The sequence below is a fragment of the Tachypleus tridentatus genome, chromosome 1 (assembly GCF_004210375.1).
Source record: "Tachypleus tridentatus isolate NWPU-2018 chromosome 1, ASM421037v1, whole genome shotgun sequence".
Taxonomy (NCBI): domain Eukaryota; kingdom Metazoa; phylum Arthropoda; class Merostomata; order Xiphosura; family Limulidae; genus Tachypleus; species Tachypleus tridentatus.
Genome location: NC_134825.1, coordinates 24,809,081 through 24,881,169, shown reverse-complemented (window position 1 = coordinate 24,881,169; position 72,089 = coordinate 24,809,081). Strand labels below are relative to the sequence as shown.

General features: G+C 31.7%; 1 protein-coding gene, 1 long non-coding RNA gene and 1 pseudogene across 3 annotated transcripts; all 3 read right to left on the bottom strand.

Moving 5' to 3' along the window:
* LOC143232250 (uncharacterized) overlaps positions 1-22,151 on the bottom strand; it is a 69,276-nt pseudogene extending 47,125 nt beyond the window's left edge.
* An 8,951-nt stretch (positions 22,152-31,102) lies between these two features.
* LOC143244606 (uncharacterized) lies at positions 31,103-67,048 on the bottom strand. Of its 2 annotated transcripts, XR_013025233.1 has the most exons (4): positions 66,937-67,048; positions 65,063-65,159; positions 64,687-64,739; positions 62,910-63,337 (listed from the first exon to the last, which is right to left on the bottom strand). It is a non-coding gene; the product is annotated as an uncharacterized LOC143244606 (long non-coding RNA). The 2 variants fall into 2 exon arrangements; XR_013025234.1 differs by lacking the exons at positions 62,910-63,337; positions 64,687-64,739; positions 65,063-65,159 and adding exons at positions 31,103-31,145; positions 31,469-31,565 and having other exon boundaries at positions 66,937-67,036.
* Positions 57,279-63,186, bottom strand: LOC143258538 (uncharacterized). The gene is made up of 6 exons (XM_076517699.1): positions 63,124-63,186; positions 62,524-62,658; positions 61,350-61,473; positions 60,923-60,986; positions 58,869-59,009; positions 57,279-57,439 (listed from the first exon to the last, which is right to left on the bottom strand). The coding sequence occupies exons 1-6, from the start codon at positions 63,184-63,186 to the stop codon at positions 57,301-57,303; spliced, it is 666 nt and encodes a 221-aa protein (XP_076373814.1). The 3' UTR covers positions 57,279-57,300.
* Positions 67,049-72,089: the final 5,041 nt, after the last annotated feature.

Sequence of the window (72,089 nt, the reverse complement as noted above, 5' to 3'; positions counted from 1 at the left end):
TTTGATTTAGGCTTATTCTTCTACTTTCTTACAAATTACATTATGATCACCCCTGCGAATGGATTTACAACGCTAAAATCAGGTGTTCGATTCCCCTCAGCAGATAACCCGATGTGGCTTTGCAATAAGAAAACACACAAACATCACTACATCAGTATTGAAAGGGTTTATTTCCTTCCTTAAATACTGTACGTTCTGTAAACGATACTGTCTAGTTTATGTTTAGGATTATTCCAGATATATGTTAACAAAACACCAAATACACTGACCTTTTATTTAGGTATATATTTTTAACGTATCGATTTATTCGTACGCAATTTCGAGTTATCGGTTTTTAATAATCATAAAGCCGTTGGTAACCACAAACTATCATCATGTCTGATAAGGTTTAACTATTTATGATAATATAAGAACACGCGTCTTCAAGAAATCAGTTTTAATACTTCCCCTTGGTGGACTGAGCAGATTGCCTGATGTGGCTTTGTTATAAGAAAACACATCTAAACAATTTTACCACAAATACAAGATACCCTGTAACTCCCAGAGTTTTCAAAAGATGAATGATATTTTTTTTTCTTACCCAACTATTGTTTCATGTGTGAAGACTCGACGTTCTGTTGCTCCATAACGGTAATAAGTATCCGTCTCTTCAATGGCACATTCGATGCACCTCAAAGAGGAATACAACAGCGTCAAGACCTTGCTAGAAGCCTTGAAGTGTGATGTGTATGGCTGGGAGGTTATCGGATACTTCAAAATGGGGGCATTCCTGATGGGTCTTCAAGGAGGCTTTACCAAGTATCTCTGTTATCTTTACCTTTAGGACAGCATAGAAACCGCCGCGCACTACAACAGGAGGCATAATGTGAAGTTTGAGCCACTAGTGGACCTCCGGAAGGTGTTGTTCCCACCATTGTATATAAAACTGGGTTTTATTAAACAATTTTTCATAGCTCTTGATAAGAAGTCTGCAGCCTTCAAGTGCCTTCAAGACTTCTTCTCTAAACTGTCTGAGGCAAAGGTCAAAACTGGTGTTTTCGTTGGACCACAGATAAAGAAGACACTAGAGTGTATTCCTCAAGAAGCTCAGTAGCAAGGGAAAAATGTTTGGGGTAGCTTTGTCGCTGTAATATGGGGTTTCTTGGATAACCACAAGGCCGAAAATTACATGGAACTGTTTGAGGCTCTGGTGAAGAACTTCTGCAAAATGGATAGAAGGATGTCCTCTGAATGTTCATATCCTTGACGCTCATCTTGATAAATTCAAGGAGAACATGGGAGCATACTCCAAGGAGCAAGGCGAGCGTTTTCAACAAGATTACTGGACTACCACTTGAACGCCACTACCAAGGAGCGTATAACGAAATCATAAAAGTCACAAATCTCGTAAAACTACTAACTTCTAAACTTTTTGTATAACTTCAGTACAATTACATGGAAATCTTGATTCATCTGTTGTTTTGTTTACACACTGTGTAAATGAAAATGTGGAAATTTGTCCGTTTTTACATAGAAAATAAGTTAATTTCAAAATTTCATTATCCAAGCCACAAAAGCAACGTTTGAAGGAAATAATGGCCCGTTACTGTACTTTTACAACATAAGCAATTAAAAAACAGCACATACTATCCAGGAACAAAGTTTATGTTACATAGTGTAATCAGAGAACAATTAATTTTGGGTCAGGTCTTAAACATTATGACCTTGTGAGGCCTGCGTGTACTTCTTGTTGCTATCTTTTCTAAAATGAATTTCATTGGCGACTTTAAAACTTGATTCTGATTGGTTCTAATTACTGGACGGCTGGTCTCATAATCCTTACTTAATGGTATAAATAGACCCAATTATCGCCGTATCAAATAGTGACGAATTGTACAGAATAGTTGTGCTGAAAGTCATATAGAGAAGTCAGACTTCCCTGTATAAAGTTTAAAGTGTTAAATTTGTCTTATTGCAGACGTGATTGTTTTGTTTCGTTTTTCAGTGACCATAATTATTTTGTTAGTTTATTCAGTTGTTTATTGTTAGGTTCTGAGCACAATGTTCGGGCCAGTAACGATCGTCCTTTTCATAATACTGTTCACAATATGGATACTGTAAGTAGATTTTTCTGTATTTTAAAGACATTAGATACATTATTTCAACATGAAACATCTTTTCTGTGTAAGCTACTACTGGTAGCACTTGTTGTGAACATTTTCCTTTTTAATAAAATACGTAAAAGTAGGTTTGTTTTCAGTTTTGCCCAAATCTACACAAGGGATATCTGCGCTAGCCGTTTTTAATTTAGCAGTGTAAGACTAGAAGGAAGGCAGGTAGATATCACTACCAACCGATAATTCTTGGGCTACTCTTTTACCAACAAATAGTGGGATTGACCGTAACATTATAACGCCCACACGGCTGACAGGGCAAGCATGTTTGATGTGACGGGGATTCAAACGCGTGACCCTCCTATTACGAGTCGAACGTCTTAACCCACCTGGCCATGCCGGCATTAAAGTAGGTACACTTCATACACAGCTAGCTCTAGAACTCTATTGCCAGACAGTACTGATTTGTGTGTGGAATCTTTCTAAAGGTACAGCCATATCAACAGGTTGCTGTTGTTAATGAGATATTTGTGTGTGTTTTTTTTTGCGTGTGTTTTCTTACAGCAAAGCCAATTCGTGAAATTTGATGAGCTCACCGAGGGGAATCGAACCCCTGATTTTAGCGTTGTAAAGCCGAAGACATCCCGCTGTACTAGTGGGGGGTAATAAGATATTTCTAAAAACAAATTCCACCATTAATATTTTATTTAGCAGCTTATAATATATTATAAAATAAAGGGAAATTTAGCTTTCTCATGTTGTTTTATGTTAATTTCCACATCTATTACAAAATAGTAAATGTTTCTGATGGTTACATAAAATTACTTTTAATATGTATTACAGAAAGTCAAAATATCCTCTCGTGGATCGTCTGAAATTTCTTTCAATGTGTGATATAAAGAAGCAAACTAACGTGTAATACTCATATAAAACATATAATAATATTTGTGTCTGAGTTGCTACACAGAAAACAGGAGAAAAGTAAGTGTTATGCTGACCTACATATCCGTGTACAGCTACGACATTATTTTCGATACTAAAGCAAAACGACAAAGTTGATCATATAAAACTTAGTTTTCACTAACGACAACAGTTTTAATACATTTGGCAATTTCTCATGTTTATCTGTATTTGTCATTTCCACGTCCTTGCACGTGTACTTAGTTCAGAACTATTATACATAAATATTTGGGATTGAGGACATACTTATATTACAAAACCAATGTATTGAATTAAATTATTTTTGTAAAACAATAAGTTATATACAAACTGAACTAAAAGGAATAGGTACAGATTATAATATCAAATAAGGATGGTTTTATTTTGAAATAAACATTCAATAATATAGCGACGGTCCCTCACTACTAGACTGTTGAGGTAATAAAGGTATTCATCTCTCGAGATATTATTATAACAGACGTACATATATATTCTTCAGAAAACAAAAATGTTTAAAAGTTTTCATATCATATTCATATCATATCTTTGGTGTGAAAGTTGTTTCACCCCCTAAATTTTGAGTATTAGTTGTTAAGATAACCATCATTCTGTTTTCCTTGGTCCAGAGGGAGTTCAGAGATCGGCGTAACAAACTGTCATTATGAGGGTTCAAAGTTTGCACCCTCTTAGTAACATAAAAGTGGTTGAAGGATGTTGTTAACTTATAAATGCATACTTTGGTTGAAGGATGTTGTTAACTTATGAATGCATACTTTGGTTGAAGGATGTTGTTAACTTATGAATGTATACTTTGGTTGAAGGATGCTGTTAACTTCTAGATGTGTAATTTGGTTGAAGAAAGTTGTTAATTCTAACTTTTTTTTTCTAAAATTAGAAGAAGGAAAAAACATTTCAACAGTTTTGTAAAGCTAGGATTTCCAGGATCTAAACCTAATTTGTTGTTTGGTAACATGTGGGAAATATACTGAAGGGTATGATTTTATATTTTTTACTCAAAATATAATTCAATTGTTTAAACTGGTATTTTGATCTTTCACTTTGAAAATATTACAGTCTTGTAGTTCTCTTCGTCTCTGGACATGTGTATAATGATATTTGTTTAAATGTGTAGTGAAATAATCTATGCAAGTGGATTCTCAGCAAAAAATTCATAATTTGTTATTGTAACAACTGTAACATAAATGTTTTCTGATGTGTTTGTATAGTTTAAACGACTAAATCAAGCAAATGGACAATAAATTAACCGCAATAATAAAAGTAACCATTGATATTTTATATCTATACATGCAGGTACCCCTTTCTTCTCTTCAAAGTTGGATAGATCAAAATGGAAAGGTTTTTAAGTGAGTGATACATAATTATTATGTACTTATACGAAATAAGTTTGTATTTATATCTTATATACTTGTTTACGTCATCTAACCTCGAAGTAAAACAAAGTTTCTGAATATATACGAGATATCTTATCAATAGTTTGAAAAACTAAAATGTTGACTGAGTTTTAATAATTAGCATTAACGAAACTACCCCTAAATTGCTTAACACAGATTGTTTTCACTACCTATCTTCATAAAGTAGCAAAGTAAAAATGAGTTTCTTAACATAGAATTCAATCTCTATTCACACTTTTCAACGTTCTGTATAAAACTATTGTCAGTGAGTGTTTCATTAATTACTATTATAACTTAGAATATTTTCATTACACTATTTTCTCTGCCTTCTCAACGCTTGGTGAATTTAAAGAGGTCTTTTGAGTTTTATAAATTAATATAATTAAACTTTAGTAAGTTATGTTCAGGTCAGTATGTTATCATGTGTTTTCTTTAAGTTATCTCTGAGTTAAATTCCTTGAACAAAAATAAACCAATAAGAGTGGTGCCATTAACTAACCGTTTTATTCAAAATAATGAGTACATAAATTACTGTTAAATAAGCACCCAGCTAAACTATTCAGCTACTAATTTCGGTCATTGAAAGTTTAGGGAATCTCTGTACTAACTCTAGCCACTGTTGTGACATTTTTTATATAACACTATTTAGCCACATTAACTCAGTTTTTTGTTTTTTTTAAATAATTAGTTGTTTGACACTGATTTAAATTCCTTGTTAAACTAGTTAAGATTCTTAATAATACATAAAAGCAGCGTATTATATGCGGAACGTTTCACTTTGTTAATCTAGCATAATTAGGTATAGAAACTACAATCTGGAAATTAGCAACTTAGAAGCTAATGGGAAGTAACAGATATTTGATTGATTCGTAAAGCAACTCAAACTATGAATATAAAATTGCGACATTTAGCTGAGCTTACCCAAATATTATTGTAATAAATAGTCCCACAATATAGATAATCCAACTATACGCCATTGCTGTCAAAATATTTCAACTTGAAACAGGTTTTAATTATGTTTTGTATCAGTAATGACACTTAAAGTTTCCTTAATACTTAGCAGAAACCCGCTAAAACTGAATATTGAAATTCAAAGAGATGTCACTTATCATCTAGTTATCGGTTTTATTGTTTTCCTTTCTGATCAGTTTATTATTAAACCAAGTTACAGTTGTACATATCTGATATTAACAAATTGATACAGGACAGTTATTTGGCAAAGAAATAATGATATATTCTAATCAACTTTCGTATGTTGATTCTAACATGTATATGTGTTAATAGGATGCGGTGTAAGACAACACAGTTTCCCTAGTTTGATTTCAAGCAACTAGGCCTGAAATAAAGGTGTTATCTTATAAAAAACAAGCTATAGTTTTCATGTTGATTTCCGTATTCCAGCTACTTCTTTGGAATGAGACCAGTTTTAGTGGTGATGGATCTCGACCTGTTAAAAGAAATACAGATTAAGGATTTTATGGATTTTGCAGATCGACCAGTAAGGAATGTTTCTACCGATGTACCGAGGAAATTTATTTGAGTAACAGTTTCTATACATATTATTTCTTACAGGTCGTGTTGTTAAATATTCTACTATTTGTGATACTGACTATATGTGGTTATATGTAAAGAACCAAGAGTGTATTCAGTAGTGAAATAACTGTAAATTGTGTTTTTTTTCAAAGTGTTATTTTTGCATCGTGTTTTATCACTGTGTTTTTAGGGTCTTTTTGAGTTAGATCCACCAAAAAAACCCGGAGAACCTATAAACGACTTCCTAATTTTCCTGTGTTGAACTCGCTGGAAGAGAGTTAGAAGTGTAATAACCCCTTCCTTTATCACTATGAAACTTGAAACAGTAAGTATTAATTACTTTATTCAACTCGTGAATATTCACAGATGTCTTCTTTGGAACAACTATAAAATACAGTTCTTTTTTCAGAAGTTCGTCAGTCCTTAGTTCAAATGCATATTTACATCCAGATAAAAACTTGACAAACACCACCTGTAACAGTTTATTAAACACGTTTTAGCTATCATTCACAGTTCACAATTAAAACGTTCATTCACACAACATGCAATCGCGTTTCACCCTTTCATTAAATAAAAGGGTTGCTCAACATTATATTAACCCCATTCATGTTCCTTAAGGCTATTTATTGCTCCACAATATCTTCTCAATAGATCAATTGTAATTTTTAAGGATTATAATACTAAACTACTAGCTTTCATACCCTTGACGTATACAGTACAGATATTCCGTTGTGTGCCCTTCATATAATTAGAAGTCTACAATGGATATGGAATACGTTAATGCTGTTTCAGAGGAAGTCATATTGATCTAATTTCGTTATCCTGAGCATAATTTAAAATATATCAAGTAGTTTAACAAGCCACATAAACAACTTTGTTTATAATTCCAACAAAGAACAACTCTTTTGAGCAACAAAGGTTACAACCGTTATTCTACAAAAGAAACTTTTAATCAGTTGGTGACCTTACAATCATATGAAAAACGCGAATATTTCTATTTATTCTGTCGAAAAAACAAAGATTAGAAACAATATATTTGTGAAAAAAAGAAAGTATTAACGCAAATATAGAACGAAATATATTTTACTGAATATTTATTTGAATATTTTTGAGCGATTCATAAATCCGTCTTACAGTAAATTATATTACATATTTTAACCTTAATTTTTACTGATCTTACTAATAGAATATTCCAACACACACTTCGATATTTAACGAAAATGTATAATTTGATATGTAATGATTTGTTCTTCAACCAACAGATAAGAATAAGATGTACATTCACGTGTATTTATTTACAACATATATCCATATTGCGCAGTATTTTAAATTATTTTATTTATAAATATATCATTCTCTCTTCGTTCACCAGATGGCACAAACTATGGATGAAACTATAAATGACTTATTAAGAAATATTGAGGAATATTCTAGACAAGAAAATTATCTAGACGTATATAAGCTATTCCAGGCCATGACTATGGACGTTATGGTTAAATGTGCTTTAGGAATTGACGCACATATTCAGAAAAATCCGATGGAACACGAGTTAATCAATCATGACAAAGTAATTTTCGGTACTTTAATACAGTCGTTGCTTTTCCTCATTCACAGTAATAGTTTTGGTATTTTGGTGTGTATAATAGTTTTAATAAATTTGTAATAGTGGAGAAAGTGTGTGTATAAAATTGTTTAAATTTGTATTATTTGCTTAACAGTGTTAGGTTTGACACTTGAAACGTACTCTCTACCGAGGGAAGGAAGATGTCGTGAAAGATGACGAGTCCAAATGTTGTCATTGGAAAGAAGGATGTTTGTGACGGTCTTACAAGATACCATTACTCATACAATACATGTCTCATCATGTTGATAATTAGTTAATTAAAACACCCTGAAAGGATGCTTAATACTAATTCATTAAATGTTTAAAAATTAATTCGTCCCATACTTTCACATTTTTTTGTACGTTTGAAATTGACAAAGGGAAAGATACAGTAAGTGAATAATTTATTATTAATTATAAATAAAGAAGTTTAACACAATTAAATCTGGACGTTGATAGTTTATACAAATAATGTTGCTGTATAGTAATTAAATTCGTATAGAAATAATAGTGATTAGGGATATGTGAAAATCCGCCTTTTAAAATATGTACAAATTATTTTGGTACACATCAGTAAAACTGTTATTGTATAATAAACGTATTGTTGACAATGTAAAATATTGTATAAAGTCAAAGTATAATTTTAAGTATTGCATGATATTGCTCCTCTTTAGGGCATTTAAATTTCAGACATTTATTGCAAACGCGGAACAAAATGTTTCATATTACATTTTATTTTAATAAAGCACAAAGCTACTCGAGCATATCTGTGCTAGCCGTCTCTAATTTAGCAGTGTGAGACTAGAGGGAAAGCAGCTAGTCATCACCACTCACCGCCACCTCTTGGGCTACTCTTTCAGTAACGACTAGTGGGATTGATCGTCACATTATAACGCCCCCACGGCTGGGAAGGCAAGCATGTTTGGTGCGACGGGGATGGGAACCCGCGACACTCAGAGTACGAGTCGCACGCCTTAACACGCTTGGCCATGCCTAACCCGAACATATGACAAAATAATACTAATATATCTCTGTATTACTATACATATTACATAATAATACTGATCTGAGTGTAGTACTACATGTAAATCACACAATTATACTAATCAATGTGTATATTACGACATATATATGTCACAAAATAGTACTGATCTATCTTTGTGTCACTCCAAATATATATATATGAAAATATAATACTGATTTATCTGTTTATTACTACATATATAACATGATAATATTTATCTAACTGCGATAGGATATCATGCCTGAAAGATAAGAAGGAATTTAATAATAACAAAAGTCACAAGCTACTCTAGTTGTTCGCTATATAGATCGAACTGGAATTTGTTAAAACCTTTATTATAAATTTCGAGCAAAAATGACCTTAAAAACAGACTTCTTGAAACAGCACTCAAAACCTTCCTTTTCGATAGCTGAGACCATCCGAGCATTGACAACAAGCAAAAGAAAGAATTTCACGATTGTTAGACAAGATTAGAATTTGTCCTTTTTTGGTTTGTTTTTAATTTTGCGTAAAGCTGCACGAGGGCTATCTTCGCTAGCTGTCCATAATTTAGCACTGTAAGGCAGCTAGTCACCACCACCCACCGCCAACTCTTGGGGTACTCTTTTACGAACGAACAGTGGGATTGATTGTCACATTATAATGTCTCCACTAGTATGTTTTGTGTGACAGGGATTCGAATTCACGAACCTCATATTACGAGTAGAGTGCCTTATTCACCTGGCCATGCCGAACCATTTTCTGAAAACATCATTGTTATTGTCTTAAAAGTGAAAAGTTGAAATGAAAGCTGAGTTACACTGTTACAGATACGCAAAATGTAATATGTTGTTTTTAATGTCTGATTCTATATTTGACACTTTTTAAAACAGTCAATATAGCATAGCAAGAAGAAAATGTAGATTACCCACATAAAGTTTATATAAAATTTAAAAAGAACATACACTTTTTCAACAGTATCTTATTATATATACATGTATATACGTAGGTGTGTGTTTTGTTGGACGTGATAAATATATATTCTGTTATGGTTACCTTTTCTGTTTTCTCAAAAGGCATCAAATAGTACTTCTGAACTATTCTAGATATGGCCATCTTGGCTTCTAGCTGAGCGAATCCACCCCAATACAGTTTCTAGGTCCATGTCCAAATGGTTGCCAAGCAAGTGGATGGTGGTCATGATTATCAACAGAAAATCTGAAACATATTTATAGTTAAAATTTAAGGGTACTGTGTTGGTAAAGTTGTTAAAACAATAACACTTTTGTCGTATAAAGAATATATATATATATATATATAAAGTTACGTTCGCTCAATTTGAGAAACTATGGAATTTTTCTTCTATTTTGAGCAAAATATTCCAAAGCTTATTAAATACTGAATCGATTGTCTTACACAATTTTATAAATTATATTAAACATAACTGATATACGATGTCCCATTATAAGTTTCCTGTAATAATTGCGTAATTACTACATATTTTGATTTTTCTCTAACTTGAAATAATAAATAACATAACCTAACATATTAATAAGCAGGAATTTTGAATAAAATATTTTTACTTACTAGAAAACCATTAGAACTAGTAACGAGCATTTCGCAACTGTTTAAGTAGAGTTAGTTAACCATTTTTTAAAATGCTTTCAATACTTTAATTTTCCTTCGTATCGCTATAGATACAAGTTATGAAAGAATGAACGAAGTGTTTGTCAGCTGTTCAAACTAGTTTATGGCAGTGTCTCGACCTTTCGCCAGTTTACTGTTGTCATGGTTATATTTTTGGTTGAAAGACATATTTTAACCCTTTCGAACAAATGCTACTTAGAGAACAAAAACAGACAACATATAAAAATAAAAATATTGAATACTGAAGTGAAGAAAACTGGTATAATGGAATGTTTAGAACAGCAAATGGCTCCTAAGACAAAAACAACCTCATCCGTAAAATGGTCACGAAAGAGGACCTTCCAACCCAAATACTTTTTCTATAAACATAAGCATATATTTTGCTATTTTAATAAAGTAATAGATAGAAACAAAGAAAAGAAGTCGATCGAAGATCGCAAGCTTTATATAAAACTAAAATATTGTTCATCAGGCGAAATATCGAAGAAACAAGAACAGTGGTAATTATCTCCGGTAATAAACTTGTCAAGTGTCCTCATGTAAATGATGAGGTTGAATAATTAGCACTTACTATTCAAGTAATTTTACCCTATTAACGAGTGTGTGCGTGTGTGTTTTTTCTTAAAGCAAACCCACATTGGGCTATTTGCTGAGTCAATCGAAACCCTGATTTTAGCGTCGTAAATCCGTAGACTTACTGCTGTATCAGTGGTGGACTCCTATTAACGAGATTGTCATAGTTATAATCTTATACACCTAAAAGTGTGATTGCATACAACGCCATTTCTACACTCGAATCTTGGACCTTTCAATAAAAACGCCATTAGGCTGGCAATTAGATATCTCGCATTATTGGAAAGTCATTTTGTCTTTATTTTGCACTATTATACTGCGTTACCTATAACTTCAAGAAAAGAATATAGTGCGTTAATAGCTGCAAGGTCAGGCAAGGTGAAAAGAAACAAAGCAAACTCATATATATATATATATGTTGTAATTACCTTTCTGGATCAAACGTTTCATGGTCTGGCCATAGAGCTGGGTCGTGATGAAGGTGGTAAACAGGAACCTGTACAGCCGTTCGTTTCGTAATTCGAATGGATCCATATGTTATGTCTCTATTTGCCTCACGATTAACAAACCTATTATATAAAATAACGAATTATCATAGCACAACAGTAATTCCCAGACAAAAACCGAAATTCCAATGAGATTCTAACATGGTAACCGATACATTATTCGTTCTTTTATGTTATTATTTGCCGTATAATTCAGTCAAATTGACCACATTTTGATAAAACATGTTTAGAATATTATTCCTTATTCTCCTGCCAAGAATGATCCAAGTCCGTTGATAACAAACGACGTACGGACACATTTTCGTATTTTTTTGAGAGCTGAATATGATCAAAGCAGAATAACGTATATGAACTCTACTGAGTGACCTTCTAGTTCATTCTGTATTTGTATAAACCCTACATTTGACAACCTGTTACTTATAGTCGCATTGTCTACAACTACTTAGTCAAACTAACGAAGTTTATGACCCTCAGGAACCTCTCGTTGTTTACAGTTTCAATTAACCCAATAAAGGAAAATGAAAGCAGAAAACACCATGTTCTACATATTTTAATGTGTTCTGTATAATATAATGTAATAAATCGCTTAGAAATACCTACTATTTTTCTTTTGTTTTCCATATCGTTGGTATAAGACATTTTTGATTTTATAGTATTTCCCTCTTATTTGATGGCTACCAAAAATAATTTGATTCTTATGTTTACGTAAAAATATTCAAAACTTACAGGAAAACAGGTGGATAAACACGGAGACATTAGCTGAAAACCTGATCCAGATAACGGAGTTTATGGACAGACAAGTAGTCCAAGTTTCCTCCCTAATATATTATATTTCTGTGAACGTTATTTTATTAAACAAAATACACATCAATTTGATCATATCGTACGAAATGAATAATCTAAGTTTAATGTACCCTTCATAGAAAAATTATTAGATTTTCTAATAATAAAGATTATTAGATTTTTAAAGTTAATACTTTACTAGAGATTTCTAGATTATGTGAGTAAATTCATAAGTTTTGTGAAAGTATTTTCTGAACTCTGTTTGAGGTAAGCTCTGTTTACAACAGCTGAAACATTCGAAATGATATATTACTAACAAGCCAAAGTGGTGAACAATATTGTAATTTACGTAGTTTTCCAACGAACTCGTCTACCTCTTGTCTTAATTTTTCTTGGACTTTAGGGTGCTGCACCAGTAGATGTATGGTGTAACCAAGAGCAGAACTAGTTGTTTCATAGCTGAAAGAAAAATATATGTTTCTTGTCCTTAAGCACAATGGATAACCTGTGCTCGGCCCAGCATCAGTATCGAAACTCGATTGATTAAACTTACTGCAGAAACACATGGGGATGACTTTAATATGAAATGAGTTATACGTAAAAAAGAAACAGAAAAAAAATTGAAGTGTAAAGGAATATGAACTGCGTTATGCCCTAAAGTTAGAATTATAATAGTAATATATTAAGGATAATATTATTACTTCTAAGTGTTTGTAACACTGGAAGTAATTTTAAAATAATAGTAATGTATTAAGGGAAATATTATTACTTAAGTATTTCTAATAGTTGAAGTGATTTTAAAATAATAGTAATGTATTAAGGGTAGTATTATTACCTAAGTATTTGTAATAGATGAAGTGATTTTAAAATAATAGTAATGTATTAAGGGTAATATTATTACATCTAAGTATTTCTAACTGTTGAAGTAACTTAGTTAATGATAATATACATATTACAAGTTAATACAGTAGATTATTAGTAATGACGGAACTGTTAAACTAATCGCAATTAATATGCCATTACAACCAGCAATATATTGTAATTAATGATAAAATGACCATTAAAAGAACAACAGTTACCCTGCTACTAAAGCCAGCATAGCGTTGTACAACACTTCATTCTCAGATAGTCCACTCTTGGAAACTATAATGATACAAGAAATGTATAATAAGTATTCAAATGAATATAAGACTTTTATGAAATTATGTTATTAATAAATATTATTTTACTTATACCTGCAAATCAAAGTACATACAAAACGTAGGGGAGTTTGCTCTTGTCTTAACTTCAGTAATCATTAATTTTACTGGTCACAACATTACACGAAGAATTACGGTTAGAAGTTTTTAGGGTTTAATGGACATATTTGTTGTCTGTGATAATGTTTCAAGTTCCTCTTTATTAGTTGCTAAAACCTGGATCACAGCTACATGAAGAGGAAGATGATCGTGGTGCTATAACGGGTGATAAAAAACACCATTAAACTGGTCGATAACATGTGTACTTTCTTCAGGGTTTGATTTGCGTAATTTTTCTCCAACGGTTAGTTGACTCTCTGTAACCTTTGTAACGTTGACACTGATGTTCTGAGAGTCCATCATTAACTGGAGAAGATCATTCCGTCGTTTCTATATAAGAAGAATAAAAAACAATCCATTGTTACCGTTAGCAACACTCTAGTAGTTTATGTATTACATATATGAGAAACTATAGTATTTTCTTTTTATATCATAATCTATTTTCATAGCCTAAAGTTTTCCTTTGCCATCAACTTATGATTCGCCGATACTTAAAAAGTTTGTGGACAAAATGAAGTATTCTGAGGTTTGAGTTATTTATATTGAAATAAGTTTAAATAAGCATATCAGAAAATCTCATGAAAACAACAGTCGATATAAAGATATGGTGGAACGGGATGTATCAGAACCATGTGTGAAACTGAAGTGTTTTCATATTATGTTTTAATTCTTTGTTTACGTGTAAGGTATATTTATTCAAGCTAAGAACGATATATAAATGGTATTCCATATATATAAAACAATATCCTTGTTTCATTCAAAAAATAATTAGTACTGATTTAAATTAATTTCTCCAATACAAAAATCAATCCCATTTGAAGTAGTTAACGTAGTATATTCGTTTGTATGATTGTTAATAAAGTATACGGAAAACTACTCGAGTGATTCGCTGTAATGATATTTTACAAGAAAGGCAACAAGAAAACAAAGTTCACTGCCAATCAAAACACAGATTCGCTGACTGTTTCATTTGTTTTTGAATTTCGCGAAAAGCTACTCGAGATCTATTTGCTCTATCCGTCCCTAATTTAGCAGTGTAAGACTAGAGGGAAGGCAGCTAGTCATCACCACCCGCCGCCAACTCCTGGGCTACTCTTTTACCAACGAATAGTGGGATTAACCCTCACATAATAACTCCCCCACGGCTAAAAGGGCCTCAGATTACGAGTCGCAAGCCCTAATCCACCTGTCCATGTCGGGCCGATTGGCTCACGAATTATCACTTCTCCATTGTTCAGACGTGTATAATCGGTGAGAAGATTCGAACTAGAGATTACGAGTCAAATGTTTTAATCATTATGTCTTAGCAGAACAATAAATTCGTAAAAGGCTATATTAAACCTAGTTCTAAAGTTTTGTTAATATAAGCTTTAATATAAGGGTGGGCTAGTTGATGTTAAGGTATATTTTTACACATACCTCTGGATCAGCTGCTCGTGATTTCATAACTTGACGACAAACCTCCACAAGATTCAGAAATGGATTGGAACCTTTGTTCCAAAATTTATACTGAAGATATCTGATATTTCTCGTGAACCAACCAAAAGCTGGAAACGACACTAAAACACAACCATAAAATTGTATTAAAGATATACGACAAAACACATGTTGTTTGTGGTAAACTATGTAAAATAACATTTTATCTAATCAGTTTTATTTTTCAATTGCGTTTATAAAAATTAGATATAATTAGGACGTAAAATTATATAAAAATCATTAATGAACATTTGGAACGATAAATAGGTGGCACCTTTTTCGCTCATTTTGATGCTGTAAGGGCACATTATCTGCCTTTTTTCATGCATAATACTTTTTCTTATGAATCAAATGGCAACAATAGTAAAGCCAGCAATTCAGACTGAATAAAAGAGGGCGCTAGATGGGTGTAAAGGGAAGATATCAATTTAGATAACAGGATCATATTTCCAAACGTTGTCATCAGTCTGTAAGTGAATGGGAACTTGTGACTAGGTCGCCATTACAAGTGGTCATGCCGTCATAAGTTTTAATTAGAAGGCGTATTGTTAGGGGCACGGTGATAGGACAACAAAACAGGCAGCTGTTACTCTTATAATATATGTCTTATCATGCCGATAATTAATTAATTAAATCGTCTTAAAAAGAATGCTTTACAGTAATTCATTAAATCAATTATATTTACTTCGTCCTAAAAAGGTCACTTAACTCTCATTCGTTTATAATTAATTCAGGAAGTCAATTTTAATTAATTTGTCGTAAAAATTATCTTACCTTTAATTCATCAGGTAATTAAATTACGCGTCCTATAAGAACAGTAACTTACTCAAGTGCTTAATGATTTTCAATGATATTATAATATGTCAATAGCAATGTTTAATGTAACAATATCACAATTATATGCATTTTACCACTCACCCATTACATATGTCATTAGGGTTATATCGCCCTAAAAGATGCGATATCATACAATGTTTAAAACTTTAACTTTATTGTACATATTACATCGTCAAGGAAACGTTTATTATGGAATAACAATTTTATTGATTTACACTAAAGTATTTGGTTGTCCATAAACAAATGTCGTTTTTGAACTGCAAGTTAAGAACAGTATAAATCAGTGTTATAAAACATGATTTAATCAAAGTAAGCACCATTTGCTTTAACACACTTTCGCCAACGTGTAACGATGCTGTTTATGCCCCTGCTGTATAAGTCAGAGTTTCCTAAAGTAAAAAAAAAAAAAAGACCTTTTTTTCTCTTCAAACTTAACATGGGAGCGAATAACGGAAGTATATGGGAGACTATATTTGGTAGATAATACGTGAAAGTGATTTACATCACAGTAACAAATCTGGAGAAACTGTATCTGTCCATTTCTTAAATAACCGTTTGTCAACTTCAAACATACAAAAAATATGTGAAAGTATGGAATACTTATCTAGACGGTTCATAGAGTCTTTAAGACAATGTTCTGTAAGACAACGTTTTATAAATCATACATAACTAATAACTGTCCAACAGTTAAATATAATAAATGAATGACTTACTAATAACTACACCTACACCACCAGACGTTATATCATGAAATAGACAATATACAAATTTCTAGCTGTTGTTTTTTGTTATAAGTTAAGTCTGTCATGGACAGTGGAAGGGACACTCGAATCGTAATCTAAGGGTCTCGGGTTCAAATCCCCATCAAACCAAATATGCTCGTCCTTTCAGCCGTGGGGGGCGTTTAATGTAACGGTCAATTCTACTATTCGGTGGTAAAACGAAGTAAACAAAGTTTTTGCTAACATAAATTATACAGTTCAGTGTTTATCATATGTGTATATATATATACACACAAAACATCACTTACTATAAACACTATATAATATTAATAAGAATCCCTAAATAATATTTAGTTTTACAGATCACTAAATGTATTCACTCAGTTCATTAACAATTATCAATACACGATATATTTGGCAATGAGTTCTTCATATGTATACCATATAAAAACATCACTTACTATAAACACTATATAATATTAATAAAAGTCTCTCAATAATATTTAGTTTTACAGATCACTAAATATATTTAATCAGTCCATTAACAATTATCAATACAAGATATATTTGGCAATGAGTTCTCCATATGTATACCATACTTTAATTGGTTCTATTAAAATTTAAGAGTCACCAAACATAGATTTTGCGTAACATTTACATAATTATTTTGTTATTTAGCATAGATCATGATATAATGTAGTGGAAAATTGTCAGCATGTTTCATTCAACTTAGAATAAAACTAAACTTAAACGTATGAATTTTATAATATATTTATAAAAATGTTTAATTAAATAAAAGTCAATTATAGTACACTGTCGTTATTTGTGTACTTAATATATTTAAAATATACGATGCACTTTACAAAACTATAAATATGTAGTGATACATGTCAGTTCAGAACAATTTTTGTATGTTATTAAACTGTACGTTTATCAAATTTGCTTATCAATGATGAAATATTTTCGCTATCTGCCTATAAAGTTATAAAAACGCTGTGTATTCTTAATACAGGTTAGTGTAAAATTATTGCACATTATGCGCAACATACAGCAAATTGTCAGACTGTAACAGTTGGCTTATAACAATTTTTCTAAATGAAAGGTCGATTCTATTCAAATAAGTGAGATTTTATTATTATTTTTCATTGTATAATGTTTAGAAATATTATTGCTACATATCAGATAAAAATTTATATCATTGAGAAAATCTAGTTTTGATCTACCTAACAGCAGGGATAAGTTTATTTTATGACACTTTTTAAATCAAAGACAGGACAAAGGTTTTCTTTACGTCATCACTTATTACACTGATAGACAAAGTCATAAGAATTACACACAGCGTTATTTGTTTGTTTGTTTATAGTTAAACACAAAGCAAGAGAATGGGTATCTGTGCTCTGCCCACCACGATTATTGAAAACCTGCACGCAGACTTAATGATGTGCATACAGAATATACTAATTACCTAAAATATCTCAGGGAACACCAGCCACCCTGTTAATTATACAAAAACATACTCTTTCACCTTTATGTTATTTTCCAAGTAATTCATTTTTCCTACATCTAAGCTCCCCTCTAGTACAGCGATATGTCTACGGATTTAAAACGCTAAAATCAGGGGTTCAATTGCCTCTCGGTAAGCTCAACAGATAGCCCAATGTGGCTTTGCTGTAAGAAAATACAAACATTCCTACATCTAAAAGTAATAACGGAATGACTTACTGGTAATTCATATATTTTCTATTAGAGTACCTGAAACACTAAAAAATAACTCACAATTGCGATTCGAACATGTGTTAAAGATGATCATATGGTAACTCATGTTATGAGCAAATGATAATAACATCAATCATTATCGAAATGATTAGGAAGAATATACTGTCACAATATAGGAGATTCTCGTATATTATTCTTTCAACAATTAGTTCGCTAATACTAAAAATAGGAAAACTTACAACTTTTTTATCGATTATTCATTTTAAATCATAACATATAAATAAATAACATAAAAACATTCAGCCATAATTCTATGTTATTGAAACCCATTAAATAAGAATGCTTGAAAAATAACATTTCAGTCACACTTTGACACTTCTCTGTTCATCTGGGGGTGTCACGAGATCATTGACACAACAGTTGAATGTAAGATTACCCCTTGTGTCTAATAACTGCTGTACATACTTGTTCTATCACATTATTAATCAACCAAAAAATCTCCATAATACCAAAAACGTCAGTTGTCAATTACCGTTTAAAAAAACTTTAGTTGTCCTTAACATTGTGAAAAAAACTTTAGTTGTGAATTACCATTGTAATTATTCTTCGACTATTTGAAAACAGTTTTATCTCGTAACATGGATTATCTTTCATTGACATCTTATCAAATGTATAAAAATCACCAAAGTTTTGTAATTTCCTTACATGAAACACTTTTCTCATCATGTAAAAAATATGAAAATTATTTGTGAAACGTTGGTAAAAGTGTTATTGTATAATAAACGTTTTATTGACGATTTACAATGTTGTATGAAGTCATTTTTTTAATATTCTATGTTATTTTCACCTTCTTAGATCGGTTAAATGAACAGATATGTATAGTGCGTAGGGTGAAATATATATATTAACCACAATGTTTCACTGAATATAGTTTTGACATCTTAGTATATCACTGAAAAATTTTAACCTGACTGAGAAAGATATAGTTCCTTTAGGACATGAAAATTAATTAACTCATGAATTAGCTAAGCGTTCTTTTTCTATGATGAATTAATTGCAATTATTTAATTAATGAAGAACTTATAAATGAATTAGTGTTAAGCATCCTTTTTAGGACGAATTAATATTTAACCATTTAATGAATTAGTATAAGGAATCCTTTCAGGATGCTTTAATTAACTAATTATCAACATGATGAGACATGTATTGTATGAGTAATGGTCGCTTGTAAGACTGTCACAAACATCCTTCTATCTAATGACAACATTTGGACTCACCATCTTTGACGACATCTTCCTTCCCTCGGTAGAGAGTACGTTTGAAGTGTCAGACCTAACACTGTTAAGCAAATGTTGCAAATTTAAACAATTTCATACACACTTTCTCCACTGTAACAAATTTATTAAAAGTATTGTACACACCAAAATACCAAAATTCTTAGTGTGAATGAGTAAAAGCAACGACTGCATTGAAGTATCGAAAATTACTTTGGCATGATGGATTAACTCGTGTTCCATTGGATTTTTCTGAACATGTGCATCAATTCCTAAAGCAAATTTAACCATAACGTCCATAGTCATGGCCTGGAATAGCTTATATACGTCTAGGTAATTTTCTTGTCTAGAATATTCCTCAGTATTTCTTAATAAGTCATTTATAGTTTCATCCATAGTTTGTGCCATCTAGTGAAGGAAAAGAGAAAGTTATATTTATAAATAAAATAATTAAAAATACTACGCAATATGGTTACATGTTGTTAATAAATACACGTGAATGTTCGTCTTATTCTTATCTGTGGGTTGAAGAATAAAACATTACATATCAAATTATACATTTTTGTTAAATATCAAAGTGAGTGTTGGAATATTCTATAAGCAATATCAGTAAAAATTAAGTGAAAAATGTGTAATATTATTTACTGTAAGACGGATTTGTGAATCGCTCAAAAATATTCAAATAAATATTTAGTAAAATATATTTCGTTCTACATTTGCCTGAATACTTTCTTTTTTTTACAATAATATTGTTTCTAATCTTCGTTTTGTCGACAGAATAAATAAAAACATTCGCGTTTTTCATATGATTGTCATGTCATGAACTGATTAAAAGTTTCTTTTGTAGAATAACGGTTGTAACCTTTGTTGCTCAAAAAAGTTGTTCTTTGTTGGAATTATAATGAAAGTTGTTTATGTGGCTTGTTAAACTACTTGATATATTTTAAAGTAATTAACGAAATTAGGACAATACGACTTCCTCTGAAACAGCATTAACTTATTCCAAATCCATTTATAGTTTTTAGTTATATAGAAGGGCACACAACGGAATATCTGTACTGTATACGCCAAGGGTATGAAAACTTGTAGTTTAGTATTATAATTTTTGAAACTCACAATTGAGCCAATAAGAGGATATTGTGGATTAAAGAATTGCCTTAAGGAACATGATAGGGGTTAATATTATGATATGCATCCCTTTTATAAAATAAAAGGGTGAAACACGATTGCACATTGTGTGAATGAGCTTTCTAATTGTGAACTGTGAAGGATAGTTAACACGTGTTTAATAAGCTGTTACAGGTGTTGGTTGTTAACTCATTATCTGGGTGTAAATATGCTTTTGAGCTTAGGACACACGAACTTATAAAAAAAAAAACTGCATTTTATAGTTGTTCTAAAGAAGACATCTGTGAATATTCACGAGTTGAATAAAGTAATTAATATTTACTGTTTTAAGTTTCAGGGTAGGAAAGGAAGGGGTTATTACACTTCTAAATCTCTGCCAGCGAGATCCACGCAGGAAAACTAGGAAGTCGTTAATAGGTTCTCCGGGTTTCTTTGGTGGATCTAATTCAAAAAGACCCTAAAAACACAGTGATAAAACACGATGCAAAAGTAACACCTTGAAGAAAACCACAATATTCAGTTATTTCACTACTGTATACACTGCTTGTTGTTTACATATACCACATACAACCAGTATCACTAATACTCGAATATTTAACAACACGAGCTGTAAGAAATAATATGTATACAAACTGTTACTCAAATAAATTTCCTCATCAGTTCTTAATATAATTGATCACAATTTGGTAAGAGATTTCACAGAAAAAAACGATATAAATTACATTTTGTAATAAATTTGGCGTTGTTTTAAACTTGGTTTGTCAAAACGTCTTATGTTATAGTAATATTTAATGAAACAATGTCAGATTTCGATTGAAACAGAAACTTTGTGTAAAAGTTTCCAAACATAATATAACATTAATTAGATTTACATTTTAATAAACATTTAACGAAAGGCACATCGGTAGAAACATTCCTTACTGGTCGATCTACAAAATCCATAAAATCCTTAATCTGTATTTCTTTTAACAGGTCGAGATCCATCACCACTAATACTGGTCTCATTCCAAAGAAGTAGCTGGAATACGAAAATCAACAGGAAAACTATAGCTTGTTCTTTATAAGATAACATCTTTGTTTCAGGCATAGTTGCTTCAAGTGAAACTAGGGAAACTGTGTTGTCTTATACCGTATCCTATTCACACATATATATGTTAGAATTAACATGTGAAAGCTAATGAGAATATATCAATATTTCTTTTCAAATAACTGTCCTGTATCAATTTGTTAATATCAGATATGTACAACTGTAACTTTGTTTAATAATAAGCTGATCAGAAAGGAAAACAATATAACCGATAATTAGTTTACCTTTTCTTTTACCTACAGATGGAGCTAAAATATCATCTCTTTGAATTTCAATATTCAGTGTTAGCTGGTTTGCTACTTAGTATTAAAGAATAATTTTAAGTGTCATTACTGATAAAAAACATAATTAAAACCTGTTTCAAGTTGAAATATTTTGACAGCAATGGCGTATAGTTGGATACTCTATATTGTGGGACTATTTATTACAATACTAGTTGGGTAAACTCAGCAAAGTGTCGCAATTTTATATTCATAGTTTGAGTTGCTTTACGAATCAATCAAATGTCTGTTACTTCCCATTGGCTTCTAAGTTGCTAATTTCCAGATTTTAGTTTCTATACCTAATGATGCTAGATTAACAAAATGAAACGTTCCGCATATAACACGCTGCTTTTAAGTACTATTAAGAATCTTAACTAGTTTAACAACGAATTTAATTAATTTATTCCAGTGTCAAACAACTGATTATTTAAAAAGAAACAGAGTTACTGTGGTTAAAACAGCGTAATATAAAAAAAATGTCACGTCAGTGGCTGGGGTTAGTACAGAGATTCACTAAACTTTCAATGACCGAAATTAGAAGCTGAATAGTTTAGCTGGGTGCTTATTTAACAATAATATATGTACTCATTATTTTGAATAAAACGGTTAATTAATGGCACCACTCTTACTGGTTTATTTTTGTTCAAGGAATTTAACTCAGAGAAAACTTAAAGAAAACACATGATAACCTACTGACCTGAATAGTTTAACTAAATATGTAAGTAATGAATGATTTAATTAATTATTAATTAATAAAGACTAGCGACCTGACCTGTTCAACTGAATGTTATTGAACATAACTTGCTAAAGTTTTACAAAGTATTGATAAGATGTCTCGTATATATTCAGAAACTTTGTTTTACTTCGAGGTTAGATGACGAAAACAAGTATATATGATATAAATACAAACTTATTTCGTATAAGTATGTAATAATTATGTATCACTTACATAAAAACCTTTCCATGTTGATCTATCCAACTTTGAAGACAAGAAAGGGGTCCCTGTATTTATAGAGATAAAATATCAATGGTTACTTTTCATAATATTGCGGTTAATTTATTGTTCATTTGCCTGATTTAGGCGTTTAAACAACACAAACACATGAGAAAACATTGATGTTATACTTGTTACTGCAACAAATTTTGAAATTTATGCTTAAACTCCTCTTGTATAGTTTATTTCACTAAACATTTAAACAAATATCATTATACACATGTCCAGAGACGAAGAGAACTACAAGACTGTAATATTTTCAAAGTGAAAGATAAAAATACCAGTTTAAACAATTGAATTATATTTTGAGTAAAGAATATAAAATCATACCTTCCAGTATATTTCCCACATGTTACCAAACAACAAATTAGGTTTTGGTCCTGTAATTCCTAGCTTGACAAAACTGTTGAAATGTTTTCTCCTTCTTCTAATGTTTAGAAAATAAAAAGTTATATTTAACAACATTCTTCAACCAAATTACACATCTAGAAGTAAACAACATACTTCAACCAAAGTATGCATTCACAAGTTAACAACATCCATCTACCATTTTTAATGTTGCTAAAAGAGTACAAACTTTGAACCCTCATAATGACAGTTTGTTACACCGATCTCTGAACTCCCTCTGGACCAGGGAAAACAAAATGATGGTTATCTTAACAACTAATATTCAAAATTAAGGGGTTGAAACAACTTTCACAATAAAGTTACGAAACGTTAATATGATATGAAAACTTTTAAACATTTTTGTTTTCTGAAGAATATATATGTACGTCTGTTATAATAATATCTCGAGAGATGAATACCTTTATTAACTCAACAGTCTAGTAGTGAGAGACCGTCGCTATATTAAAGAATGTTTATTTCAAAATAAAACCATCCTTATTTTATATTATACTCTGTACCTAGTCCTTTTAGTTCAGTTTGTATAGAGTGTGATAACGTATTCTTTTACAAAAATAATTTAATTCAGTACATTGGTTTAGTAATATAAGTATGTCCTCAATCCAAATATTTATGTATAATAGTTCTGCCCTCAGTATATGTGCAAGGGTGTGGAAATGACAAATACAGATAAACAGGTAAAATTGCCAAATGTATTGTAACTGTTGTCGTGAGTTTTATGTGATCAACTTTGTGGTTTTGCTTTAGTATCGAAAATAATGTTTTTGCTGTACACGGAAATGGAGGTCAGCATAACACTTAGTTTTCACCTGTTTTCTGTGTAGCAACTCGGACACAAATATTATTATATGTTTTATTTGTGTATTACACGTTAGTTTGCTTCTTTATATCACACATTGAAAATAATTTCAGACTATCCACGAGATGTTATTTTGACTTTCTGTAATACATATTAAAACTAATTTTATGTAATCCATCAGAAAGTTTTACTAATTTGTAATAGATGTTGAAATTAACATAAAACAACATGAGAAAACTAAATTTCCTTTTATTTTATAACATATTATTAGCTGCTAAATAAAATGTTAATGGTGGAGTTTGTTTTTAGAAATATCTCATTGCCCTTCACTAGTACAGCGGTATGTATTCGTATTTACAACGCTAAAATCAGGGGTTCGATTCCCTTCGGTGGGCTTAGCAGATAGCCCGATGTGGCTTTGCTGTGAGAAAACACACGCAAAAAAAACACACACACAAATATCTCATTAACAACAGCAACTTGTTGATATGGCTGTACCTTTAGAAAGATTCCACACACATATCAGTACTGTCTGGCAATAGAGTTCTAGAGCTAGCTTTGTATGAAGTGTACCTACTTTAATGCCGGCATGGCCAGGTGGGTTAAGACGTTCTACTCGTAATCTGAGTGTCTCGCGTTTGAATCCACGTCACACCAAACATGCTCGCCCTTTTAGTCGTGTGGGCGTTATAATGTGACGGTCAATCCCACTATTTGTTGGTAAAAGAGTAGCCCAAGAATTATCGGTGGGTAGTGATATCTACCTGCCTTCCCTCTAGGAAACCTTAGGGTTCAAGACTTGCACTTTCTTAGTAACATAAAAAATCTTCACAAGTATATTGGAACATGAGATACAAAACTGTCTTATTTACTAAAGATTAGAAGAAGGAGAAAGCATTTCAACAGTTTTGTCAAGCTGGGAATACCAGGAACTAAACCTAATTTGATATTTGGAAACACGTGAGAACTGAATATGTGATTTGTTGTCCATTATTTAAATAAATTCATACGTTTAAGCTTGTAATTTTAATTTCTCACTCAGAAGATATTACAATCTTGTAGTACTCTCTGTGTCTGGAAAAGTGTATAATTATTTTTGTTTAAAAGTTTTATGTTTTTATCTATTTAATGGATTTTAAACATAAAACTCACTAATTAAATTAATTAACAATATTGCTTCCATCAATTAAGAGTTTCGTAAGGCTAAGGAGTAAATAAGATATTATGAAATAAACATCTTCTCAAGGTGGCTGGTATCTAGTTTCGGTCATAGAAAGATTAGAGAAACTCTACACTTACTCTCGCCAGAACCTGACTAATATTAACGTATTTCTTCGTTAAACTCGTTTTAACTATGTGTTTAATAAACATATATCAGTTAGACGGTTATATTAACTTTGTTTTTGAACGAATCAAATTTTTTTTTTACATTGGGATCAATTAGTTAAACTAATTAAGATTCTTAACAATTCTTAAAAACTGCGTATTTTTCCTGCCATCACGAGGTACAGAAACTACAATCTGGAAATTAGAAACCTAGGAGCCAATGGGAAGTGTCAGGTATTTGATTGATTGATAAAGAACCTCAAACAATGAAGATAAAACTGCGACATTTAGATGAGTTTACCCAAATAGTATTGTAAGAAATAGTCCCACTCTACAGATAATCCGACTATACACAATTTCTATCAAAATATTTCAATGTAACGTGTTATCAGACTCTATTTATTTTTTACTGTCAGGCCGTACGACTACACTAACTTTACTTACCTTGAAGAAATATATATTAGTCAAAACTTCAGACGGCCAGCAAGGCCAAGCGTGTTAAGGCGTGCGACTCGTAATCTGAGAGTCGCGGGTTCGCATCACCATCGCACCAAACATGCTCGCCCTTTCAGGAATGGGTATGTTATTATGTGACTGTCAATCCCACTATACGCTGGTAAAAGATAGCCCCAAAGTTGGCGGAGGGTGGTGATGACTATCTGCCTTCCGTCTGGTCTTATACTGCTAATTTAGGGACGGCTAGCGCAGATAGCCCTCGAGTGGCTTTGTTCGTCATTCAAAAACAAAACTAACAATCAAAACTAACACCTAGTATTGAATTTCAAAGAGATGACACTTTAGCTCTATCTGCAGGTAAAAATAAAAAGTAAACTAATTATCGGTTATATTGTTTTCATTTCATATAGTTTTTATGTTGATTTCCGTATTCCAGCTACTTCTTTGGTTGGTTTTTATAATATCCAGCAAAGCTACTCAAAGGTTTTCTGCGCTTGTGATCTCTAATTTCGCAGTGTAAGACAAGAAGGAAGGCAACTAATTATCTACCCCACCGCCAACGCATGGGCTACTCTTTTACAAACGAACAGAGGGACTGACCGTCACATTGTAACGTCCCCACGACTGAAAGAGCGACCATGTTAGGTGTGACGGAGGTTCGAACCTACGATTCTCGGATTACAAATCGAGCGATTTAACCATCTACTTGTGCCGGGCCCTACTTTTTTGGAATTAAGCCAGGTTTGGTGGTAATGGATCTCGACCTGTTAAAACAAAAATAAGTTAAAAATTTCATGAATTTTTATGTATCGACCAGTAAGGATTGTTTTGTACTAATGTGATATTTGTTAATTTTTTTTAAATGTAAACAAAATTAATGACATATCATGTTTCAAAACTTTTACACAAAGTTTCTGTTTCAATCGAAACCTGAATTTGTTTCATTAAATATTTCTATAACAGAAGAAGTTTTGACAAATCAAGTTTAAAACAACGCCAAATTTATTACAAAATACTATTTATATCGTTTTTTTCTGTAAAATCTCTTACCGAATTGTGATCAACTACATTAAGAACTGATGAGGAAATTTATTTGAATAACAGTTTGTATGCATATTATTTCTTACAGCTCGTGTTCTTAAATATTCTAGTATTAGTGATACTGGTTGTATGTGGTACATGTAAACAACCAACAGAGTATACAGTAGTGAAATAACAGAGTATTGTGGTTTTATTCCAGGTATTTATTTTACATTGTATTTTATCATTGGATTTGTCGGGATATTTTCCAATTAGATCCATTAAGAAAACGTAGTGATCCTATTAACCCAATTCTATCTTTCCTGCGTGGAATTAGCCCCTTCGTTACCCCTCTAAATGTTTTAAATACACTGATTTCATATTTGATTATTTGAATAATTTTCAGTTTGAAGTGAACAATCGCTCTGTTACGCAATAAAATATGAAGTTTGTTTGTTTTAATTTCGCGCAAAGCTACTCGAAGGCTATCTGCGCCAGCTGTCCCTAATTTAGCATTGTAAGACTAGAGGGAAGGCAGCTAGTCATCAACACCCACCGCCAACTCTTGGCTTAATCTTTTACCTACGAATAGTGGGATTTACCGTCACATTATAACGCCCCCTCGGCTGGAAGGGCGAACATGTTTGGTACGACTGGGATCTGAAACCGCCACCATCGGATTAGGAGTAGAACGCCTGAACACTCTTGGCCATCCTTGGCCCTAAAAGCTTGGACATTCTGTGAAATGAAAAAAGGATAATTTTGACTAGTAAGTTTTGTTCAATTATTGTAAAATATCGAGCTTTACTGAAAGATAACTACACTGACTTGTAGTGTTCATGAGATGTGAGTGTTTATAGAAGTTTATTTGTAATTAATCACAAAGCTACACAATGGGCTATCTATTTGTAGAAGTAACTTAGCAGAACATTATCGTGAAGGATTGTTTAATGCTTCAGATAATAATGACCTTTGACACTATGAACCTCTTTCTTTTCGCTTATTTAGTTTCATTTAGTTTAAAATTATGTTGCAATGAGTACGTCATAAATATCAGATTTTATGTTGGAACAGAAGTTATATTTAGGAACAAAGCAAAAGAATTACAAATTAATGAAATTGAACATTTAAGTATTTTTGATAGGAACAGTAGCTGTATAGAAAGAAAAAGTAAAATACATATAAAATGTTCGTTATTTTCTGAATAATGAACCGTTAAATAACGCAGACAAAATAAGTCATAAGAAAATGAATATTTGACTTTTAATGTAAATTATTACTGTGTATATGGCAACATCTACAATCTAGGTTTTATTGTTTCCTGTCACTGAACAATAATACTATTGAAAATGCCAGTATAAAAAGAAAGTCCAATGAGTATTATATATACCACATTAGATACAGGACTCTTAAAACGATCATGGCACTCATACATCAAGTATGATTGGTAAGACAACAATGACTTTCATATTTAATTATAACTCGTGGATGGAAGGAATAACACGATGTAGGGGCCCGGCATGACCAAGCGTGCGGCTCGTAATCTGAGGATGTGAGTTCGCATCCCCGTTGCGCCAAACATACTCGCTTTTTCCGACGTAGGAGCGTTATAATGTGACGGTCAATCCCACAATTCGTTGGTAAAAGAGTAGGACAAGTGTTGACGGTGGGTGGTGATGACTGCCTGCCTTCCCTCTGGTCTTACTTACACTGCAAAATTACGGACGGCTAGCACACATAGCCCTCGAGAAGCTTTGTGCGAAATCGAAACTTGAGGGACGCATGTTCGCAACCACATTGCGTCAAATATTCTCGCCCTTTCAGCTGTGGTGGTATTATATGTTACGATCAATACCACTATTCATTGGTTAAAGAGTAGCCTAAAAGTTAGTGGTGGGTGGTGATGACTAGCTGCTTTCACTCTAGTCTAACACTGCTAAATTAGGGACGGCTAGCACAGATGCCCTCGAGTAGCTTTGTTCTTTATTAAAATAAAATATAATATGATACATTTTGTTCCGCGTTTCCAATAAATGTGTGAAAATTTAAATGCCCTTGAAAGGAGCAATATCATCCAATACTTAAAATTATACTTTGACTTTATACAATATTTTACATCGTCAACAATACGTTTATTATACAATAACAGTTTTACTGATGTGTGCCAAAATAATTTGTACATATTTTTAAAAGGCGGATTTTTACATATCCATAATCACGATTATTTCTAATATTATTATATTAAATATAATATGATACATTTTGTTCCGCGTTTCCAATAAAGGTGTGAAAATTTAAATGCCCTTGAAAGGAGCAATATTATCCAATACTTAAAATTATACTTTGACTTTATACAATATTTTACATCGTCAACAATACGTTTATTATACAATAACAGTTTTACTGATGTGTGCCAAAATAATTTGTACATATTTTTAAAAGGCGGATTTTTACATATCCATAATCACGATTATTTCTACACGAATTTAATTACAATACAGCAACATTATTTGTACAAACTATCAACGTCCAGATTTAATTATGTTAAAATTCTTTATTTATAATTAATATTAAATTATTCACTAACTGTATCTGTCCGTTTGTCAATTTCAAACGTACAAAAAAATGTGAAAGTAAGGGACGAATTAATTTTTAACCATTTAATGAATTAGTATTAAGCATCCTTTCAGGATTCTTTAAGTAACTAATTATCAACATGATGAGACATGTATTGTATGAGTAATGGCCGCTTGTAAGACCGTCACAAACATCCTTCTATCTTATGACAACATTTGGACTCGTCATCTTTCACGACATCTTCCTTCCCTCGGTAGAGAGTACGTTTGAAGTGTCAAACCTAACACTGTTAAGCAAATGATACAAATTTAAACAATTTCATACACACTTTCTCCACTATAACAAATTTATTAAAACTATTATACACACCAAAATACCAAAACTCTTACTGTGAATGAGGAAAAGCAACGACTGTATTGAAGCACCGAAAATTACTTTGGCATGATGGATTAACTCGTGTTCCATCGGATTTTTCTGAACATGTGCGTTAATTCCTAGAGCACATTTAACTATAACGTCCATAGTTATGGCCTGGAATAGCTTATATACGTCTAGATAATTTTCTTGTCTAGAATATTCCTCAATATTTTTTAATAAATCATTTATAGATTCATCCATAGTTTGTGCCATCTGGGGAACGAAAAGAGAAAGTTATATTTATAAATAAAATAATTTAAAATACTGCGCAATATGGATATATGTTGTAAATAAATATACGTGAATGTACATCTTATTCTCATCTGTGGGTTGAAGAAAAAAGCATTACATATCAAATTATATATTTTCGTTAAATATCGAAGTGTGAGATGGAATATTCTATGAGCAAGATCAGTAAAAATTAAGTGAAAAATATGTAATATTATTTACTGTAAGACGGATTTATGAATCCTTCAAAAATATTCAAATAAATATTTGGTAAAATATATTTCGTTTTACATTTGCATAGGCCCGGCATGGCCTAGTGCGTAAGGCGTGCGACTCGTAATCCGAGGGTCGCGGGTTCGCGCCCGAGTCGCGCTAAACATGCTCGCCCTCCCAGCCGTGGGGGTGTATAATGTGACGGTCAATCCCACTATTCGTTGGTAAAAGAGTAGCCCAAGAGTTGGCGGTGGGTGGTGATGACTAGCTGCCTTCCCTCTAGTCTTACACTGCTAAATTAGGGACGGCTAGCACAGATAGCCCTCGAGTAGCTTTGTGCGAAATTCCCAAACAAACAAACAAACAAATTTACATTTGCGTGAATACTTTCTTTTTTTTACAAATATATTGTTTCTAATCTTTGTTTTTTCGACAGAATAAATAGAAATATTCGCGTTTTTGATATGATTGTAATGTTAACAAGTGATTAAAAGGTTCTTTTGTAGAATAACGGTTGTAACCTTTGTTGCTCAAAAGAGTTGTTCTTTGTTCGAATTAAAAACAAAGTGGTTTATGTGGCTTGTTAAACTGCTTGATATATTTAAAAATATGCTCTGGATAACGAAATTAGGACAATATTACTCGATGTCTCGTATATATTCAGAAACTTTGATTTACTTCGAGGTTAGATGACGAAAACAAGTATATATGATATAAATACAAACTTATTTCGTATCAGTATATAATAATTATGTATCACTTACATAAAAACATTTCCATGTTGATCTATCCAATTTTAAAGACAAGAAAGGGGTCCCTGTATTTATAGATATAAGATATCAATTGTTACTTTTCATATTATTGCGGTTAATTTATTGTCCAATTGCCTGATTTAGGCGTTTAAACCACACAAACACATCAGAAAACATATATGTTACACTTGTTACTACAACAAATTATGAATTTTTTGCCCAGAATCCTCTTGCATAGATTATTTCAATAAACATTTAAACAAAATTCATTAACACACATATCCAGAGACGAAGAGAACTACAAGACTGTAATGTTTTCAAAGTGAAAGATAAAAATACCAGTTTAAACAACTGAATTATATTTTGAGTAAAGAATATAAAATCTTACCTTCCAGTATATTTCCCACATGTTACCAAACAACAAATTAGGTTTTGGTCCTGGAATTCCTAGCTTGACAAAACTGTTGAAATGTTTTCTCCTTCTTCTAATGTTTAGAAAATAAAAAGTTAGAGTTAACAACATTCTTCAACCAAATTACACATCTAGAAGTAAACAGCATCCTTCAACCAAAGAATACATTCATAAGGTAACAAGATACTTCAACCAAAGTATGCATTCATAAGTTAACAACATCCTTCAACCACTTTTTATGTTACTAAGAAAGTTCAAACTTTGAACCCTCATAATGACAGTTTGTTTACCCCGATCTCTGAACTCCCTCTGGGCCAGGGAAAACAGAATGATGGTTATCTTAACATCTAATACTCAAAATTTATGGCGTGAAACAACTTTCTCAATAAGGTAAGAAAACGTTAATATGATATGAAAACTTTTAAAGATTTTTGTTTTCTGAAGAGTATATATGTACGTCTGTTATAATAATATCTCGAGAGATAAATACCTTTATTAACTCAACAGTCTAGTAGTGAGAGACCATCGCTATATTATAGAATGTTTGTTTGTAAATAAAACCATCCTTATTTGATATTATAATCTGTATCTAGTCCTTTTAGTTCAGTTTGTATAGAGTGTGATAACGTATTCTTTTACAGAAATAATTTAATTCAGTACATTGGTTTTGTAATATAAGTATGTCTTCAATCCAAATATTTATGTACAATAGTTCTGCATTCAGTATACGTGCAAGGGTGTGGAAATGACAAATATATTTTAATTGTTGTCGTCAGTAAAAATTAAGTATCGTGTGATCAACTGTGTCGTATTGCTTTGGTATCGAAAATAATGTTGTAGCTGTACACGGATATGGAGGTCAGCATAACACTTAGTTTTCACCTGTTTTATGTGTAGCAACTCGGACACAAATATTATTATATGTTTTATATAAGTATTACACGTTAGTTTGCTTCTTTATATCACACATTGAAAGTAATTTCAGACTATCCACGAAGGGTTATTTTGACTTTCTGTAATACATATTGAAACTAATTTTATGTAATCCATCAGAAAGTTTAACTATTTTGTAATGGATGTTGAAATTAACATAAAACAACATGAGAAAACTAAATTTCCCTTTATTTTATAATATATTATAAGCTGCAATATAAAATGTTAATGGTGGAGTTTGTTTTCAGAAATATCTCATTGCCCCCCACTAGTACAGCGGTATGTCTTCGTATTTACAACGCTAAAATCAGGGGTTCGTTTCCTTTCGGTGAGCTCAGCAAATACCCCGAATTGGCTTTACTGTAAGAAAAGACACGCAAAAAAAAACACACAGAAATATCTCATTAACAAACAGCAACTTGTTGATATGGCTGTACCTTCAGAAAGATTCCACACACAAATCAGTACTGTCTGACAATAGAGTTCTAGAGCTAGCTTTGTATGAAGTGTACATACTTTAATGCTGACATGGCCAGGTGGATTAGGGTGTTATACTCGTAAACTGAGGTTCACGCGTTTGAATCCCGTCACACCAAACATACTAGCCCTTGACGCCGTGGGGGCGTTATAATGTTACGGTCAATTTCACTATTTGTTGGTAAAAGAGTAGCCCAAGAATTATCGGTGGGTAGTGATATCTACCTGCCTTCCCTCTAGGAAACCTTAGGGTTAAAGATTTGCACTTTCTTAGTAACATAAAAAATCTTCACAAGTATATTGGAACATGAGATACAAAACTGTCTTATTTGCTAAAGATTAGAAGAAGGAGAAAGCATTTCAACAGATTTATCAAGCTGGGAATACAAGGACCTAAACCTAATTTGTTATTTGGAAACACGTGAGAACTGAAGGTGTGATTTGTTGTCCATTAATTAAAATTAATTCATATGTTTAAACAAATAATTTTAATTTCTCACGAAGAAGACATTACAGTCTTGTAGTACTCTCTGTGTCTGGAAAAGTGTATAATTATTTTTGTTTAAAAGTTTTATGTTTTTATCTATTTAATGGATTTTAAACATAAAACTCACTTAATTAAATTAATTAACAATATTGCTTCCATTAATTAAGAGTTTCGTAAGGCTAAGGAGTAAATAAGATATTATTAAATAAACATCCTCTCAAGGTAGCTGGGAAATAGTTTCGGTCATAGAAAGATTAAAGAAACTCTACACTTACACTCGCCAGAACCTGACTAATATTAACGTATTTCTTCTTTAACCTCGTTTTAACAATGTGTTTAATAAAGATATATCAGTTAGACGGTGGGAGCGTCTATATCTAGACGTATATTCAAATAAATATTGAGAAAAATATATTTCGTTCTACATTTGCGTATATACTTTCTTTTTTTTTTACAAATATATTGTTTCTATTCTTTGTTTTGTCGGGTTTCAGGTGTGGGGGCGTATAATGTGATGATCAATCCCACTATTCGTTGGTAAAAAAGTAGCCCAAGAGTTGTCGGTGGATGATGATGACTATCTGCCTTCCCTCTTGTCTTACACTGCTAATTTAGGGACGACTAGCGCAGATAGCCCTCGAGTGGCTTTGTGCGAAATTCAAAAACAAACAAACAAAGAGAACATTATTCCAATAGGGAAAGAAGGTTATAAAAACTACTGATGTGAAGGAACAGAACATGATTCCAATATGGAACGAAGGTCATAAAAACTACTGATGGGAAGCAAAGGAACACGTTTCCAATAGGGAACGAAGGTTATAAAAACTACTGATGTGAAGAAACGGAACACGTTTCCAATAGGGAACGAAGGTTATAAAAATGGAGATACAAAACTCTTTACCAACAAGAAAAATCTAATCAATCACCGTATAAGCACTAATGTTCAGCTTGTAATCACGATAATCCAGTCACAGTAAACTCACACTTCAACATGATGTTGTTTATATGGAAACATGGTCTAATATGAAGCATCTATATAGACATGCTGCCAAACTGTTAATTTATTCATCAGATTAAAGTGTGTTCTAAATGTAACTTGCAACAAAATTTATGTTACTGAAAAGCTCAACAAAACTTTATGTTCAAGAAATGATTTAAACATTTGAAATGTTGCATTAAACTTATTGAAACAATAGGTGTATCAAGCTTTCATTAGGTGTGGGCTTCACATTCTTTAAAATACCTTACTTTTATGAGATTATTTCTTCTTAAAGGTTCCTTCATAATATTTAAGGTGACTGATATTTTCATGTAATGTAAAGTATACCATCTGACGAATATTATCTTTTATAAAACTAAAAATATTTTATCAAGTACATTATTGGAAATATAACTAAATATTTCTTGATGTTGTAAAGGTTATTTACTTTAGGTTTATCTGACGTATCAAAGGACAATAATATCGTGTCCTCCAAATTTCTCTCTAACATACCACTGGTCAATATTTTTGGCCTACGAACTTTTTCTATGATGTAGGAAAGGTTAATTGCCAATGTTTCAGCTCAAATAACATAACATCTGGATTATAATATTTGTTTGCTAAGAGATGTAGTCTGTTGTATTTATATAAGAGTAACAAATAACACGTAAAAATACACGTATAATCCCATACATAGCATTGCATTCAATTATTAGCACATATGGTTATATATTTAATGAGCTATCTTAGAGCTTCTGCACGATAAAAAAGGAAACATAAGTTACCATTTGCCTCGCTTATATCTCGATAGTCAATATTTCGGTTACCATACCAACGCATGCAAGGTGATAATTGTGATTCACTCTCTCCTTCGACATTATATAACATATAACTGTATGCCAGATTCAGCCAACGTAATAATTATGATGTTATCTTTACACAATGAATTTTAATAAAGATTTATAATTGCATAATTCATATTATTTGTGGAAGAAAGGACAACAGTTCACTGTACATGGGAATGCCATGTAGGTGAAAATTATACTGAATATCCTTATTTTCATATAAACAAGTCATATCAGATGAAATTCTTACATAATTATCTCGTAAATTAAGAATCACAAAGTCCTTTCCGTATAAAAGTATATTAGAAACCTCCGTAATAACTTACAGTTACAATAACCAAATCTAGGCATCACAACTTATACCATTAGAAATAACACTTTAACTTCGTGAGTGAAATAAACAGAGACAAATATAGTTTCTATTTTATTATCAGTATCCAGCTCGAATGGATTATCATGGTTTAAATAACACTTTAACTTAGTGATTTAAATCCATGATCACAATTTTCAGTTCATTAAAAATGTATTTCTTTTTTAGTCAGTGCCCAAAATGATCCAGAAATCCTTAATAAATTGTATGTTATCCTATAATTATAAAACCTAGGAGACTACAGATCTATCATTTATAAATCCTACCAACCTCTGACAGCTGTTTTGATGTCAGTAACTAACCATCTCTCAACGTGCTGTGGTTTGATTGCCTTAGTGAGTGAAATTCTAGTACTTGGACTTACTTGACCCACTTTTCTCTCAGCCGACATGCCTTATGTTAACTGTCAAAAGAGAAGATATACAACATTTCACAAACCTTAAACATCTTAAATTTAAACAATAAATGACTTAACAACACATGGAAACATATTTACCATCTCTCAACATGCTCTAATTTGTATGATTGGTGAATTTTGTTTGTTTGTTTGTTTTGAAATTTCGTGCATAGCTACTCGAGGGCTATCTGCGCTAGCCGTCCCTAATTTAGCAGTGTAAGACTAGGGGGAATGCAACTAGTTATCACCACCCACCGCCAACTCTTAGACTGCTCTGTTACCAACGAATAGTGGGGTTGGCCGTCACATTATAACTTCCTTACGGCTTAAAAGGCAAGCATGTTTGGGGCGATAGGGATTCGAACCCGCGATCCTCGGATTACCAATCGAACGCCTTAATACAATTGGCCATGCCGGGCCATGATTGGTTAATTATTGACATCAAAAGGGTTAAATAAGTTTCTATTTGTTGTTTGTTCATTTATTGTTTAATTTTAAGAATGTTTATGGTCTGTGAATTAAGCACAAAGCTATACAGTGGGCAATCTGAGCTCTTTCCTCACCACGGGTATCGAAACTCGGTTTCTAGCAGTATGAGTCCACAGACATACTCCTGTTCCACTAGGGGCTTGTATGATTGGTCAGCAAAAATGAGTATATTGAAATAATATATTTTACTAGCTGATGCACTGTGATAGTTACCTGCCCCTTATATTTGAGAACATGTCTTTATGTTCTTCAACAGAACGGAAACCAAACAAAAACGAATTAAGTATACAATCGTGTAATTTTTAGTTTAATTGTCTGTTTAACACACATTGCTTTAAAATAATCAAAACAATAAATGTTATGGTAACAATAAAGCACTTTTCTTTGACACATCAAATGTTAGTTAAATCACACTTAGTGTAAAAATATGAAAACCAAAGTAAATAAATATTACAAATATATTTATTTACCAATCATGTACCTATAAAACAAAATCCTGATAGGCCTCACTTTAATAGCAAACAAATCACTGTAATAGAGGAAACATTCCACTTGTTGGTAACAGATAGGAGATTGGAAATGTAGATCAGAGTGTCTAACAGATTTCACAAATGTTATAAAAATTACTTCTCCAGTCAATTTTTACATTTAAGACTATTCATAATGATCAAAAATCTGTTCGTCACAAAACCTAAAAGTTCATGCATATTCATAATTAATAAATTCAGTGTTCATAATTCTGATATGTAACAAAACCACCATCATCCTGATATCCTCCTTTAAAATCTGCTTAAATGTTAAAGATCAATCAGCGTTTCCATTTTAACTATGAATTTTGCTGTTCGTATTTAGGAGAATGTGGTCACATAATTTTATCTGTTATTCAAACTCCACAATATACTAATGTAGGTATTTTTAGTGTTTAAACTGCACACAAAAGTACACCAGACAGATAAAGCAACAAATAAGGTTATAATTCCCGTGTTCATCTCAAAATATCAACAAAAATATTCACAAGTTTCTTATTCCACAGTCAGTATTACGTATCAAGACATAAATGTTTAATTTTAATTTATATAAAAAATTATTTAATTGTTTAGTATTTTGTATTATAGATTTGTTCAACACTAATTTTATGCACCTTGTTTACTTTTTGTAAAGCTTCTATAGGTCTCTTCCTTTTTTTCTTTATTCTGATAAAATTCTCTGTCACTTAGCATGCTGTCATCCAGTTATGGCTTAGACCTTGCTGTTTAGCTTTTAGTTAAAAAAAATCAAATTTCTTCTTTTATAATGGAGACTCCTTTTCATCAACATCCCATGAGCTTATTGCAGGTTACATACAAAGCCATAATAAAATCTGAGAACTATTGTTTAAACTCACTTAAACTTAATGCTTCCCCCATATCTGAAGGTAACCCAATCCAAAAACTAACCTTTAAAAACAAAATTGTCTTAGCTGAAGATTACTCCAGCTCTTCTGTGAGTTTATATTTGTATTCGTTAGTCTTATCACTACATCAACACTACCCATCTTCTTAACAATCTTGAGGAACTCAATGAAAGTGCCTTTAAACACGAACAGTTTCACGAATCGTAGACTGTCATGGTATGACAACTTTTCCACTTCAATTACGATTTTGTAAACTGTTTCCCAAAATTCAATGTTCTTCCTAAGATAACAAGTAAAAGATTGAACACAATGCACCATATATGGCCAAACTAGTAGACCTATACAATGAAATTTTAACCTCTTTGGACATGTATTCAATATTTCTACAGATACAACCTAAAATCCTATTTGCACTACCTTTAGAACTGCCTAATACTGTGTAAAATGATCTCATTCTGTTGTAATTTTAAAACAGCTGCAACATCTTTGGGTTTGTAAATTGTATGTGTTTCATATAAAGTCTTTTATTTTCTGGAACACCTTTTTGCTCATCTGTGTGTTAGCATCATCACTCAATTCAGCATGCACTCTCCATTGCGAGTTGACCACAAGTTCTAAATGGCTACCCGTAAGAGATATTTCTATTGTGAAAGAAGTGACAATAACACAAAGAATATGACGACCACAGTTAACTAGACCATTCAGAAAGGAATACATTGAATTTTGTCTTTGTCTCAAGACAAGTAATCCTGGTAAAAAACATATTGTCTGTAGTCTTGGCAAAAAACCACGGTCTCTTTAGTCTCTGACAGTTGGAATAATGCTATTTGTGCCACTGACAAATTCCCTTTTCATAAGGACAACTGACCTGAAGATAAGTAAATGTTACGTAAAGGAAAATTTATGGGTAGGTAAGTCAGTAGCACTGGCAATAACATATTGTTTAGATAACTTGTAAGACCGACTGATCATATATATATATTTATATCACGACATTGTTAAGGTTATTCCTGTCGAAATTTTAAAGAGTTCCAAAATTTCTAGTGGCATCTCACAAACTGTAATGCCCTTGCAGTTGTTGTAAACTTTTGTTTGTTTTAGTAATTGTAGTACAATCTCTACAGATTGAAAGTCGAGGTCTCTAACCTTCTGGCCATATAAGCCAAACTAGTATTTTATAACATTATCACTGTAAATAACATCTTGTAACTGTAAAGTGATATTTCTTTTGAGACACTTAGAGAAAACAAGAACTCAGATTTCATAACTGTCTTCATTATCTGAGTGTTCTACAACAGCTACGATATAATTGCAATGTGTATTGCGCTAATCTTGTGTATTAAAATTATGTTATGTTAATATGATGTCAAACGAGATAAAGTAAACATCTTTAGGAGGTTAATTTTGATTTTCGGGAACCTTGATGTATTAATGGTCTGACTCTAATTTGTGTTTAAACAGACAAAGTTTTACATCAATAAATCGTTGGGCACAACCCGAATATTATTTATCCTAGAAATGATGCACAGATGGTCTTGTTGCTGGCTTGTACCTAGAATAACAAAATTGCACAAACTTTGTTACCTGCCCGTTGAGTTATTGTTGTAAAACCTATTATTTCATCTTCATTGTGCATCAATACCTGATGATAATGAAAGCGTGTCAAAACGTTGTACAATAGTTACTTGTAATAAGTGTTCTTTTCTGATCCATATTCGAGCCGTCTGCTAATTTTAACTAGAAAACGTAATGACATAAATTCCATAATTCGTGGAAGACAAATAAAAGTTTTCTTTGCTATAAACTTTAAAGAATACGTAATGGTCATTTTTGCTTTCAGTTGTTGTAAATCTACATTCACAGTTTGTACGTTTCCTTCGGTATATTTATATCATTTAGTTTTGATAATTAATTATTAATTTTCCAGTGTTTATGGTCTAAAATATATTATTTGATCATAATGGTTTTCATGAGGGAATATGTCTGTAATAATAATTTGTTCACTTTCACTCTTCTGTAATTCAACATAAAATTACCTCAACAACATAGATACATTTTAAGTCTTTAAACTTATAGAATTACCTCTACAACACAGATACATCTTAAGTCCTTAAACTGATAGAATTACCTCAACAACATAGATACATCTTAAGTCCTTAAACTTATAGTTGACTGATCTATAATTTTCCTGAGACGAGAGAGGATTGTTGTTTATTATTAAGTAAAAAGCTACACAAATACTTGTCTGTGGTACATTGAAAACTAAATTTTTGCAACTATCTATCTCAAATTACAGTACTATGCAAAAGTGTTAGGACAGACAAGAGAATATTTTTCATTCTTTTCACTCCATGGGTGTAATGTCATTTGAGAAAATAAATTTTAATACTGTGACAATGTATCACTGATCTCTGATGAGTGAACCGGAGTGAGAATACATACCGTTCTTTAGAACTCCAATATACGTGTACTAAGGATTCTGCTTCAATGAAGATAGTGATCAAATTTAGAATCTGATATAGCCGTCTTAACTATATAGAAAGAAGCTAGCAATGAGCTAGTATATTCTAGAATAAATCAATTTTAAACGCACTACAGATAAACTTTGATATAAACAGTTTTTAACAATATGCATATTAAGTTTTGTTGTTATTTTACAGCTCAAAATATATAAGATATTAATTTCTCTTTCAGGCACTTATAAGTAGACACTTTCCACAAATTAATTTTATACATAAGTAAACTATTTATCGATATTTTACATACAATATAGAATTATTTCTAAGTATAGCAGAGAGTTCATATAAATGCTTTACGTGATACCAGTTCGACTTTCCAACAAACTACTGCAGAATTGAAATGCTTCCTTAACACTGTCAAGCACACTCTAGACTGTGAGACAGAAACAGGTAAATTTGACAATAAGATAGGAATAGGTAGAACATCTAAACTCAATAATACTGATGTTAAGTATCTTTATGCAGCCTTCAGGACAGAAGGAATACTACCACTGATCTCAAGCATCAGATTTAGAGCCATGTACCAAATGACAAACAAGTGTCAAATTCTACAGCATCAGGAAGACTCAACAAGAATGGAATATACGATCATGTAGCAGATTAAACATTTACTTAAATCCATGAAAATTGTCAACAGACTGAAATTTGCTTAAAAGTATTAAAACTGGACTGTTGATGTTGTGAAAGGGAATTATGGATGAATGAATCCAAATTTGAAATATTCTGTTTAAATCCCAGGTTGCACCTGTAGAAGAAAGGTGAAAGATACTTACCACAATGCATAGAAGCTTGATGGAGGTAGTATGGTTGTTTCGGACGGTTTTTCTCCTGAGGAGACAGGATATATTTACAAAACAGATAGAGTAATGGACCACGATAAATACCGTAAAATACTAGTACGTTATGGTACACCCTGTGGTTTGCGGTTTAATGATAAAGAATTCTTATACTTTTCCGTACTAGAATGTCAAACAGCTTAAAATTTGGTTAAGCTGTAATTTAAATTTAGAAGTTAAATAAATGTCGACATGTATTTACATTATGATACTTGCGAAAAAGATTGATACACACAGTTTTCTTTCTTAACATTAATATATTTTAATATACAAACAATAATACAATTTACAATAACAGTTATTAGAAATAATGATCCACGTACAACCGTTTTGTAAACTTAATAACATTATAGAGCTTTATATCTGGTCTGAAGCTTCATTGATGTCTCACTGAGGATTCACGATGAGCGAGTTAATTTCGAGTCGACACCGAGTTAACTAGCTCTACCTTCTTCGCTAATCACACGTTTAGTTTTTCACCGCTGAAATAATAATGTTCAATATGAATCTGCAGAAGTTAAACGGCTTAAATGGTTGAAATCTATAAATGTTCCTTGTCAAATATCTGGAGTTCCTGATTAATAAGGGGTAACCACAATTATAGCTTCTAGAGTTTATAATATATCATCTGTAGCAAACTAACAACATATACTGTCTCTTGGCACGTCGTGTAGATTACATTTATAGGCGTGAGGAGTGTTTCTCGAAATTGCTATTTACGCAGCAGTGTAAATAATAAACCATTACTTACGTAAATAGATAAGATGTTGATTCTTGCACTCGAGAATCTTCTACAACTTTAGTAAATGAAGAAGAATTTCACAACACAGGTTTAACAGTATATGCTATACACAATTCTCAATATGTGTATTATCTTTGAAAACATCGATATTGAAATAGATATATGAGAGTAAATCCGTCACACAACCCAAAAGACTCATCGAAATTACTTAGCTAACAAAAGAAGCTACTACAGTCATTCAAACCCAATTTTAACCCAATTGTGCAGATCTGGGTTTTGATACATCAAAACTTAACAAATCAATAGTTTCTTCCAATGATATTTTATCGGGGTGTATTAGAGACGTTTGTATTAAAATATACATTATTTAACAACTTTTCAGATCAGAGAAACCTACATTGTTTAACAACTTCTCGGATTAAAAGAATCTGTATAATTTATCATCTTTTCAGGTTAGAGTGTTTTACATTGTTTATCGTTTCTTTAGATTAGAGAAACCTACATTGAAGAAATATTACCGATGGATAACTGTTGTTGTCTTTTGAATTAAGCACAAAGCTACACAATGGGCTATCTGTGCTCTTCTTACCACGTGTATCGAAACCTGGTCATTAGCGTTGTAAGTCCGCAGACACACCGCTGAGCAAGTGTAGGGGGGCCAGATAGATTCCATTATTATTCAATAAAATCAAGCTTGAGATGTTATTTTTATGAGACATAATTTATCTAGCACGTAACGTAAAAAGGTGTTGATGTGTCTTTCAAGCACTTATAAGCAGATATTTCAGGTTTCAGATAGTATGTAGGAACTGAAGTTGTTTATTCTTAAGACGACTCAAAAATGAATGTTTAGCAACTGTTTACAACTGGGATTTTCTCAAATTGCAATGGTGTGTTAGACGAGTCTTCATATTCAAAATGTTGGTCATTAAGAAATGTGTCTTTGTTCCATTATTCAGACCCCTAGCCACATAAAGAAAAACTGTATAAATGAGATTTTGACCTTTTTTGAGTTGCTTCATGTGGAACCCTAGGGCACCTTTCCTGTAGCAACTACTCTAGAATTGAAAAAACTTGAGATCAAACATCTATGTAATAATTTAGACTAGAGTATTTAAAACCCAAAACCAATGTAATATATGTTTTTTATGATATTTGTTACTGCCCGATACTACAGTGGATAATAATGTAAAGGAAACAAACCTTAGGAGTAAAAAGTAAAATTAAGCAAAAGAAATTTTGAAATAATTTTATTAAAATGAACTTATTTGATCCAGTGAAGTGAAAATATGTGTATGGAAATAAGAAAGGAAAATGCTATTTTAAGTTCAGAGTATCAAATTGAGTTACAGTAATGGAAGGCTTGCAACATATTGCGATATTATGTAGACTAAGAGATTGGACTATGTGTAACCAGTGAAAACAGATGCATAGCAAAAATTAGAGTAAATATAGATTAGAAAGAAGATATAGTCAACAGAAAATATAGATTAAAAAGAAGGGAATTCGTCAACAGAAAATAGAGACTAAAGATAAGTGGATTAGTCAATAGAAAATACGGATAAGAGAGAAGTGAGTTAGTTAACAGATAATTAGAGACATAGATTAGAGAGAACGGATTTAGTCAACAGAAAATATAGATGAGAGGGAAGTGAGTTACTCAATAGCAAATACAGATCAGAGGAGAAGATAGTTTGTTAACACAAAATATAAATTAAAGGGAAGGAAGTTAGTCAACAGAAAATGCATATCAAAGGGAAGGTAGTTATTAAATAGAAAATACAGATTAGAGAGAAGGACGCAAGACAACACAAAATACAAATGAGAGTGGAGTTACTCAAAAGAAAATACAGATTAGGGAAAAGTGAGTTAGTCAATAGAAAGTATAGATTAAAGAGAAGGAATTTAGTCAACAGAATATATAGATTAGAGAGGAATGTATTAGCCAACAAAAAATATAGATCAGAGGGAAGACTGTTAGCCAAAAGAAAATATATATCAGACGTAAGTGAGTCAGTCAACAGGAAATGTACATTAGAGGGAAGTGTTGTTGTTGTTTTGAATTAAACACAAGACTATACAATGGACTATCTGTGCTCTGCCCACCAAGGGTATCGAAACCCGGTTTTTGTCGTTGTAAGTCCGCGGACATTCCTCTGAGCTACTGGGAGAGAAAGGGCCGTAGTTATTCAACAAAAACTACAGATTAAAGGAAAGTGACTTAGAAAATACAGATCAGAGACAAAGTGAGTTAGCGAAAGAAAATAATTTGAAATGCATGGTTATAAGTTACTAAAAAGGAACTGAGAAGTCGAGAGAGGGAAAATAGTGTCTCTATATGTAAATATGTATGAGTTATATCCTGTTGAAGTTGAAAATATTATCACAAGTAATAGCAGAAAGACTGAAACCATTTGGGTATCTATAAGTGGAAATTAAAGGCAAAATCTCTGAGCATGAATTTGTTACAGATACCAGATGAACCTGATGGAACTATTGAGAAACTTTACAGTGAGATTTAGATTTCAGCTGTTAATGAAGCCGTAATTATGGGTGATTTCAATTTCAAACATGTCCACTGGGAAATGCTAGAGTCAAACCATGAGGAAGAAAGTTTTCTACGAACTGTTCAAAGTGGATTTCACCGTAAAATTGTTCAAAAGACGAACTAGGAGTAATCATATTTTAGATTTATTGGTAACTTTTAATACATGGTTCGAGAACGTAAAAATTGGGGTAACACCAAGGTACATTCCTGTATTGGATTTGCTGTTTCTCTGCATACGGAAATCAGGATTAAAGATATTTTGGTCCCAAATTTAAAAAAATATAAATCAATGTTGGAGTGATGCAACAAGAATTATCTGTTGTAATATGGTCAGCTGACTTAACTGAAGACAGCGAACAGATGTGAATTTTTTAAAGAAACATTTTTTAAATATTTAACAGAAATATATTCCATACAAACATTTTTTTTAATATTCAATAGAAATATATTTCATATAAACATTTTTTAAATATTCAATAGAAATATATTCCATACAAACATTTTAATATTCGACAGTAATATATTCCATAAAAGCATTTTTTATATTCAACAAAAATTCATTCTATACAAACATTTTTTTAAAAAATTGAACAGCGATATATTCCATACAAACATTTTTTTAAATATTGAAGAGAAATATATTACATACAAAAAATTCTTAATATTCAATTGAATTATATTCCATACAAACATTTTTTTATTATTCAACGGATATATATTTCATACAAAAAATGGTAGCTGCAAATAAAAAACATACAAAACATAGAAATAAAAAAAATTACATATATAAGTAGTTTAAGGTAACTAACTGGTTGTTGTTGTTTTCAATTACGCACAAAGATACACAATTGGCTATCTGTGCTCTTCCTACAACTGAGATCGAAAACCGGTTTTTAGCCTTGTAATTCCGCAGATATACTGCTGAGCCTCTGGAGGAAAAGTTAATTTGTATTATAGAAGGTTTCGAATAATAAAAGATCAAATAAATTGGCGAAACAGGAACTTACAACACCTAAAGTGATGTATGAAATTATTTGGCTAATAACATAAGACACAATATTAAGAATGTTTTTAAAAAAAGTGTATCAAGAATAAATACAGTGGATAGAACCTTTGAGGGGCGATAAAAGAGGCTTTTATCTGATGTCTATAAAATGGCTTGGTGATTTAATTCCAGCTTTTATTAATGAAGACTTAAGCAGTATTCCTCATATTGAAAAACTGATGAATGAAAACGAAGTTGAATAAGACAGTTGCATAAATTTTAAGCTTACTAGAAAACATTTGAGAGTTTAAAGAATGTTTAGACTTCTCGTCGAGGTAATATTTCTCCGCGGGTTTGAAAGGAGATCAAGGATTATATATGTGAACCACTTGCCAAAATTTTCCTCAGTCCTTTAATACTGGACGTGTGCCAACTATTGAAAATTAGCTAATGCAAGTACTCTCTTCAAAAAGGTGTTCCATGAATTATAGGCTTATTAGTCTTGCGACAGTTTACACTTTCATCAGACAGCCAAAATATTTTCAATAAGGAAAAATATTTCCTTATAAATCTCTGATATGTTTTCAAAAGTTACTGCATATGTAGACGAGATTAAAGGTGTGGATTTGGTGCATCTAAATTTTCTTAAGCATTTGATAAAGTGTCACATAGAACTTATCTCTGTAAATGTGACGGATAAGTTAACTAAATGGATAAAAGAGTGGCTTAACTGAAGAAAGCAGAGGGTTGTTGCAAGTGGTGTATCTCAGCGTACAGTTTTCTAACCATTGTTTTTTTGATTTACATTAATTACAAAGATGAGGGAACAATTAATAAGTTATTTAAATGTGATGATGATATCAAGGTTTTACGTGTTGCTGGCTGTGAAGAGAATGTTGCTGTGTTAGAAACCAAGTTAGGTCATTTAATGAGTTCCACAAATAAATGGCGGATGGCTTTCATTATAATAATTGGAAGACTTTGTATGTGGGGTATCATGATTGAATAATTATATTTGTTGGAGAATAACCTCAACTGTATTATTAAAGAAAGGATTGTGGGGTAATGACTGTTATTTCTTGAAGCCATCCAAGAAGTGTGATTTTGCTGCTGGTAGGGCAAATAGGATTTTAAATTATATTTACAGAAATATTGAATACAAGTGTAAAAATGTGTATGATTTAGTTGTATAGGTCGTTGGTTAGATCATACATGAAGAATTGTGTTCAGTCCAAGGCTTCTTATTATATGAAAGACTCAGAATTATTGGAAAAGGTTCAGAGAAGGGTAATTGAAATGGTACTTGGAGTGGAGTGGTTAACATAGGAAGAAAGATTAAGATACTTAAATTGTTTTCTCTTCGAAAAATAAAGATAAATAGGGCCTGATTGAAGTGTTAGATAGATTTAGACAAGGTATAGGACGTCTTCAACTGAGACAACTTTATTTTCAAACATTGTTGTTTTGTCGTTTTGAATTAAGCACAAAGCTACTCAATGGGCTACCTGTGTCTTTTCAACACGGGTATCGAAACCCGGTTTTTAGCCATATAAGTCCGCAGACATACCGCTGAACCACTGGGGGTGCCTATTTTTCAAATAGACTGTTTCGCTTATGTTTGACTTCACTGTATTTAAAATAACAATATTTATCATTCACTTGATGTATTTCTCAAAATAAAACTTTGAGATAAACCTCTGTCTGACGTCAAGACTGTTGCTTGTTAGGAAGTACAAAGGTCACTCATGTGGTCACTTATACAAACAGTGCAAGCACTGATGTTGAGATAGATGTCGTCATCATCTCTGGTGGCATTATTGTATGGCTCCACTTCGATGAACTATGGTGGCTCGTGTATCAACACTCTCTCTGTCTTCAATCTTTAATAGCAGAAAGCCCTCTGACGATACTTCCTGGAACTATGACGTCATTTTCATCTGATGGCTTCATTGTTTGTGGGGTCTATAATTCCATTTTCTCCACCTCTCTTCCCAACATCTAAGCTGGACGTGCATGTAACACCCTCTGGCGACGTGCCGAGAATTAAGTGCCATAACTACTCACACATTTTTATATGCAAAAACGGCTCGTTTGGGTTGAGAAAATATTTTACATAGAAGAGCGAAAAACAATGTCGAAACGTTGTTCGCTCTTCTATGTAAAACATTTTCTCAACCCAAACGAGCCGTTTTTTCATATAAATTTCTCAACAAGTGGGTTTCTCGACATCACTGATTACTCACACATTTCTTCCCAAACAGCTGACACCACAATGTGTTTGGTGTTTTAATAAAATATAACCCCAGAATGCATTTTCGCTTCACAACTATTATTCTCTGAATTATTGAAGTAATATAATAAAGCTATAATTGCAGTATAATACTACTGAAAGTTTTAAGTCTTATTTTTCTAAGTCATTTAGTTTCAAAAATATCTGTTTGTAGAACTTTTATTGATTATGGTACAACGTAATACACATCATTTCTTATTTGAATATTGAATATTGGAAGGTACGAAGTATTTCAAAGAGATAAATGAGACACGCACTATGACAAAAATATACGTGAAAGTGTACCACAAACTCAATATTCAATCCTATTTAAAACATTTTTTACACTGCTTATTGAACATCCAGTTGTGGACTAGATTAAGAAAGGTTATGTTGGTGTTGTAATGCATCATTTCGGAGAATTTCGTGGGACAAAGTTTACAATAACTCCATTTGCATGATTCATAACAGTCACACCGAGTTTTCTGTCAGTTTCTGATAGGAAAAACAACAACAAAAACATTAATATAAACAATTGTAATTTAACTTTAAATCAATTTCTCTGTGTACATTTTGTACGTGAATAGTTAAAAAACAAAAGATATTCTACGGCAGTATTCAGATAATTTGAAATCAAAGGTTTATAAGTGGATTATGCAAAATCAGTTATAAATTATGAGAGTTTTAATGTAATGAAGTCAAAGTTAAGACATATTCATTTGGTTAAACGTTTATACACGATGAATATCATCAAAAAAGTAATTATCTATGTCAAAATTCAAATAAAACATTTTATTTTAAGACATGACCAGTTCTGAAATAAATATTATCCAAGAAGGTTATATCACCTTGACTTTTATATCTATGGAGACGTTGCTTAAAATTAATTATCACTAAAGAGTATATTTACAAGTTTTAAAAGGAAACTTATATATATTTGAACGTAAATTCCAATACGCTAAAAAACGAAGAATGTGTGTACGTATTTCTGATACGAAAGCCATAAAGGGCAATCTGCTCAGTTCACCAAGGGAAATCGAACCGCTGATTTTAGCGTTGTAAATCCGAAGACATACCTCTGTACTAGCGGGGCAAAAAATACATAAACATCAAAGAGTAGAAAAATTTGACAAGCATGCTACATACATGTGAATGTTTGTTTTTTGAATTTCACACAAAGCTACTCGAGAGCTATTTATGCTCGCCGTCCTTAGTTTAGCAGTGTAAGACAAGAGGGAAGGTAGCTAGTCAAAACCACCCACCGACAGCTATTGGGCTACTCTTTTACCAACGAACAATAGGATTGACTGTAAATGTAACATTACATTATAACGCCCCCACGGCTGTAAGGGCGAGCATGTTTAGTGTGACGGGGATTCGAACTCGCGACCCTCATATTACGAGTCGAGTGCCTTAACCACCTGGCCATGAAGTGGCCCCATTATCTGAAAACATCATTATTATTGTCTCAGAAGTCTAAATTTAAAATGAAAGCTGAGTTACAATGTTACAGATTCACAAAATGTAATATGTTGTTTTTAATGGCTGCTTCTATATTTGACACTTGTTAAAACAGTCAATATAGCATTGCAAGAAGAAAATATAGATTACCCACATAAAGTTTATATAAAATTTAAAAGGAACATACACTTTTTCAACAGTATCTTATCATATATACATATATATACGAAGGTGTGTGTTTGGTTGGACGTGATAAATATATATTCTGTTATTGTTACCTTTTTTGTTTTCTCACAAGGCATCAAATAGTATTTCTGAACTATTCTAGATATGGCCATCTTGGCTTCCAGCTGAGCGAATCTCATCCCAATGCAGTTTCTAGGTCCATGTCCAAATGGTTGCCAAGCAAGTGGATGGTGGTCGTTATTATCAACAGAAAACCTGAAATATATTTAAAGTTAAAATTTTGTGGTAAAGTGTTGGTAAAGTTGTTAAAACAATAAAACTGTATAGACACTCGAATAAAGAATATATATATATATAAAGTTGCGTTCGCTCATTTTTAATTATTTTTCTTGTATTTTGAGCAAAATATTCGAAAGCTTACTGAATACTGAATTGATTGTCTAACAGAAGTTTATAAGTTTCCTGTAATAATTTCGTAATTTCTGCACATTTAATTTTTTTATAACTTGAAATAATAAATAGCATAACTTTGCATATTAATAAGCAGGAATTTTAAATAAAATATTTCTACTTACTAGAAAACCATTAGAACTGGGAACCAGCATTTCGCAACTATTTAAGTAGAGTTAGTTAGCCATTTTTTAAAACGAGTTCGATATTTTAATTTTCCATCGTATTGCTATAGATACAAGTTATGGAAGAATGAACGAAATGTTTGTCAGCTGTACAAACTAGTTTATGACAGTTTCTCAACCTTTCGCCAGTTTACTGCTGTCATGGTTATATTTTCGGTTGAAAGACATATTTTAACCCTTTCGAACGAATACTTCTTATAGAACAAAACCAGACAACATTTAAAAATGAAAATATTAAATACTGAAGTGAAGAAAACTGATTCGATGGAATGTTTAGAACAGCAAATGTCTCCAAAAATAAAAATAACCTCAACCGTAAAATGGACACGAAAAAGGACCTTCCGACCAAAAGGGTTTTTCTATAAATATAAGCATATAATCTTCCAGTTTAATAAATTAAAGTATAATTGATATAAACAAATAAAAGAAGTCGATCGAAGGTCGCAAGCTTAATATAAAACTAAAATATTGTTCATCACGCGAATATCGAAGAAACAAGAACAGTGGTAATTATCTTCGGAAATAAACTTGTCAAGTGCCCTCATGTAAATGATGAGGTTGAATAATTAGCACTTACTATTCAAGTAATTTTACCCTATTAACGAGTGTTCACGTGTGTGTTTTTTTTTATAGCAACACCACATTGGGCCATCTGCTGAATCCATCGAACCCCCGATTTTAGCGTAGTAAATCCGTAGACTTACTGTTCTACCAGTGGTGGACTCCTATTAACGAGATTGTCATAGTTATAATCTTACACACCTAAAAGTGTGATTGCATTCAACGCCATTTCTACACTCGAATTTTGAACCTTTCAATAAAAACGTCATCAGGCTGGCAATCAGATATCTCGCATTATTGGAATGCTATTTTGTCTTTATTTTGCACTATTATACTGCGTTACCTATAACTTCAAGAAAAGAATATAGTGCGTTAATAGCTGTAAGATAAAAAAAACCAAGCAAATACAATGTATATATATATTGTAATTACCTTTCTGGATCAAACGTTTCATGGTCTGGTTATTGAGCTGGGTTGTGATGAAGGTGGTAAACAGGAACCTGTACAGTTGTTCCTTTCAGAATTTGAATGGATCCATATGTTATATGTCTATGTGTCTCACGATTAACAAATCTATTAATATAAAATAAACGAATTATTATAGCACAACCGTAATTCACAGACAATAAACCGAAATCCCACTGAGATTCTAGCATGGTAACAGATACATTATTTGTTGTTTTACGTTATTATTTGCTCTATAATTCAACCAAATTGACTACATTTTGATGAAACATGTTTAAAATATTATTTCTTATTCTCTTGCCAAGAATTATCCAGGTCCGTTGATAACAAACGACGTAGGGACACATTTTCGTATTTTTTAGAGCTGAATATGATCAAAGCTGAATAACGTGTATGAACTCTACTGAGTGATCTTCTAGTTCCTTCTGTATTGGTATAATCTTTAGATTTGACCACCTTTGATTTATAGTCACATTGTTTACAACTACTTAGTCAAACTAACGAAGTTTATGACCCTCAGGAACCTCTAGTTGTTTACAGTTTCAATTAACCCAATAAAGGAAAATGAAAGCAGAAAACACCATGTTCTACACATTTTAATGTGTTCCATATAATATAATGTACTAAATCGCTTAGAAATACCCACTATTTTAAATTAACATAAAAATTTAATGTAACAATATCACAATTATCTGCAATTTACCACACACCCATTTTATATGACTTACTATACAATAAGAAGTTTTGACAAACCAAGTTTAAAACAACGGCAAATTTATTACAAAATATAATTTATATCGTGTTTTCTGTGAAATATCATACCAAATTGTGATCAGTTATATTAAGAACTGATGAAAAAATTTATTTGAGTAACAGTTTGTATACATATTATTTGTTCATTGTTGGACAACTTTTCCACTTCAATTATAATGTCAATAGCCGTTTTGTGAACTACTTTCCAAAATTCAATGTTCTTCTTAAGATAATTGTTAAGCATCTTAAGATAAAATGTTACTCTAATGAGGCCATACTAATGACAAACAACACAAGAAAAATGAAATATCTGTAATTATAGAAGATGAAAATATCAACATTTATTGTGATAAATGATAATAAGATGTGACAAAAAGTATGTTTCCTGTTTTTGATTTCCGCGCGTACCTACTCAATGGCTATCTGCGCTAGCTGTCCCTAATTTAGCAGTGTAAGACTAGAGGGAAGGTAGTTTCAGATGAGATGTTCAAAAAATCTAATGATTATCCGTAGAAATAGTACTGATCCAAGTAACACTTTCATTCGTCTAATAAAATCAACTTTTTATATTGAATTTGTAAACAGGACATTTCCATTTTCAACCTTACAATTCTGAAAGATTTTCAGACTAATTCAGTCTTTAGGTACACAAGATTAATTTTCAGACATTTTTAATGATATTGTTTCCAGCCTGAAATGTCATGAATTTTCCCTGAACTTAATTAAGTACTGACTGACATATTCTTAACTGCATCGTGTTTGTTTGTAAGTTTTTTTTTAATTTCGCACAAAGCTACTCGAGGATTATTTGTGCTAGCTGTCTCTAATGTACCAGTGTAAGACTAGAGGGAAGGCAGCTAGTCATCACCACCCTCCGCCAATTCTTGGGCTACATTTTACCAATGAATAGTGGGATTGACAGTAACATTATAACGCCCTTACGGCGAAAAGGGTAATCATGTTTGGCGCGACTCGGATTCGAACCCGCGACCCTCGGATTACGAGTCGAACGCTTTAACACGTTTGGTAATGCCTGGTCTATTAATCAAGTATGACATTTTGAACGGATGGTTTATAGTTAAGCAGAAAATTATGTTTGCAAAGATTATTAACTCAGTGGTAAGCCAATTTTTTGCAAATATACTTTTCTGCTTAAATACAAACTATCCATTAAGAACAAAAATCAGAATAAAAATAGTTATAAGAATAGACTTAAGTGTTGCTATTGTAATGCTAGAATTATTAGAAAAAATGAATGACTTTAGAACACTGGTAAAAATAAAAGATTTTGATATTACAGGAACAACTAAACATAAATTATTTTGATGACAGGAATTTCTTTGAAATGCATGGTTATAAGTTGCTTAATAGGAACTGAGCAGTCGAGATAGGGAATTTCTATCAGTGGATATTGAATGCAAAATCACTTAGCAGAAATTTCTTACAGAACCTGATGAAATTATTGAGAAACTTTACAGTGAGATCTAGATTTCAGCTGTGAATGAGGACGTAATTATGGGTGATTTTAATTTCAAACATGTCCACTGGGAAATGCTAAAGTCAAACCATGATGAAGAAAGTTTTCTACGAACTGTTCAAGGTGGATTTCTCCGCAAAATTGTTCAAAAGACGTACTAGAAATAATAATATTTAAGATTTATTTGTAACTTTCAATATATCAATGGTTTAAGAACGTAGAAATTGGGGTAACACCAAGATACATTGCTGTATTGGATTTGCTGTTTCTCTGCACGCGGAAAAAAGGAATAATGGTATTTTGGGTCCAAAATTAAAAAAATAAATAAATGTTGAATTGATGCAACAAGAATTATCTGTTGTAATTTGGTCAGCTGATTCAACTGAAGACAGCAAACAAATGTGAATTTTTTAAAGAAACATTTTTTGAATATTTAACAGAAATATATTCCATACAAACATTTTTTTTAAATATTCAACAGAAATGTATTCCATACAAACATTTTTGTTAAATATTCAAAAGATTTATATATCTCATACAAACATTTTTTTAATATTCGACAGAAATATATTCCATACAAACATTTTTTAATATTCAACAGAAATATATTACACACAAACATTTTTTAAATGTTCAAAAGAAATATATTCCAAAGAAACATTTTTTAATATTCAACAGAAATATATTTTAAAAAATAGTAGCTGCAATTAAAAAACATACAAAGGGTGTAAGAAATAAAATTTAAAAAAATGTTACATGCATAAGTAATTTAAGGTAACTGGTTGTTGTTGTTTTCAATTACGCACAAAGATGCACAATGAGCCAGCTATCTGGGCTCTGCCCACCACGGGTATCGAAATCCGCTTTTTAGCGTTGCAAGTCCGCAGACACACTGCTGAGCCACTGCAGGGCAAGTTAACTGGTATTATAGACGATTCCGAATAACAGAAAATCATATAAGTTGGCAAAACAGGAAATTAGAACACCTATAATGATGTATGAAATTATTTGCCTGATAACATAAAACATAATATTATTATTTTTTTTTAATTATATCAAGAATAAATACAAGGAGATAGAACCTTTGTGGGGCGATAAAAGAAGGCTTTTATCTGATGGCTATGAAATAGCTCGGTAATTTAATTCCAGCTTTTATTAATGAAGACTTAAGCAGTAGTCCTCATATTGAAAAACTGATGAATGAAAACGAAGTTGAATTTGACAGTTGCATAAATTTTGAGCTTACTACAAGAAACTTTGAGAGTTTAAAGAATGTCTGGACTTCATGGCGAGGTAATATTTCTCCGCGGGTTTGAAAGGAGATCAAGAATTTTTATGTGAACCACTTGCCAAATTTTTGGTCAGTCATTGAATAGTGGACAAGTACCAACAGATTGAAAATTAGCTAATGTCGGTTCTGTCTTCACAAAGGTGTTCCATGAATTATAGTATTATTAGTCTTGCGACAGTTGTGGGAAAAGTTTTGAAAAGTCTGAGAAAAAGTACTTTCAAAGTCATTGAATAAAGTTTACAGTTTCATCAGACAGCCAAAATATTTTCAATAAGGAAAAATATTTCCTTAGAAATCTCTGATATGTTTTCAAAATGTTACTGCATATGTAGACGCATATTTTTCAAATAGACTGGTTCGCCTATGGAATGGGTTGTCTTTGAATCTTGTGAAAATAGTAAATTTGGGTGAGTTCAAAAGAAAACTTGATAGATATATAAATAGCAAGAGCTGGATTTAATATTTTCAGTTTTAGTTTGGGTTGGGATTACTAATATGAACCAAGTCCATTTTCTCCCCAAAGATTATTTTATCTCTCACTATTTTGTCTTTATGCTGTTCGTAATTGACTTCTATTGTTCTTGATAAAATATTGTAAATGATACATGTTATTTTATAATTTTATAGTTTTTAGAACTTGAATAGTGTTACTACAGGCAAATGATGCTATTAGGTGGATTGCATTACTAAGGTTCAAAGGGAATGGTTTTATAAAGATTCAGTAAGTTCACAATGTTAATTGGGCTAATTTTCACCCATATGGCCATATCAGGTATAACATACATTGTTTGTTTCACTTTATAAATTAAAAAATTCAGTACAATTCACAAAGTTCGACAGTCACGTAGGTTTACATACAGATCTTTTTTTCATTTATATATTTGATTATATTACACGTGCTTTACAAGTGTTATAATATTCTTCAGGAAAGCATAGAGATTTTTATCTTATGTTTCGAATTGTTATTTGCATATTACATATATCTTACAAAGACTGATAAAGTTTTTATAGACTGATCACAGCTTCTAGTTTCCTTACTCCAGCACACTTTTTTACAACATTTGTCATAAAAAGGATGCCTATTTAACTATCTTATGTTTTCTTTCGTTTCTCATAATTCCATCCATATAAGTATGATCTTTTATTGTTCTTAAAGAAATTAAAGTCACTTACATAATTTTAACAGTATTTATAAGTGTGGAAGATGTTATCGTTACCCAGGATACTGTTACTTTGGGGCACACAGTATTCTGAAGGATCATAGTATGTCTGTCGTTTAACTTCACATTATTTTTTTAAAAAATCATATATTATATTTAGTAATTTACTTTACACACTTTTATATTCTTGGAAAATTCTAATTTAACTTCTGTGTATGTTTTCATTTTGTTACAAATAAATATGACAGAAGAACTCAATATTCAATCCCATTTAAAACATTTTTACACTGCTTATTGAACATCCAGTTGTGGACTAGATTAAGAAAGGTTATGTTGGTGTTTTAATTCATCATTTCGGGGAATTTCTTGAAACAAATTTTACAAAATCTCCATTTGCAAGATTCATAATAATCATACCGAGTTTGATGGTCAGTTTCTGATTGAAAAAACAACGACAAAACCATTATTATAAAGAATTGTAATTTAACTTTAAATCAGTTTCTCTATATATCTTTTGTGGCTGAATAGTTAAAAAACAAAAGTTATTCTACTGCAGAATTCAGATAATTTGCAATCAAAGGTTTATAAGTGTATTACGCAAAATCAGTTGTAAATTATGAGAGATTTAATTTATTGAAGTCAAAGTTAACATATATTTATTTGATTAAACGTATATACTCGATTAATACCATCAAAATAGTAAAATTATACATGTCAACATTCAAATAAAACCATTTTAACTTATGACTTGACAAGTTCCCAAATAAATATTTTCCAAGAAGGTTATATCACCTTGACTTTTATCTCTATGGACACGTTGCTTAAAATTAATTATCACTAAAGTGTACAATTACAACTTTTAAAAGGAAACTTATATTTATTTGAACGTAAATTCCAATACGCCAAAAAACGAAGAAACACCAAAGATTAGAAAAATTCACAAGCATACTACGTACATGTGATTGTTTGTTTGTTTTTTGAATTTCGCGCAAAGCGACTTGAGGGCTATCTGTGCTCGCCGTCCCTAATTTAGTGGTGTAAGACTAGAGGGAAGGCAGCTAGTCATCACCACCCACCGCCATCTCTTGGGCTACTCTTTTACCAACAAATAATGGGATTAACCGTCACATTATAATGTCTCCACTAGCATGTTAGTGTGAGAGGGATTCGAACTCACGAACCTCATATTACGAGTAGAGTGCCTTATTCACCTGGCCATGCCGCCCCATTTTCTGAAAACATCATTATTATTGTCTGAAAAGTCTAAAGTTGAAGTGAAATTTGAGTTACACTGTTACAGATACACAGAATGTAATATGTTGTTTTTAATGTCTGATTCTATATTTGACACTTGTTAAAAGAGTCAATATAGCATAGCAAAAAGAAAATGTAGATTACCCACATACAGTTTATATAAAATTTAAAAAAAAACCTTCACTTTTTCAAAAGTATATTATTCTACATACATATACATACGTAGGTGTGTTTTTGGTTGGACGTGATAAATATATATTTTGTTATGGTTACCTTTTCTGTTTTCTCACAAGGCATCAAGTAGTACTTCTGAACTGTTCTAAATATACCATCTTGGTTTCTAGCTGAGCGAATCTCATCCCAATACAGTTTTTAGGTCCATGTCCAAATGGTTGCCAAGCAAGTGGATGGTGGTCGTGATTATCAACAGAAAATCTGAAATATATCTGAAGTTAAAATTTGGGGGTAAAGTATTGGTAAAGTTGTTAAAACAATAACACTTTTGTCGTATAAAATATATATATATACATATATATATAAAGTTACGTTCGCAGAATTTGAGAAACTTAAGAATTTTTCTTCTATTTTGAGCAAAATATTCGATAGCTTACTAAATACAGAATCGATTGTCTTACACAAGTTTATAAATGATATTAAACATAACTGATATGCGATGTCCCAAAATAAGTTTCCTGTAATAATTGCGTAATTACTATATAATTTCATTTTTCTCTCACTTGAAATAATAAATAGCATAACTTAACATATTAATAAGCAGGAATTTTGAATAAAATATTTTTACTTACTAGAAAAAACATTAAATCAAGTAACGACCATTTCGCAACTGTTTAAGTAAAGTTAGAACACCATTTTTTAAAATGCTTTCAATATTTTAATTCTCCTTCGTATCGCTATAGATACAAGTTACAAAAGAATGAACCAAGTTTTTGTCAGCTGTTCAAACTAGTTTATGGCAGTTTCTCGACCTTTCGCCAGTTTACTGTTGTCATGGTTATATTTTTCGTTGAAAGACATATTTTAACCCTATCGAATGAGTGCTACTGATAAAACAAAAGCAGACAACATATAAAAATGAAAATGTTAAACACTGAAGTGAAGAAAACTGTTACAACGGAATGTTTAGAACAGCAAATGGCTCCGAAGACAAAGACAACCTCTCCGTAAAATGGTCACAAAAGAGGACCTTCCAACCCAAAGGCTTTTTCTATAAACATAAGCATATATTTTGCTATTTTAATAAAGTAATAAACAGAAACAAAGAAAAGAAGTCGATTGAAAGTCGCAAGCTTTATATAAAACTAAAATATTTTTCATCAAGCGAAATATCGAAGAAACAAGAACAGTGGTAATTATCCTCTATAAACTTGTCAAGTGCCCTCATGTAAATGATGAGGTTGAATAATTAGCACTTGCTATTCAAGTAATTTTACCCTATTAACGAGTGTGCGCGTGTGCGTTTTTTTCTTATAGCAAAGCCACATTGGACCATTTCCTGAGTCCATCGAACCCCTGATTTTAGCGTAGTAAATTCGTAAACTTACTGCTGTACCAGTGGTGGACTCCTATTAACTAGATTGTCATAGTTATAATCTTACACACTTAATAGTGTGATTGAATTAAACGCCATTTCACCACTCGTATCTTGAACCTTTCAATAAAAACGCCATTAGGCTGGTAATTAGATATCTGGCATTATTGGAAAGTCATTTTGTCTTTATTTTGCACTATTATACTGCGTTACCTATAACTTCAAGAAAAGAATATAGTGCATTAGTAGCTGCAAGGTCAGGCAAGGTGAAAAGAAACAAAGCAAACACAATATATATATATATGTTGTAATTACCTTTCTGGATCGAACGTTTCATGGTCTGGCCACAGAGCTGGGTTATGATGAAGGTGGTAAACAGGAACCTGTATAGCTGTTTCTTTCGGAATTTTAATGGATCCATATGTTATATCTCTATATGTCTCACGATTAACAAATCTATTAATATAAAATAAACGAAGTATTATAGCACAACCGTAATTTACAGACAAAACACCGAAATTCCACTGAGATTCTAGCATGGTAACCGATACATTATTTGTTGTTTTACGTTATTATTTGCTCTATCATTCAGTCAAATTGACCACATTTTGATGAAACATGTTTAGAATATTATTCCTTATTCTCCTGCCAAAAGTGATCCAAGTGCGTTGATAAGAAACGACGTACGGACATACTTTCGTATTTTTTGAGAGCTGAACATGATCAATGCAGAGTAACGTGTATGAACTTTACTGAGTGACCTTCTAGTTCCTTTTATGTTGGTATAAACCCTACATTTGACCACCCCTGACTTATACTCACATTGTCTACATTTATGTCCCTATTTTTCCCAAACTGTAAATTGTTAATACATTTCACTACACAACTACTTCGTCAAACTAACGAAGTTTATGACCCTTAGTGATCTTCTAGTTCTATATAATTTAATGTGTTCTATATAATTTAATGTAGTAAATTGCTTAGAAATTCCTACTATTTTCCTTTGTTTTCCATATCGTTGGTATAAGACATTTTTGATTTTATAGTATTTCCCTCGTATTTGTTGGCTACCAGAAATATTTTGATTTTTATGTTTAGGTAAAAAATATTCAAAACTTACAGGTAAACTGGTGGATAAACCCCCGAGACATTCCCTGAAAACCTGATCCAGATAACGGAGTTTATGGACAGACAAGTACTCCAAGTGTCCTCCCTAATATATTACATTTCTGTGAACGTTATTTTATTAAACAAAGTACACATCAATTCGATCTTATCGTACGAAATGAATAATCTAAGTTTGATGTATCCTTCATAGAAAAATGATTATTAGATTTATAAAGTTAATACTTTACTCGAGATTTCTAGATTATGTGAGTAAATTCATAAGTTTTGTGAAAGTATTTTCTGAACTCTGTTTAAGGTAAGCACTGTTCTCAACAGCTGAAACTTTCAAAATGATATATCACTAACAAGCCAAAGTGGTGAACTGTATTGTAATTTACGTACTTTTTCAACGAGCTCGTCTACCTCTTGTCTTAATTTTTCTTGGACTTTAGGGTGCTGCACCAGTAGGTGTACGGTGTAACCAAGAGCAGAACTCGTTGTTTCATAGCTGAAAGAAAAATATATGTTTGTTGTCCTTATGCACAATGGATAACCTGTGCTCGGCCCAGCATCAGCATCTAAACTCGATTAAATAAACTTACTGCAGAGACACAGGGTTGACTTCAATATGAAATGAGTTATACATAAACAAGAAAGAGAAGAAAAAATTGAAGTTCAAAAGGAATATGAACTTTGTTATGCCCTAAAGTTAAAATTATAATAGTAATATATTAAGGGTAATATTATTACTTCTAAGTATTTGTAACGGTTGAAATAATTATAAAATAATAGTATTATATTAAGTGCAATATTATTACTTCTAAGTATTTGTAACTGTGGAAGTAATTTTTAAAAAGTAGCAATGTATTAAGGGTAGTATTATTACTTAAGTATTTCTAATAGTTGAAGTGATTTTAAAATAATAGTAGTGTGTTAAGGGTAGTATTATTACTTAAGAATTTGTAATAGTTGAAGTGATTTTAAAATAATACTAATGCATTAAGGGTAGTACTATTACTTAAGTATTTGTAATAGTTGAAGTGATTTTAAAATAATAGTAAAGTATTAAGGGTAATATTATTACTTCTGAGTATTTCAAACTGTTGAAGTAACTTAGTTAATGATAATATATATATTACAAGTTAATATACTAGATTATTTGTGATGACGGAACTGTTAAACTAATCGCAATTAATATGCCATTACAACCAGCAATATATTGTAATTAATGATAAAATGACCAATAAAAGAACTACAGTTACCCTGCTACTAAAGCCAACATAGAGTTGTACAACACTTCATTGTCAGATAGTCCACTCTTGGAAACTATAATGATACAAGAAATGTATAATAGGTATTCAAATGAATATAATACTTTTATGAAATTATGTTATTAATGAATATAATTTTACTTATATCTGCAAATCAAAGTACATATAACACGTATCAGGAGTATGTTCTTGTCCTAACCTGAGTAAACATTAATTTTACTGGTCACAACATTACCTGAAGTATTACAGTTAGAAGTTTTTTACGGTTTCATGGACATAATTGTTGTTTGTGATAATGTTTCAAGTTCCTATTTATTAGTTGCTAAAACCTGGATCACAGTTACATGGAAAGGAAGATGATCATGGTGTTATAACGGGTTATAATAAATAACATTAAACTGGTCGTTAACATGTGTACTTTCGTCAGGATTTGATTTGTGTGTTTCTTCTCCAGCGGTTAGTTGACTCCCTGTAACCTTCGTGACGTTGACACTGATGTTCTGAGAGTCCATCATTAACAGGAGGAGATCATTCCGTCGTTTCTATATAAGAACAATAAAAAAACAATCCATTGTTACCGATAGCAACACTCTAGTAGTTTAGGCATTACACATATAAGAAACTATAGTATTTTCTTTTATATCATAATCTATTTTCTTAGCCTAAAGTTTTTCTTTGTCATTAACTTATGATTCGCAGATACTTAAAACGTTTTCGGACAAAGATCAGTATTCTAACGTTTAAGTTATTTATATTGAAACGAATTAAAATAAACATATCAGAAAATCTCATGAAAACAACACTCGAAATAAAGTTGTGGTGGAACGGGATGTATCAGAACCATGTGTGAAGCTGAAGTGTTTTCAAATTATGTTTTAATTCGTTGTTTACGTGTTTGGTATATATATTCAAAATAAGAACAATATATAAATAATTTTCCATGTATAAACATTATCTTTGTTTTATTAAAAAAATAATTAGTACTGCTTTACATTAATTCCTCCATTTATAGTAGTTAACGTGGTATATCTGTTTGTATGATTGTTAATAAAGTATACGCAAAGCTACTCGAGTGATTCGCTAAAATGATAGATTACAAGAAAGGCAACAAGAAAACACCGTTCACTGCCAATGAAAACACAGTTTACCTGACTGTTTTGTTTGTTTTTGGATTTCTCGAAAACTAATCGAGTGCTACCTGCGCTAGCCGTCCCTAATTTAACAATGTACGACTAGAGGGAAGGCAGCTTTTCATCACCACCCGCCACCCGAGAAGATATTGTGGAGCAATGAATAGCCTTAAGGAAAATGAATGAGGTTATTTTAATGTTAAGCAACCCTTTTATTTTATAAAAGGGTGAAATTTGATTGCATGTTGTGTGAATGAACTTTCTAATTGTGAACTGTGAAGGATAGTTAACACGTGTTTAATAAGCTGTTACAAGTGGTGTTTGTCAAGTCTTTGTCTGGATGTAAATATGCATTTGAGCTAAGGACACACGAACTTCTTAAAAAATAACTGTATTTTATAGTTGTTCTAAAGAAAACATCATGCGGATATTGACGAGTTGAATAAAGTTTTTAATACTTACTGTTTTAAGTTTCAGGGTAGTGAAGGAAGGGGTAATTACACTTCTAACTCTCTTCCAGCGAGTTCCACGCAGGAAAATTAGGAAGTCGTTAATTGGTTCTTCGGGTTTCTTTGGTGGATCTAATTCAAAAAGACTCTAAAAACATATTAATAAAACACGATGCAAAAGTAACACCTTGAAGAAAACCACAATTTTCAGTTATTTCACTACTGAATACACTGTTGATTCTTTACATATCACCACATACAACCAGTATCACAAATACTAGAATATTTAACAACACGAGCTGTAAGAAATAATATGTATACAAACTGTTACTCAAATAAATTTCCTCATCATTTCTTAATATAATTTATCACAATTTGGTAAAAGATTTTACAGGGAAAAACATTAAAAATTATATTTTGTAATAAATTTGGCGTTGTTTTAAACTTGGTTTGTCAAAACTTCTTATGTTATAGTAATATTTTATGAAACCATGCCAGGTTTCGATTGAAAGAGAAACTTTGAGTAAAGGAGTTCAAACACGATATAACAATAATTAAATTTACATTTTAATAAACATTTAACGAAAGGAACATGGATAGAAACAATCCTTACTGGTCGATCTGCAAAATCCATGAAATCCTTAATCTGAATTTCTTTTAACAAGTCGAGATCCATCACCACTAAAACTAGTCTCATTCCAAAGAAGTAGCTGGAATACGGAAATCAACATGAAAACTACAGCTTGTTTTTTGTAAGATAACACCTTTGTTTCAGGCGTAGTTGCTTGAAGTCAAACTAGGGAAACTGTGTTGTCTTACACCGCATCCTATTCACACATATATATGTTAGAATTAAGACATGAAAGTTGATGAGAATATATCATTATTTCTTTTCCAAATAACTGTCCTGTATCAATTTGTTAATATCAGATATGTACAACTGTAATAAGCGTATCAGAAAGATAAACAATATAACCGATAATTAGTTTACGTTTTCTTTTTACCAACAGATGAAGCTGAAGTGTCATCTCTTTGAATTTCAATATTTAGTGTTAGCTGATTTGCTACTAAGTATTAAAGAATGACCTTAAGTATCATTATTGATACAAAATATAATTAAACTCATGTTTCAAGTTGAAATATTTTGATAGCAATGGCGTATAGTTGGATTATCTATAGTGTGGGACTATTTCTTACAATACTAGTTGGGTAAACTCAGGTAATCGTCGCAATTTTATATTCATAGATTCAGTTGCTTTACGAATCAATCAAATATCTGCTACTTTCCATTGGCTTCTAAGTCGCTAATTTCCAGATTGTAGTTTCTATACCTAATAATGCTATGTAAACAAAGTGAAACGTTCCGCATATAATATGCTGCTTTTAAGTATTATTAAGAATATTAACTAGTTTAACAAAAAAAAATTAATTTATTTATTCCAGTGTCAAACAACTGATTATTTAAAAAAAAACAAAACAGAGTTAATGTGGTTAAAGAGCTTTATATAAAAATTGTCCCGACAGTTGCTTTGGCTAGTACAGAGATTCCTTAAACTTTCAATGACCGAAATTAGTAGCTGAATAGTTAGCTTTGTGCTTATTTAACAATAATTTATGTACTCATTATTTTGAATAAAACGGTTTGTTAATTGCACTACTCTTATTGGTTTATTTTTGTTCAAGGAATTTAACTCAGAATAACTTAACGAAAACACATGATAACATACTGACCTGAATAGTTTAACTAATTATATGAGTAATGAATGATTTAATTAATTATTAATTAATAAAGACTAGCGACCTGATCAGTTCAACTGAATGTTAATGAGCATAACTTGCTAAAGTTTAATAAATATTAATTTATAAAACAATAGTTTTATACAACGTTGAAAAGTGTGAATAGAGATTGAATTCTATGTTTCTAAACTCATTTTTACTTTGCTACTTTATGAAGATAGGTGGTGAAAACATTCTGTGTTAAGCAATTTAGGGTAGTTTCGTCAATGCTAATTATTAAAACTCAGTCAACATTTTAGTTTTTCAAAGTATTGATAAGATATCTCGTATATATTCAAAAACCTTTGTTTTACATCGAGGTTAGATGACGTAAACATGTATATACGATATAAATACAAAATTCTTTCGTATAAGTATATAATAATTATATATCACTTACATAAAAACCTTTCAATGTTGATCTATCCAACTTTGAAGACAAGAAAGGGTTCCCTGTATTTATAGATATAAAATATCAATGGTTACTTTTCTTATTATTGCGGTTAATTTATTGTCAATTTGCCTGATTTAGGCGTTTAAACCACACAAACACATCAGAACACATTTATGTTACACTTGTTACTACAACAAATTATGATTTTTTTGCTCAGAATCCTCTTGCATAGATTATTTCACTAAACATTTAAACAAAAATCATTAACACACATATCCAGAGACGAAGAGAACTACAAGACTGTAATATTTTCAAAGAGAAAGATAAAAATACCAGTTTAAACAATTGAATTATATTTTGAGTAAATAATATAAATTCATACCTTCCAGTATATTTCACACATGTTACCAAACAATAAATTCGGTTTTGGTCCTGGAATTCCTAGCTTTGCAAAACTGTTGAAATGTTTTCTCCTTCTTCTAAAGTTTAGAAATTAAAAGTTAGAGTTAACAACATTCTTCAATCAAATTACACATCTAGAAGTTAACAGCATCATTGAACCAAAGTATACATTCATACGTTAACAACATACTTCATTCAAAGTATGCATTCACAAGTTAACAACATCCATCTTCCATTTTTAATGTTGATAAAAGAGTGCAAACTTTGAACCCTTATAATGACAGTTTTTTACGCTGATGTCTGAATTCCCTCTGGACTAGGGAAAACAGAATGATGGTTATCTTAACAAATAATATTCAAAATTTAGGGGTGAAACAACTATCTCACTAAAGTTACGAAACGTTAATATGATATGGAAACTTTCAAACATTTTTGTTTTCCGAAGGATATATATGTACGTCTGTTATAATAATATCTCGAGAGATGAATACCTTTATTAACTCAACAGTCTGGTAGTGAGAGACCATCGCTATATTATAGAATGTTTGTTTGTAAATAAAACCATCCTTATTTGATATTATAATGTGTATCTAGTCCTTTTAGTTCAGTTTGTATAGAGTGTGATAACGTATTCTTTTACAAAAATAATTTAATTCAATACATTGGTTTTGTAATATAAGTATGTCCTCAATCCAAATATTTATGTACAATAGTTCTGCACTCAGTACACGTGCAAGGGTGTGGAAATGACAAATATATTTTAAATGTTGTCTTCAGTGAAAATTAAGAATCGTGTGATTAACTGTGTCGTATTGCTTTAGCACCAAAAATAATGTTGTTGCTCTACACGGATATGGAGGTTAGCATAACACTTAGTTTTCACCTGTTTTCTTTGTAGCAACTCGGACACAAATATTATTATATGTTTTATATGAGTATTACACGTTAGTTTGCTTCTTTATATCACACATTGAAAGTAATTTCAAACTATCCACGAAGGGTTAATTTGACTTTCTGTAATACATATTGAAACTAATTTTATGTAATCCATCAGAAAGTTTTACTATTTTCTAATAGATGTTGAAATTAACATAAAACAACATGAGAAAACTAAATTTCCCTTTATTTTATAATATGTTATAAGCTGCTAAATAAAATGTTAATGATAGAGTTTGTTTTTAGAAAAATCTCATTGCCCCCCATATTACAGCAGTATGTTTTCGTATTTCAACGCTAAAATCAGGGATTCGTTTCCCCTCGGTGAGCTCAGCAAATAGCCCGAATTGGCTTTACTGACAGAAAACACACGTAAAAAAAAAACACACACAAAAAATATCTCATCAACAAACAGCAACTTGTTGATATAGCTATACCTTAGAAAGATTCCACACACATATCAGTACTGTCTGACAATAGAGTTGAAGAGCTAGCTTTGAATGAAGTATACATACTTTAATGCTGACATGGCCAGGTGGATTAGGGCGTTCGACTCGTAATCTGAGGGTCTCGCGTTTGAATCCACGTCACACCAAACATGCTCGCCATTTCAGCCGTGTAGGCGTTATAATGTGACGGTCAATCCCACTATTTGTTGGTAAAAGTATAGCCCAAGAATTATCGGTGGGTAGTGATATCTACCTGCCTTCCCTCTAGTCTTACACTGCTAACTTAGGAACGGCTAGCGCAGAGAGCCCTTGTGTAGCTTTGGGCAAAATTGAAAACAAACCTACTTTTACGTATTTTATTAAAAAGGAAAATGTTCACAACAAGTGAAACCAGTAGCCTGCACAGAAAAGATGTTTCATGTTGAAAAAATGTCTTTAATATCTCTATAATATAGAAAAATCTACTTACAGTATCCATATTGTGAACAGTATTATGAAAAGGACGATCGTTACTGGTCCGAACATTGTGTTCAGAATGTAAACAATAAACTAATGAATAAACTAACAAAATAATTATGGTCACTGAAAACGAAACAAAACAATCACGTTTGCAATAAGACAAATTAAACACTTTAAACTTTATACAGGGAAGTATGACTTCTCTATGACTTTCAGCACAACTATTCTGTACAATTCGTCAATATTTGTTACGGTGATAGCCGGGTCTTTTTATACCATTAAGTAAGGATTATGAGACCAGCCGTCCAGTAATTAGAACCAATCAGAATCAACGTTTAAATTCGCCAATGAAATTCATGTTAGAAAAGATAGCAACAAGAAGTACACGCAGGCCTCACAAGGTCAAAGTGTTCAAGACTTGACACAAAATTAATTGTTCTCTGATTACACTATGTAACACAAACTTTGTTCCTGGATAGTATGTGTTGTTTTTAATTGTTTATATTGTAAAAGTACAGTAACTGGCCATTATTTCCTTCAAACGTTGCTTTTGTGGCTTGGATAATGAAATTTTGAAATTAACTTATTTTCTATGTAAAAACGGACAAATTTCCATATTTTCATTTAAACGGTGTGCAAACAAAACAACAGTTGAATCAATATTTGCATGTATTTGTACTGAAGTTATACAAAATGTTTAGAAGTTAGTAGTTTTTCGAGATTTGTGACTTTTATGATTTCGTTATACGCTCCTTGGTTGTGGCGTTCAAATTCCAATAATCTTGTTTGAAACGCTCGCCTTGTTCCTCTGAGTATGCTCCCTAGTTCTCCATGAATTTATCAAGATAAGCTTCAAGGATATGGACTTTCAGGGACATCCTGCTGCCCGTTTTGCAGTAGTTTTGACCAGAGCCTCAAACAGTTCCACGTAATTTTCGGCCTTGTGATTGCCCAAGAAGCCTCAAATCACTGCGACAAAGCTACCCCAAACATTTTTCCCTTGCTACTGAGCTTCTTGAGGAATGCACTCTAGTGTCTTCTTTCTCTGTGGTCCAACGAAGACACCAGCTTTTACCTTTGCCTCAGACAGTTTAGAGAAGAAGTCGTGAAGGTACTTGAAGACTGCAGACTTGTTATCAAGAGCTATGAAAATTGTTTCATAAAACCCAGTTTTATGTACAATGGTAGGAATAACACCTTTTTGAAGTCCACTAGTGGCTCAAACTTCACATTATGCCTCCTTACAGAGAAATGTGTCCGTTGTGACCAGTGCTTCCTGTTGTAGTGCGCTGCGGGTTCTATGCTGTCCCAAAGGTAAAGATAACAGAGAAACTTGGTAAAGCCTCCTTGAAGACCCATCAGGAATGTCACAATATTGAAGTATCCGATAACCTCTCACTCATACTCATCATACTTCAAGGCTTCTAACAAGGTCTTGACGCTGTTGTATTCCTCTTTGAGGTGCACCGAATGAACCAGGGAAGAGACGGATACTTATTACCGTTATGGAGCAACACAACTTCGAGACTTCACACATCAAACAATAGTTGGGTAAGAAAAAAAAAAAGTTCTTTCACCTTTTGAAAACTCTGGGAGTTACAGGGTATCTTGTGTTTATGTTAAAATTGTGAAGATGTGTTTTATGCCACATCAGGCAATCTGTTCAGTCCACCAAGGGGAACTATTAACACTGATTTCTTGAAGACGCGTGTTTTTCTATTATCATAAGTAGTTAAACCTTATGAGACATGATGATAGTTTGTGGTTACCAACGGCTTTATGGTTATTGAAAACCGATAACTCGAAAGTGCGTATGAATAAATCGATACGTTAAAAATAAATACCTTACTAAAAGGTCTGTGTATTTGTTGTGTTAACATATATCTGGAATAATTCTAAACATAAACTAGACAGTATCGTTAACAGAACCTGCAATATTTAAGGAAGGAAATAAACTCTTCCAATACTGAAGTAGTGATGTTTGCGTGTTTTCTTATAGCAAAGCCACATCGGTTATCTGCTTAGTGGAATCGAACCCTTGATTTTAGCGTTGTAAATCCATACGCAGGGGTGATCATAATTTTATTTGTAAGAAAGTAGAAGAATCAGCTAAAGTCAAATAATATAGTTGTTGTGGAGATAAAATATATAAAAAACAATAAAGAAACTGTTGCAATTTTTACATAAAATAATTTTTCGTTACACATAAAACATACGTGATTACTCGTATATAAGTTCTTGTAATTGTTTTAGTAAGTTAAACATGGAATTCCAAGATATTTTTGTAAATAAACGTTTTCTCTTGAAGAAAAAATCAATGCTTTCACAAAGTGAAAATAAATATTGAAAGTACAGTGATTCGTACTTTTATCATCAGAAACTTAATAAATCTATCTAATTTTATTCACAATATAAGGTAACGGTATATCATCTTACAAAATAATTAAGTTTATAGTTTGAAATTATTTGTTTACTAGAGATAAGAACAAATACACAATTAAAAGAACAGTATAATTTGTACGGAAGATTAATAATATATATAAATATATATATATTTGAGTGAATGTAATTACATTTTAATGAAGTTAAGTAAACAAAATCACAAGAAAAGACTGCTTTAAAACAGCAAATCGAAACCTCTAACTAATAATATTAGTTTGTTATAACGTATAAAACAAGTCGAAATAAGAATAAATGAAATAAAAAAGGCTCACAAATTGAAAAGATTCAAGGGTACAAGTAATAACCTGGGATTATAAAATATAGCCTAGGTTTTGGAGGGGACTGTGGAAGTAAAACCTACATTGTGGTCGGTATACACCGTCTATCTCTCTAAACCTACATTCGCCAGTCTCACATAAGAAATGCAAGAGTAACAATAAATATATGAATAGAAATAAGGAGAGCGAGATATGAGTGCCCACAACATCCCACATCTATATCACCCTTCACTGCCTGCAGACAGTTGTGGGAAGGTGACTGTTTTACCAACAAAAGAAGAAAAAATTAATTAAAAGAAAATAAAGAAATATAATACAACCATTTGGGGGTAAGTAACGTTAACTTCAAGAGGTAAATTTTCAACTTTAATGTGTATTATATAAAATCAAACAACTACACGTGGAGAGTTTGAGATTAGTTTAAATGTGTGATATAAAATAAGTAAGCAACGTGTAATACTCATGATATACAAAGAATATTCGTTGCTAGACAGAAAAGTGTTCAATAACTCAGTGTCACGCTTACCTATATATTTGTGCAACGACAAAATTATTTTCGGTGCTAAAGCAATACGACACAGTTGATTACACGATACTTAATTTTCACTGACGACAACAGTTAAAATATATTTGTCATTTCCACGTCCTTGCACGTGTACTGACTGCAGAACTATTATACATAAATATTTGATTTGAGGACATACTTATATTACAAAACCAATGTATTGAATTAAATTACTTTTGTAAAACAATACGTTATCACACTCTATACAAACTGAAATAAAAGGACTAGATACAGAGTATAATATAAAATAAGAATGGTTTTAATTTCAAACAAACATTCTCTGATATAGTGACTGTCCTTCACCACTAGACTGTTGAGTTAATAAAGGTATTCATCTTTCGAGATATTATTATAACAGACGCACATATATATTCTTCAGAAAACAAAAATGTTTAAAAGTTTTCATATCATATTAACGTTTCTTAACTTTAATGTTAAAGTTGTTTCTCCTCCTAAATTGTGAGTACTAGTTGTTAAGATAACCATTATTATCTCATCCCGGGGCTAGAGGGACTTCAGAGATCAGTGTAAAAACCTGTCATTATTAGGGTTCAAAGTTTGCACTTTCTTAGTAACATAAAAAAATCTTCACAAGTACATTGGAACATGAGATACAAAACTGTCTTATTTACTAAAGATTAGAAGAAGGAGAAAGCATTTCAACAGTTTTGTCAAGCTGGGAATACCAGGACATAAACCTAATTTGTTGTTTGGAAACACGTGAGAACTGAAGATGTGATTTGATGTCCATTAATTAAAATAAATTCATACGTTTAAACTAATAATTTTAGTTTCTCACTCTGAAGACATTACAGTCTTGTAGTTACTCTCTGTGTCTGGAAAGTGTATAATTATTTTTATTTAAAAGTTTAATGTATTTATCTATTTAATGGAATTTAAACATAAAACTCTCTTAATTAAATTAATTAACAATATTGCTTCCATTAATTAAGAGTTTCGTAAGGCTAAGGAGTAAATAAAATATTATGAAATAAACATCCTCTCAAGGTAGCTGGGAGATAGTTTCGGTCATAGAAAGATTATAGAAACTCTACACTTACACTCGCCAGAACCTGACTAATATTAACGTATTTCTTCCTGAACCTCGTTTTAACTATGTGTTTAATAAACATATATCAGTTAGAAATTTACGCTCGCCAGAACCTAACTAATATTAACGTATTTCTTCCTTAACCTCGTTTTAACTATGTGTTTAATAAACATATATCAGTTAAAAATTCACACTCGCCAGAACCTGACTAATATTAACGTATTTCTTCCTTAACCTCGTTTTAACTATGTGTTTAATAAACATATATCAGTTAGACGGTGGGGACGTCTATATCTAGACGTATATTCAAATAAATATTTAGAAAATATATTTCGTTCTACATTTGCGTGAATACTTTCTTTTTTTTACAAATATATTGTTTTTAATCTTTGTTTTGTCGCCTTTCAGGTGTGTCGGCGTATAATGTGACGTTCAATCCCACTATTCGTTGGTAAAAAAGTAGCCCAAGAGTTGGGGTGGATGGTGATGACTATCTGCCTTCTCTTGTCTTACACTGCTAATTTAGGGACGGCTAGAGCAGATAGCTCTCGAGTGGCTTTGTGCGAAATTGAAAAACAAACAAACAAACAAAGAGAACATGATTCCAATAGGGAACGAAGGTTATAAAAAACTACAGATCTGAAGCAACAGAACACGATTCCAATAGGAAACGAAGGTTATAAAAACTACTGATGTGAAGCAACGGAACACGTTTCCAATAGGGAACGGAGGTTATAAAAATAGAGATACAAAACTCTTCACCAACAAGAAAAATCTAATCAACCACCGTATAAGCACTAATGTTCAGCTTGTAATCACGATAATCC

What these genes read in the sequence shown, in the direction of transcription:
- LOC143258538 (XM_076517699.1), bottom strand. Translation starts at nt 63,186, where the DNA reads ATGGATCTCGACTTGTTAAAAGAAATTCAGATTAAGGATTTCATGGAT. An exon ending in CTACCCTGAAACTTAAAACA is followed by an intron (nt 61,474 to 62,523) that starts GTAAGTATTAAA and finishes GTTCTTATATAG; the next exon opens with AAACGACGGAATGATCTCCT. An exon ending in GAAACGTTCGATCCAGAAAG is followed by an intron (nt 57,440 to 58,868) that starts GTAATTACAACA and finishes GATATATTTCAG; the next exon opens with ATTTTCTGTTGATAATCACG.